We start from the raw sequence: 72,089 nt of genomic DNA on the forward strand, positions 1-72,089 counted from the left end.
TGGGCGCATGTAAATGTTAATGCGGGCGAGCATGTGTCGTACCTCTTTGTGTGTGCGTTTGTGTCAGTGTGTGCGAACGTGCGTGCGCACGTGCGTGCATTTTTGTGCGTGTGTCCAAGCGTGGGCGCATGTAAATGTGAATGCGGGCGAACATGTGTCATACCTCTGTGTGTGTGCGTTTGTATGAGTGTGTGTGTGTGTGTGTGCGTGCGTGCGTGCGTACATTTTTGTGCGCGTGTCCATGTGTGGGAGCGTGTAAATGTGAATGCGGGCGAGCATGTGTCGTACCTCTGTGTGTGTGCGTTTGTGTCTGTGTGTGCGAACGTGCGTACGTGCGTACATTTTTGTTCGCGTACCGATGCGTGGGCGCGTGTAAATGCTAATGCGGGCGAGCATGTGTCGTACCTCTGTGTGTGTGCGTTTGTGTCAGTGTGTGCGAACGTGCGTACGTGCGTGCATTTTTGTGCGTGTGTCCAAGCGTGGGCGCATGTAAATGTTAATGCGGGCGAGCATGTGTCGTACCTCTGTGTGTGTGCGTTTGTGTCAGTGTGTGCGAACGTGCGTGCGCACGTGCGTGCATTTTTGTGCGCGTGTCCAAGCGTGGGCGCGTATAAATGTGAATGCGGGCGATCATGTGTCGTACCTCTGTGTGTGTGCGTTTGTGTCAGTGTGTGCGCACGTGCGTGCGTGCTTACATTTTTGTGCGTGTGCTGATGCGTGGGCGCGTGTAAATGTGAATGCGGGCGAGCGTGTGTCGTACCTCTGTGTGTGTGCGTTTGTGTGAGCGTGTGCGAACGTGCGTGCGTGCGTGCGTACATTTTTGTGCGCGTGTCCATGTGTAGGCGCGTGTAAATGTGAATGCGGGCGACCATGTGTCGTACCTCTGTGTGTGTGCATTTGTGTCAGTGTGTGCGAACGTGCGTACGTGCGTACATTTTTGTGCGTGTGTCCAAGCGTGGGCGCATGTAAATGTGAATGCGGGCGAGCATGTGTCGTACCTCTGTGTGTGTGCGTTTGTGTGAGTGTGTGTGTGTCCGTGCGTGCTTACATTATTGTGCATGTGCCGATGCGTGGGCGCGTGTAAATCTGAATGCGGGCGAGCATGTGTCGTACCTCTGTGTGTGTGCGTTTGTGTCAGTGTGTGCGAACGTGCGTGCGTGTGTGCGTACATTTTTGTGCGCGTGTCCATGTGTAGGCGCGTGTAAATGTGAATGCGGGCGACCATGTGTCGTACCTCTGTGTGTGTGCGTTTGTGTCAGTGTGTGCGAACGTGCGTACGTGCGTACATTTTTGTGCGTGTGTCCAAGCGTGGGCGCATGTAAATGTGAATGCGGGCGAGCACGTGTCGTACCTCTGTGTGTGTGAGTTTGTGTGAGAGTGTTTGTGTGTGTGCGTGCGTGCTTACATTTTTGTGCGTGTGCCGATGCGTGGGCGCGTGTAAATGTGAATGCGGGCGAGTATGTGTCGTACCTCTGTGTGTGTGAGTTTGTGTGAGAGTGTTTGTGTGCGTGCGTGCTTACATTTTTGTGCGTGTGTCCATGCAAGGGTGCGTGTAAATGTGAATGCGGGCGAGTATGTGTCGTACCTCTGTGTGTGTGAGTTTGTGTGAGAGTGTTTGTGTGCGTGCGTGCGTGCTTACATTTTTGTGCGTGTTCCGATGCGTGGGCGCGTGTAAATGTGAATGCGGGCGAGCATGTCTCGTACTTCTGTGTGTGTGCGAACGTGCGTGCGTGCGTACATTTTTGTGCGTGTGCCGATGCGTGTGCGCGTGTATATGTGAATGCGGGCGAGCATGTGTCGTACCTCTCTGTGTGCGTTTGTGTGAGTGTGTGTGTGTGTGTGTGCGTGCGTGCGTGCGTACATTTTTGTGAGTGTGTCCATGTGTGGGCGCGTGTAAATGTGATTGCGGCCGAGCATGTGTCGTACCTCTCTGTGTGTGCGTTTGTGTCAGTGTGTGTGAACGTGCGTGCGTGCGTGCATTTTTGTGCGTGTGTCCATGCGTGGTCGCGTGTAAATGTGAATGCGGGCGAGGATGTGTCGTACCTCTGTGTGTGTGCGTTTGTGTGTGTGTGCGTGCGTGCGTGAGTACATTTTTGTGCGTGTGTCCATGTGTGGGCACGTGTAAATGTGAATGCGGGCGAGCATGTGTCGTACCTCTGTGTGTGTGCATTTGTGTGAGTGTGTGTGCGTGCGTGCGTGCTTACATTTTTGTGCGTGTGCCGATGCGTGGGCGCGTGTAAATGTGAATGCGGGTGAGCATGTGTCGTACTTCTGTGTGTGTGCGTTTGTGTCAGTGTGTGCGAACGTGCGTGCGTGCGTACATTTTTGTGCGTGTGTCCATGTGTGGGCGCGTGTAAATGTGAATGCGGGCGAGCATGTGTCGTACCTCTGTGTGTGTGCGTTTGTGTGAGTGTGTGTGTGTGCGTGCGTGCGTGCGTACATTTTTGTGCGTGTGTCCATGTGTGGGCGCGTGTAAATGTGAATGCGGGCGAGCATGTATCGTACCTCTGTGTGTGTGCGTTTGTGTTAGTGTGTGTGTGTGCGTGCTTAAATTTTTGTGCGTGTGCCGATGCGTGGGCGCGTGTAAATGTGAATGCGGGCGAGCATGCGTCGTACTTTTGTGTGTGTGCGTTTGTTTGAGTGTGTGTGTGCGTGCGTGCGTGCTTACATTTTTGTGCGTGTGCCGATGCGTGGGCGCGTTCAAATGTGAATGCGGGCGAGGATGTGTCGTACTTCTGTGTGTGTGCGTTTGTGTCAGTGTGTGCGAACGTGCGTGCGTGCGTACATTTTTGTGCGTGTGTCCATGTGTGGGCGCGTGTAAATGTGAATGCGGGCGAGCATGTGTCGTAGCTCTGTGTGTGTGCGTTTGTGTGGGTGTGTGCGAACGTGCGTGCGTGCGTACATTTTTGTGCGTGTGTCTATGTGTGTGCGCATGTAAATGTGAATGCGGGCGAGCGTGTGTCGTACCTCTGTGTGTGTGCGTTTGTGTTAGTGTGTGCGAACGTGCGTGCGTGCGTGCTTACATTTTTGTGCGTGTGCCGACGCGTGGGCGCGTGTACATGTGAATGCGGGTGAGCATGTGTCGTACCTCTCTGTGTGTGCGTTTGTGTGAGTGTGTGCGAACGTGCGTGCGTGCTTACTCTTTTGTGCGTGTGTCCATGCGTGGGCGCGTGTAAATGTGAATGCGGGCGACCATGTGTCGTACCTCTGTCTGTGTGTGCGTTTGTGTGGGTGTGTGTGAACGTGCGTGCTAGCGTACATTTTTGTGCGTGTGTCCATGTGTGTGCGCGTGTAAATGTGAATGCGGGCGAGCATGTGTCGTACCTCTGTGTGTGTGCGTTTGTGTGAGTGTGTGCGAACGTGCGTGCGTGCTTACATTGTTGTGCGTGTGCCGATGCGTGGGCGCGTGTAAATGTGAATGCGGGTGAGCATGTGTCGTACCTCTCTGTGTGTGCGCTTGTGTGAGTGTGTGCGAACGTGCGTGCGTGCTTACTCTTTTGTGCGTGTGTCCATGCGTGGGCGCGTGTAAATGTGAATGCGGGCGAGCATGTGTCGTACCTCTGTCTGTGTGTGCGTTTGTTTGGGTGTGTGCGAACGTGCGTGCGTGCGTACATTTTTGTGCGTGTGCCGATGCGTGTGCGCGTGTAAATGTGAATGCGGGCGAGCATGTGTCGTACGCGTGTGTGTGTGCGTTTGTGTGAGTGTGTGCGAACGTGCGTGCGTGCGTACATTCTTGTGCGTGTGTCTATGCGTGGGCGCGTGTAAATGTGAATGCGGGCGAGCATGTGTAATACCTGTGTGTGTGTGCGTTTGTGTGAGTGTGTGCGAACGTGCGTGCGTGCGTACATTTTTGTGCGTGTGTCTATGCGTGGGCGCGTGTAAATGTGAATGTGGGCGAGCATGTGTTGTACCTCTCTGTGTGTGCGTTTGTGTGAGTGTGTGCGAACGTGCGTGCGTGCGTACATTCTTGTGCGTGTGTCTATGCGTGGGCGCGTGTAAATGTGAATGCGGGCGAGCATGTGTAATACCTGTGTGTGTGTGCGTTTGTGTGAGTGTGTGCGAACGTGCGTGCGTGTGTACATGTTTGTGCGTGTGTCTATGCGTGGGCGCGTGTAAATGTGAATGTGGGCGAGCATGTGTCGCACCTCTCTATGTGTGCGTTTGTGTGAGTGTGTGCGAACGTGCGTGCGTGCGTACATTTTTGTGCGTGTGTCTATGCGTGGGCGCGTGTAAATGTGAATGCGGGCGAGCATGTGTCGTACGTGTGTGTGTGTGCGTTTGTGTGAGCGTGTGCGAACGTGCGCGCGTGCGTACATTTTTGTGCGTGTGTCTATGTGTGGGCGCGTGCAAATGTGAATGCGGGCGAGCATGTGTCGTACCTCTGTGTGTGTGCGTTTGTGTGAGTGTGTGCGAACGTGCGTGCGTGCGTACATTTTTGTGCGTGTGTCTATGTGTGGGCGCGTGTAAATGTCAATGTGGGCGAGCATGTGTCGCACCTCTCTATGTGTGCGTTTGTGTGAGTGTGTGCGAACGTGCGAGCGTGCGTACATTTTTGTGCGTGTGTCCATGCGTGGGCGCGTGTAAATGTGAATGCGGGCGACCATGTGTCGTACGTCTATGTGAGTGTGCGGGAACGTGCATGAGGGCGTACATTTGTGGGCGTGTGTGCATGCGTGGGCGCGTTTAAATGTGAATGCAGGCGAGCACTCAGATTTACACATTCGCATTCACATAACCTTTATACTGCAGTGTGCTATTCCGGTCGTACAGGTCGTACAGGTCTACGCCCCTACATCTAGTCATGATGACCAGGAAGTCGAAAGCTTCTATGAAGACGTGGAATCGCCGTTGGGTAAAGTCAAGAGAAAATATACCATACTGATGGGCGTCTTCAATGCCAAAGTAGGCAAGAAGCAGGCTGAAGACAAGTCAGTGGGGGAATATAGCATTGGCACTAGGAATAGCAGGGGAGAGTTATTAGTAGACTTTGCAGAAGAGAATAATAGGCGGATAATGAATGCCTTCTTCCGCAAGCGGGATAGCCGAAAGTGGACGTGGAGGAGCCCGAATGACTAGACTAGAAATGAAATACACTTTATACTATACGCTAACCCTGGCATCATACAAGATGTGGACGTGCTCGGCAAGGTGCGCTGCATTGACCATAGGATGGTAAGAACTCGAATTAGCCTAGACCTGAGGAGGGAACGGAAGATATTGGTACGTAAGAAGCCGATCAATGAGTTAGCGGTAAGAGGGAAAATAGAGGAATTCTGAATCAAGCTACAGAACCCGTATTCGGCTTTAACTCAGGAAGAGGACCTCAGTGTTGAAACAATGAACGACAATCTTATGGGCATCATGATGGATTGTGCAATAGACGTCGGTGGTAACTCAGTTAGACAGGATAGCAGTAAGCTATCGCAGGAGACGAAAGCTCTGATCAAGAAACGACAATGTATGAAAGCCTCTAACCCTACAGCTAGAATAGAACTGGCAGAACTATCTAAGTCAATCAACAAGTGTAAGAGAGCTGACATAAGGAAGTATAATATGGATAGAATTGAACATGCTGTCAGGAACGGAGGAAGCCTAAAAGCAGTGAAGAAGAAACTAGGAATTGGCAAGAATCAGATGTATGCGTTAAGAGACAAAGCCGGCAATATCATTACTAATATGGATGAGATAGTTCAAGTGGCTGAGAAGTTCTATAGAGATTTATACAGTACCAGTGGCACATACAACGATTATGGAAGAGAGAATAGTCTAGAGGAACTTTATATCGAACAAGTAACGCCGGAAGAAGTAAAGAAAGCCTTGGGAGCTATGCAAAGGGGGAAGGCATCTAGGGAGGATCAGGTAACAGCAGATTTGTTGAATAATGGTGGCCAGATTGTTGTAGAAAAGCTGGCCACCCTGTATACGCAATGCATCATGACCTCGAGCGTACCGGAATCATGGAAGAACGCTAACATAATCCTAATCCATGAGAAAAGCGACGCCAAAGACATGAAAAATTATAGACCGATCAGCTTACTGTCCGTTGCCTACAAAGTATTTACTAAAGTAATCGCAAATAGAATCAGGAACACCTTAGACTTAGCAAAGGCTACTCAACAATAGACCATATTCACACTATCAATCAGGTGATAGAGAAACGTGCGGAATATAACCAACCCTTATATATAGCTTTCGTTGATTACGAGAAAGCGTTTTATTCAGTCGAAGCCTCAGCAGTCATGGAGGCATTACGGAATCAGGGTGTAGATGAGCCGTATGTAAAAATACTGAAAGATATGTACAGCGGCTTCACAGCCACCGTAGTCCTCCATAAAAAACCAACAAAACCCAAATAAAGAAGGACGTCAGGCAGGGAGATGCGATCTCTCCAATGCTATTCACAGCGTGTTTACAGGAGGTATTCAGAAACCTGGATTGGGAAAAATTGGGGATCAGAGGAAATGGAGAATACCTTAGTAACTTGCGATTCGCTGATGATGTTGCCTTGCTTAGTAACTAGGGAGACCAATTGCAATGCATGCTCACTGACCTGGAAAGGCAAAGCGGAAGGGTGGGTCTAAAAATTAATCTGCAGAAAACTGAAGTAATGATTAACAGTCCCGGAAGAGAACAGCAGTTTACAATAGGTAGCGAGGCACTGGAAATGGTAAGAGAATACCTCTACTTAGTGCAGGTAGTGACAGCTGATCCGGATCATGAGACTGAAATAATCAGAAGAGTAAGAATGGGCTGGTCTGCGCTTGGCAGGAATTCTCAGATTATGAACAGCAGGTTGCCATTATCCCTCAAGAGAAAAGTGTGCAACAGCTGTGTCTTACCAGTACTCACGTACGGGGCAGAAACCCGCAGGCTTACGAAAAGGGTTCTACTTAAAGGGAAGCTGAAACGGTTTTCAATTTCCATGAATTGCAGGGGTTGGGAAAAACAGAGCTATTAATTTACGGTTCTGAAATTTTTTCTTTGTATTGTCAATATAAGGGGCAGGAATCGCTTTCTAAATCCCCCACGCGGACACGCCCCCGTCGCTTCCCGGAGCGCTGGGTGAGGAGGCAGCCGGAGGAGAGATCCGGCGAGAGTGACGTCATTCCCGGGGACCGTACTGCCGGACCGGCGTGCTGGCATGTGCTGGCATGTTTCTTTCGGTCCTGCGCTTTACTAAACGACGCTACGAGAGATCGGCCGCCGCTCACGTTTCTTTTCTTTTGCGATTTTCGTGAACTGTGCTTCGTTTCTGTGCTGTGTGAGTGCCTACAGCTGAGGGCGACCAACATGCTCTCGTTCTGTGCAGCATTCGGCTGCGCGAACACAGGCGGGCGAGACGATGTGGTGTTTCACATGTTCCCGAAGGACAAGAAACTTGCAGCACAATGGGTCCGTGCGCTGAGGAGAGATAATTCCTTGCCGACGAAATCAACTGTGCTGTGTTCGGACCATTTCCGCGGCAGTGATTATCATCTGAGCTTGACAACGATGCAGGCAATCGGTATTCCAATTAAATCGGCGCGACTGAAGGGCGGCGTTGCTCCGTCTATATTCTCCCACAAGAGAAACACCTCGCCACTTCCAAGAGCGGCCTTCGCCAAGAGAGAAAGGGTGAGGTAAAGGTTTTAATGTGCACACGGGCAAGTTTTTAAACTGATGATCGCCGGAGTGTCGAACAAACGGCCTTACAGCGGCCTATCACGAAGCGAGGTGGAGGCACAGCCGGGAATATGCACATGCGTGCAAAGTGCTTGCCGTTTTCATCCTGTTTTTTCACTCCGCTTTGTCACGGAACACTGTACTACGGCTGTTTGTTCGGCGCAGTTTTAGTACGGTGAAATAACTGGCCAGGGGTACGCTTGCGCATTCAGTGATATTTGCTATTCGTCACGCGGTGCCCGCAGGTTTAGCTGTTCAGCATTCGTGTTCAAATCGCACGACATGAGGCGTTACGGTAATATTTTCATGCTCGCGTTAGAGTAGTTCAACTCGTCTTGTAAAAACTTCGTTCCGTAGATTTCGCACTCACTGCTTGCTATAGCAGCGAAATACCGCGAAAACGAGCGTCGGCACAGCCGCGACCGTGGCAAGACGAACGGGCTCAAATAATGAAGTAACGTTGTGAGGTATTGAACTTGTCAGCGTTCGACGTGGTCTAGCCCAATACAGGCATCGCTGCTGGACAAAAAATGTTTTCGTGCCGTTAACTCGTTCGAGATCCCCGCGTGGGATCTCCAACGGATTGAAGCTCCTCAGGACTTCAATAAAGTTCTTGACTGACTGACTGACTGACTGACTGACTGCCTTTAACTAGCTATGCATGACTCGTGGCAAAATTATATTTTGAAAGTAAATATAATACATTGCTCATTACTTTCTTATTACGCTCATTGATTTGAATTACATTACCAATTACCGCTTTCAAAAAAGTAATGGTATTACTTTACGATTGCTTCCAAAAAGTTTTCATGCACACAAGAAGCAAAAAGCAAAGTATAAAGGGACGCCAACCTTTCTTCAAGGTAACATACACTTGCCAACATTTCATGCCCCCCCCCCCCATGTGCCTCCACGACACCTCACGACACTACCAACGTTCTGGCGCCGTACACAGCTTACTTGTGCATACTAAACGCAATTAATAAATTACTTTAGCCATGAAATTACAGACAACAAATAATTCACATTACTAAATCACTAGACAACTAATCCATCACCGAAATTACTGAAACAGTATTTCAATTACTGTAAGTAATCCAACTGTTGTCATGTTTGCTGATATGCATGATATGCTGAAATTCATGACATCCATGCCTTGCACTCTTTCAGATTCTAGCAGAGCACCTTGAAAACCGAGCCCCGATGAACCTGTTCCACTACCATCACTAATCGAAGAGTTTGAAGCAGCCAGTGTGACACAGAGATAATGCTGAAGAGGTTGGAGTAGCCAAACGCGGCACTTACGTTCGCGATCGTGTATTGACACGCAAAAAACCACGGAACTTTAGGCAAGCAGCGGCAAGGTGCATGACATCGCGGAATTGCACCAGTGTTTACAATCTAATGAGATGTTAGTGCTTCGGCATTGTTCCAGCAGCAAGTTCCCAGTGACACTTTAGCGCGTTTTTTCTGCCGTCATTGGAACGTGCAGCTACATGAAAAGACATATGTACCAGCTAAGATTTTCAACGCGCGAGAAGGTGCACACATCGCTCTCGCTGTTGGCACACTCAACACCGCCGTTGCCCCCCTTGCCGCCATGCCACAACTCAGCTGTGCCCCCCACAGCGCCATGTCCCCCTTGCCACAACTCAGCTGTGAAGCCAGAAGAGAACAGCGTGCTACGCTCTGAAACGGCGGCGCTGACCGGCGATACCCGTGAATGACGTCAAAGCGGTCCCGACCAATCACGGGCAACATCGGCGTTCGCGCGATACCCTGAGGCGCTGGTGCGCGTTTTCATGCAAAAAAAAAAAAAAAAAACCCAGCCGCTTGCGTTTGTTTGCGCCCTTTTTAAACGAGATATTCGTGTTCAGTGGACTCAAAACTGTAGAATGCCGCAGGGAACTCATTTTTTTCAAAAAGTGTTTCAGCTTCCCTTTAAATTGAGGACGACGCAACGAGCTATGGAAAGAAGAATGATGGGTGTAACGTTAAGGGATAAGAAAAGAGCAGATTGGGTGACGGAACAAACGCGAGTTAATGACATCTTAGTTGAAATCAAGAAGAAGGAATGGGCAGGACATGTATTGAGGGTGAATATAACCGATGGTCATTCAGGTTTACGGACTGGATTCCAAAGGAAGGGAAGCGTAGCAGGGGGCGGCAGAAAGTTAGGTGGGCCCATGAGATTAAGAAGTTTGCAGGGACAACATGGCCACAATTAGAACATGACCGGGGTAGTTGGAGAAGTATGGGAGAGGGCTTTGCCCTGCAGTGGGCATAACCAGGCTGATGATGATGCAGGGTTTGACGACGGACACTGCTTGGCGTGATCTTATTTTCCACCTTTCTAACCCATATCGCGAGTATATAGTTCCGAGGATCTGCCAGCGTCACGGCGAACCCTCACTCGAAGAAGCAATGAGGCAAAAATGAAAAGTTAGACGCATCCGGCGTTTTCTCCCGCCGCAACTCGTTCCAAGAGCACACAGACCAGCTTACTACGAACTGAATCACTTTTCTCTTCCCTCGATGAGTCTAAACAAAGAACGCTGAACTAACGAAAGAACAGCGAGGCGCGTGACCCTTGCAATAGATGGTGACAACTGAATGCATTTCAAGTTAATAGCCTGGGCACCGACCGATGATAAAACTGGCCTTCACCGCCCAGGAGATGATGATGATGATGTGCTATTCCATCTGTCAGCCCCTTTCTTGATTTTGGATTTACCTGAGAAGAAGGGAGCTATCGCGAAATTCTGTCTTTGCCGACTGGCGTATCCGCACTAGATGGACACGATTTCCGTTATGTCAATCTTGCAATGGCCCGTTATTAGAGGAGATAAGAATTTCAGTCGCGAACAACGATTTTTTTTGTGCCAGAGAAGAAAGATTAGCCCTGTTTAAAAGCTCTGTAATGGAAGTTCTCGTAAATGTGTTTTAAATAAAACGCATGACTCTTCTTTGTACCTGCTCTAGTTCGGAGATGTTAGTTTTTGTAAATGGGTCCCATATCAATGCAGCATAATCTAAAATGGGCAGCACAACGTATTTGTAAGCCATGTGGTGAACAGAAAGGGATTAAAGCTTAAGTGCTCGCCTGAGGAAAAAGAGTTCGGGTTCACATTTGCAGTGACAGATTTATTATGAGTATTCCAGTTGGGATCCTTCGAAATCCAAAGCCCTAAATATTTACAGTTACTAACTTCAGAGAGGAAAGTGTTATTAATACTGTAATCAAAGTGTAACTGTTTCTTTTTATGTGTTATGCTTGTGAAAACGGTTTTTTCAACGTTTACCACCATCTGCGATTTTCGACACCAAGAAGGAATTTTCTGAAGTGCACAGCTCAGAAATAATTGATCCGATTTGGTAATAATTTCGGAGTACAAAACATAATCGTCGGCAAAAAGTTTATGATGAACTGCAATATCTCGTACAATACCCTTGATATATGGGAGGAACAAAAGTGGCCCTAACACCGAGGCGTGGGGTGCTCCATAATGCACCGCTACTGATGCAATAAGCTGTTAGGAATGCAAACAAACTGTTTTCTGTAGGTTAACCACGCAGCGGTCCATTCAGCTAGCTGATTATTTTTGAAAACGTTATGCAATTTAGAGAGTAGTTTTTTGTGAGTGATTTTGTCAGATGCTTTTGAAAACTCCATGAACATAGCGTCAATTTGTGTGGCATTGTTAATTGACATTTCATGATGGTGGATTGTTTCAGTGAGCTGAGTACACGTCGAGAATCCTTTTGTTAAACCTTGTTGATATTTGGTTAATATTTATGATTATCAAGAAAATATAGTATTTCATTAAGTATAATGTGTTCGAGTAATTTGCAAGTTGTGGACGTTAATGAAATCGGGTGATAGTTGGTTCAGTTCAGTTCAGTTCAGTTTTATTTCCTTAAAGACCCCTGTGCTAGGGGTATTACATAAGGGGTGGGTACAGTTGATAATGCAAATATAAACACAGGTATACAGAAAAAATTGTACATGGAAGCTACATTTTCGCAAGTGCATAAAAACAAATAATAACACGTGAAAAAAGCAGGTTATTGATTAGCCAACAAGGACACATTTTCGAGAAATGATGTCGGGCAAGTGATAGCAGCTACGTGGTGGGGAAGGGCGTTCCAATCTGATGCTGTGCGGGAAAAAAAAGACGAGGAAAAAGTAGTTGTGTGGGAGCGTGGGCGTAAGACTTGTAATGGGTGCCTAGTTCGTAGCGATATGCGTGCGGGTGGTGTGATATAAGGCTCGTGAAATAAGGAACTGTAAAAAAACTTATGAAAGAGGCAAAGGCTAGCAGTAGCGCGGCGACGTGCAAGGGGCTGTAGATCAGATTTTGCTCTTAAGGATGATACGCTTACGTCGTATGAGTAGGATGAATGGATGTATCTGACGACGCGGTTTTGAAAGGACTCGAGCTCATTAACTAGATAGACTTGATATGGATTCCAGATGGGTGATGCGTATTCAACTTTCGGTCTGATAAGGGATTTGAAAGCTAGGAGTTTTACGTTCTGCGGGGCGTCACGCAGGTGTCGTCTCATGAAGCCAAAAGTTCGGTTAGCTGATGAAAGTATGTTAGAAATATGCGTACTCCAACTGAGATCACGAGAAAGTGTGACGCCCAAGTACTTAAACGATTCTACTGATTCTAAGGGAACGTTTACTATAGTATAAGAGGACAGGAAAGGGTTACGGCGACGGGTAAAAGATATATGTTTACATTTGTTGGGATTAAGAGTCATCAGCCAATTTTCACTCCAAGACTGCACGTTGTTAAGATTTTGTTGTAAGGTGTTTTCGTCAGTAGCATTAGAAACTGGATGGTAAATCACGCAGTCATCGGCGAAAATTCGTATCTTACAAGATACGTGTTGGGGTAAATCATTAATGTAAATTAAAAAAAGAAGAGGACCGAGAACTGATCCCTGAGGGACTCCAGAAGTTACAGGGAGAAGAGTGGATGATTTGTCATTTACAGAAACGAATTGGTAGCGATCAGTAAGGAATGCTTCGAGCCATTGGAGTACGTCACTGTGTAAGTTCAAAGAAGAAAGCTTTAGTAGTAAGTGGCGGTGAGAAACTTTGTCAAAAGCCTTTTCATAGTCCAGAAAAATAGCGTCAGTTTGTTGGTTAGAGTCAAGGTTTACATGTAAGTCGTGTAGAAACAGAGCTAGTTCCGTTTCGGTAGAGAAACCTTTGCGGAACCCGTGCTGTGCCGAATGAAAAAATTGATTTGCGTCCAAATGATTTATGATCAGGGAGTAGATGACGTGTTCCATGATTTTGCAAGGAAGACTAGTTAGAGAAAGGGGTCGATAATTTAGCGGTGTGTTCTTATTACCAGACTTGTAGATGGGAATGACCTTCCCCACCTTCCAGTCGTGAGGCATGGAACCTGTAGAAAGTGACTGCGAGAATATAAGACACAAAAATGATGAAGAAATATATTTTGTATTTTTTAGCAGTTTAGAGTTTATACCATCTATACCTGCTGAGGATGAAAGTTTAAGGTTTTCAATTATGCGCAAAACACCATCAGGATAAAACACCACGCTCGGCATGCTAGAAACTATGTTGCAGGGGACATTAGTCAATGGAACGTTATTATCATTAGAAAATACTGACGAAAATGCGTTGTTAAATATGAGTGCGCACTCAGTTTCAGGCACGATTTCACCCATATCATCAACAAGAGTTACAGTGCGTGTGTTACTTGGGTTGATAACTTTCCAAAATTTCTTGGGGTTGTCTGTTAACATTTTAGGTAAGTCATTATTGAAAAAAGACCATTTGGCATTGCGGACAGCACGTAAGTATTCACTCTCAGCGGCGTAATATTTATCCCATGAAGTTGGGCTTGGTTTCAACTTGGCACTACGAAAAAGTCTTTTTTTCTTATTTTCCAACCTCTTTAAATTGTTATTGAACCAGGGATTCTGATGATTCGCACGGAATGTTAGTTTCGGAATATACTGGTTTGCTAGTTCATTCATTTTATTTCTAAACAGTTCCCAGTTGTCTTCAACAGACCGTTCATTGAATGAGGTTTCAAAGACTGCAAAAAAAGTGCATAATTCTTCATTTATAGCTTCAAAATTTGCTTTTTCATACAGGTTGATAGTTTTGCTGGAAAGAACACGGGGTGCTGGGGCAAAGTCAAATGTGGCATGAATTACACTGTGGTCGCTGATAGGGCGAAGGTAGGTAACCGATGATAATGTCTCTGGATGGTCAGTAAGTATAAGGTCCAAAATGTTTGCGCAGTCGCGCGTTACACGTGTCGGCTCTGAGATAAGCTGTGTTAAGTTGAAATTCAAACAGATGTCGATGAAATCCTTCGCCTCAGTGTTATTTATTGTGGAAGTTAGGTTATTCCAATCAATAATGGGAAAATTGAAATCACCGAACAGAAGGATATGGGCGTTAGGATGGCTTACTGTAATCTGGCATAAAGTACTGTTAAGTTCTGGTGAGAAGTTTGGATTACTGGTAGGTGGCCTGTAGCACACACCTAGAAGGACATATCGAGGGGAAGAGCGAATAAGAAGCCATAGTATTTCTAAGTTCGAAGAAATAATAATGGGTGTACAGGATAATTCACGACTACAAGCAATAAGAACGCCCCCCCCGCGTGCCTCTTGACGGTCGCAGCGATAAACATCGAAGTTTGGCAAGTCTTGGACTACTTCATCGTCCATAATTTCACTTGTGAGCCACGTTTCTGTTATAACTAGCAAGTTGCTGTTAGATGACGTCACGAGATTTGATATTGCGTCACGTTTGGGACTGAAACTGCGGGCATTAGTGTAAACGATAGATAGGGAAAGGTTTTTCTTAGCGGCGGAAGGGCGGTTATTAACTGCATGAATTTTGTGCAATGACTGCTACTGAATATTTTTAACTGATTTCGTCGAATCGTCATATTCATAGCGCTGGGAACCTATAACGAGCGTTTTGAAACGCATGGAAAAAGGCAGAGATTGACTTTTGGCGTAGGCGATAAGATGTTTTCGGGCGTTCCGAACTGCGGGTGAAAAATCTTCGCTCACGCTATAATTTGTGCCTTTCAGTTTGCGGCCGTTAGACAGGACAGATTCTTTCGTTTTATATGACGCGAATTTGATAATGATGGGACGGTGCCGGTTAGGTGAATAGCGTCCAAGGCGATGAGCACGTTCAATATCTTTGGACTCAAGGTTTACATTCATGATATCCGTGATTTCATCAATGATCAGCTTTTCTGATTCTGCAAAGGTTTCTTTGGGGTTAGTATCAGGAAGGCCATAGAAAATTAGATTATTCCTTCGGGACCGGTTGTCTGCATCGTCTAGGCGATTTACGAGGCCGGATATCACGCTAGCTAGCTATGATATCACGGTGCTAGCTATGGTGCGTATGCACTAGTCAAGAAGTTTAAGCATTCCTTAATTTGCTCATGTGCATTTGTCTTCCACTCGGAGAGCCTTGAAACTTTTTATATTCAACTGGTGTGCATTGTCATTTCTAGTCCTCTTTCTTGTTTTTGAGATGCCGCCAACATTTCTTTTTGTAATGTTCATTGAAGTTGTATATGAAGCAGCTGTCTGTCCTTAACGTTTCTAAGGAAAGGTGCAACTGTTCGTGGAAAGTGCAGCGACAAACACTCGTTTTAATGCACTGCACATTCCTGACGATTGTCAGCTATGTTGGCATGTAAAGTTTTTTGTTTCCATCATAGTGCAATGCGATTTCCGCTTGAAGTCTTGACTACAGGTGCATGCCTTGGTGCATAATTGGCATCTTTTATTATGTGAGCACTATTTGCATATTTGATTTGTTGCACATAATCTCCTGCACGAGCACGCTTGTATATACATGTGTATGTTTCTGCAGTTGTACTGTGTCGCAGAATGGCCTAGATTACAGCAATTATGTTTGAAGGGTGTCTGAAACTTAGCTAACAGGCTTTTTATTGTTTGTTGAAGCTCCAGTTTGTGTCAACTACAGCAAAGTCAATCATGCAACTCTCATTTTGCAATGTTGTTAAGTGTTAGAAGTGTATTTTTACTCATACCATTTCTTCTTGGCTCAGAAATTTGTGTAAGCAACGGCGCTCTATCAGGTTTTGTAGTGTATGCTAACCCTTTCGCACAACCTGGAAATTGTGAGACTTAGAGCACGTATCTTTCTGCATACCGAAGTTCCTTACCAGTGCCAGTGAGGAAAATTTCTTCTAGTAAAGTTTTACTCCCTTATGTTATCAATGAGACTAATTTCAAGTGCAAGTGCAATGTGTGCAGTGCTCATGGAATGAAATGGGACACGGAACATTTAGCAGAACCCTACATATGTGCAAAGGACGCGAGAGCACCATGTCATGTCGCTAAGAATTTGGTCAACAAAGGTGACGAGGACTCCGATGTAAGTGTACACGCCAGAATTACGTCAATGTGACACGAACTGCAGCCGGTTGAAAGGAAAGTATGCGCATTAGTTAGCCCTAAATTGACACGTTTCATTCCATGAGCACTGTACATGCAGTCGTGTTGTCAAAGTGGTGACTGTTGAAATGTACCTCCAAGCAAAGCATGGCCTGTTCAGTGCGTACCACATTTTATAACTAACTTGTGAAAATACGGTAGTCATAAATTTGGGCGCATGACTGAATTCAATGAGTGTAAATTTAACGAATTTTGTAAGTTTGCCTGCAAATGCAATAAAATTGTGCTTCCACAAACTGCGTGCATTGTGTAAGGCCTCTTGAAAGTGATGCCAGCAGAGCACCCTGCCTGCATTCAAGAAGGTAAATTATTGAACAAGGAATCATTATACAGTATTAAAATTATTGTGGAAGTGTGCACATGGAAAAGTTATGTTAGTGCTGATACAGGAAGCTCATATCTACCAACTTTTACAATTTGATCGTAAAATTCCACATTTATAGGGCTCATTTAGATTGGTGTATTCACAAAATTATTCTACGTTTTGTATTCTCCTAAATCCTGGGAAGAAACAACTAAAATATACAAATATTCTGACCATTTCTTATGGCCAAATATTTTGGAGCCGTTGATTATATGGATCTATACCTGCACATCGGCCACTTCAACTGATAAAACCAATCTATAACGGCAGCCGAATGTTCCAACAGCTGTTACATGAATATTTCATTAAAACATCTTCATAAAGTTTTCGAATATGGGTCCTGTAGGGAAAGACAGATATGATGGGAAAGTTATCCCAGTAGACAGATTCTGGCTTTCACATACATGGTAAATAGCAACTAGAAGCCGTGTGATGAGTGAAAGCAAAAATGTTTATTGAAAAGCATAAACACAAAGCAACCCATACTTGTTGCAGAATTAGATATTTTGTACAATAAAATATTTTAATGAACATACAGGGGCACATCGTCAAACGCCTTTATAACAAAGTGCTCTGAACCTCCAAAATCTTTTTTTGATAGAGGTCACTTCGTTGTAGTAATTGTACCACTCCCGTTCACAAAAACACTTCATCATTTGTCTTCGAGTGTTCCATTTGAAGCCTTCGCTAGGGTAAAGGACGCGAGAGCGTACGTTTCGAGCACGTTTATACAGACAAATTCCTTAAGCAGGCAAAACCAGCAACTGCGGACCTGCTGCAGAAAGTCTCCATGATCTAAAAACTATGTTCTCCTTGTCGCCCTCCACTGTTGCAAGTTTGCTGCCCCTTGTGTTCTATGTCTAAAAGTAAATGCGTCAGTAAAGTGCACATGTACCCCTTGAAGAGTGTGTTTTCAGAGCAAGCTTTGTATAAAAAAAATAAACTGCAACAATCCTCTTTCCCCCTTCTCAGTGTCGCAAACATGAGATTTTATAATTCTGAAAGTTCAAAGATTGGCCGGTATGCTTACGTTTTAAAATACGGATTAGTTTGCAGACCCTCCCAGGCTTTTCTGACCGTGGCTAAAAAGAAGTTTAATGGACTTAATAGGACCTGTGAAATCAACACAGGGCAATCTTGACCGTGGCTGCTGTTTTGCCAAACATATACGTGGATATAAAAACAAAAGTTATATAAAAGTACCAATGAAGTGGTTCACGCAAAGCTAGTATACTGACCACTTATGTCCAGCTCTATTCTGCGTAACGAAAAAAAATAGCTTCCTATATAAAAGCAGCACATATAGTGTTGCTTCAAAAATATCTCTACAGCACCCCAATCTGTTAGCGAAAGGTTAATTGTATTTCACTAATTCTTTGGTTTAGCCATTTGGTAAGTGCTATTGGGGGTGTTTGTTCACCAATACTTGACAAAGGCAGAAAAGGGCATGTCCTACTGTGACAAAAGGTACACAATCCCTAAATATGTTGCTTGATGCATGTCGTACTTTTCTTTCCATACACCTGTTCTCACCATATTGCATGCTTCTCCATTCGATGTAGAGAACTGATAAACGGCTTTGTTTAAGGTTCGCCTCACATAGATTCCAACATCTGCATTTGACCTGCATATTTTACTTTACTTTGCCCCATGTTGACTGACAAGAGTCGTCCCTCACTGCATTAATATTGGCGATGCCAGACTGTTTCATGGGCGTACTAGCCGCATGTCTGTGACACAGCACCATGTCATAGAAACGGGAGTTGAGAAAATGGTCACTAATGTCTGCCATCTTTGCTGTTGCGGCTCCGCTTTATACTACTTGTAAATGGAGTAGATAAACCTCGGATCCGAACAACTCTTCTTAACAATATGATAAAAATTTGGCGCTGTGAAGAAATAGGCTGAGTGCTTATAGGTTAAGGTTAATAAATGCTCAGCTGTTTCATTCTACCTAATAAGAAGCAGAGTTTAGCTTATTCTCGTGCTTCCATTATTGGTGGCTGGAAGTTGCACAAGAATGCACACACTCTAAACAAGCTGCTTGCTAGATCTAGCACATTATTTGAAATTGGTTTATCAAAAATATGAAATTCTTCAATGCGCCGTATGACTCTCCCAACATGGATGCGAGCACTGGCAACCTTTCTGGTTGCTTTAACCTGCTCTGGTGCGAACTGTGGAGTTATTCTAAAAGGTGGCACATAGCGTTTCACACCTGGGGGTACGATAGCTTCCAGACGGAACCCCTTGTCAGCCATTACACCATCGCCTAGCTGAACAAGTTGAAGCAGGCCACCAGTTTCCACAATCTCTGTGTCACTCACATGCCCTCCCCAAAGGTCTGGCAGAAATGATATATTGCCGTCTGGTGTCACCCCAACCAGTGCTCTAAAAGTGTTAAAATGTTTGTACGAGGAAAATGTCTGTCGTTGAGCAGGCAGCATAGATGGCTTCTGTATTCTAACCTCGGTGCAGTCAAGGACTATTCTGGTATCAGGAAATGTCCTGAATGATTCAGGCATAGGTACTTTTATTTCCTCTAGTGTTGGAAATCTGTTGATGGAAGTAAGTTGCCTATCCAGAAAGTTCACCCACGCGAAAAAGATGCAGCTAACAGTGGCTTCCGTTACTCCGAAGTTTCTGGCCACCTCTTTTGAGCATGTCCCTGTCCTTAAACGATACAAAACTATTAACATTTAATCTTTTAATGTCAGCTGCCTTCCGCTGACGCTGCTACTTTGCCTATCTGAACAATCCCAGTATTTCATTTAACTGCCGCTTGGCTCCAGAAGACTGTACAAAGCAGCAAAGTCTGCCTTGTTTGAAAGTCCTGTGTAAAATTTAAAAGAAGCAGGATCAATGTTCTCTAATGAGAGAGTGCGTTTCTCTAATCGCCTATACGCTGCTTTCAGTTTAGCATTTTCTTTTTATAGTTTGATATTTTCCCAGAGCAATTTGTTCATTACTTGTGTGCCAGCGATAGCATTTGCTTGGTCAGAGCACATTACATTTTCAGAGCGCATTTCCATTGTGCAGCCGGTCCCCAAAGTTGCCCCACCATCTTGAAGGAGCAGAAGTCCTAGCACAGCATCATCTACGTGTGCACCTGCGAATGACAAGTACAGAAAGTAATATGGTAGTATCTGTTGGGGACATACCGACGAGACACCACGTATATGTGTAACTCAAGTGGTATTCAACATATACAGTACTAATACAGTACAGTATACAGTACAGTATAGTACAGTAAAATATAATACAGTATACACTATTACAGTACTATCATATTGCTTCAAAAAAACAAATTGCGTGAGTTCTTTTCCTGTTCGGTAAGATCAACGAAATGAGGAACTCCTAAAACATCCAGCAAACATTGGTTGATGGTTCTGAAAGTTGTGCGAATGGTTGTGGCAATAAATTAAGCAAATATGGTAGAACTACTGAGTTTGTTAATGCTGGGGAGTACCAACCTGTACCACAGGAGAAGCTTGCACATGAAGTAGCCGGACTGGAACACTGTGTAGTGTGAATATCTGTGAACAAAGTAAAGGCCTGTACACATAGTGGTGACGAAGCGCCATTGCACCAAATGAAAAAGAAAAACCATGTTTGCCCCTTTCCTTTTGAGGATAATTAAGGTACCGTAACCTGCATGATGAGTACGGTGATAAGAAAAAGCTTTAATCTTGCACATGTTTTTATAGCTCCAAATTCTGATTTAAGCAAAAGAAACGACACATGACCTATACTAGAGTTTTTGTTGCACTAGAGAATGTCTGATTAGTGGATATTCGGCAAAACAATTTTAATTATTTAATGTAAGTTGAAGTTACATCTTAAATGACTTTTAATTGCCTTTTGTAGAAATGTACACTCCAGGGCCTGAAATTAAAGTAAGTTGAAGAGTGATGTGAACTATGTTAGGGCATAACAGTTTAAAACAGAAATGCTCCTCAGTCGATTCACCCTACTCACCGTCGCAACTCTGTGTGATTGCAGAAAGCACACCTAGTGAAGCAGCCCCTAAGAGATAAATTGACACCATATTGAACAATTTCTTCACAAAAGTTTATGTACGCTACGAAACAAGCAGGTTATACCAATACACTGGTCAAGCAGCTTGACTGGCGAATGCATAGATTACATTTCCTACGCACTCTGTAATACTGGTCAATTTTTATCCCCTTAACAGTAAGCGAAGCGTTCGACCTTTTCACCATTTTTGAGAGCCGTACACGTGCTCGCTGTTGTGTCACACTTGAGAGATTTCCCTCTTGATTATTGCCCTTACCGACACCACACAAACCTTCCCTGTGCTCAGCAGTGGACACGTACGGACACGCTCGTCGAAGCGTTACGTATGACGATACGAGATTTCATCGTTGTTGACATTATACCAACGCGCTGCCGACGGGTAGACGCGAACAAAGGCTTCTCCGATAAAACTAGGGTACACTGGCGTATACGACGTGCTGACGCCATGTTCGCAACACCTCTGCACCGATCGAGCACGCTATAGACTTCGTTGAGAGCTGCTGTACACGAAAAAAAGGGCACGCACCTCGCCGAGGACACTTTGCTGACCTCTCTTCATCGCACGTTGAAACCGACGTAACCCGCGGGTCTGTTTATCCTGCTTGTTAGCAAATGTGAACAATGTTGGCACGAAGTCCGGGTGCCGTGGCGACATCGAAGGTGATCTCGTTAAAAGAAGTTTTGGTCATACGGTGAAGGCTAAAAAGTGTTAATAACGTGTCCGTACCTGTCACAAAGTGTTTAAACGACTGGGCCACGGCTTCCATCATTTCCGCAAGCGATACGCTGGGGTTTCTATAGATACCACGTGAACTTGCATGACTGTGTCAAAAATCACTTTTGAGAACAGTGTTACGCCATGTGTAGAGACTCGATATAGGCATCAATTGAAAGCTGAGTCTCCTGACTACATACGCTGCACCGAATTTTACGATAGATGCCGTAGTTTTATCACGGTTACGGTTTTTGTCTCGAAAATCGAGTACAAATTTTCGTCGTTTCCATATGCTTCCATTTCTGAATCTTTAGCCACTCTGGGAACAAAATTCTTGCTTCCCAGAGAGTGATCAGTGCGTTTTGCTCGTGTGGATTGTTTTCCAGAACATGTCTGTCACCTGCCTTTTTCAATAATCGGCCTGCCGCTTTTGTTATTCGCGAAAAACTCGCTCGTTGCATTGAAAAGAAGCTAGCGTCTTGCCGGGGCCGCTTGGCGTTCCTTCATATCCAAAAAAGCTGGATACGGAGGAACTCTACGGTGCTCTGCGTGTCTGTCTTTGTCGCCGTCCATCTAGAATAGACTTCTTAGTTCGTTTATCTCTTTGTTTCCCGCAGGAATCATCTGTGCCGGAAATGAAAATCATGAAAAAAAATCAGGGGTGTACAACAGGAGGTAGAGCACTCTCTTAGCGTCCGAGAAGTATAGGGAGGGAAACCAAGCGCCTCCACTGGAGCATTTTTTTTCTTTTTTTGTAGCTTGAAAAAAAGAGATAAATGGGGAGTTTAATGCCCCCAAACTCGATAGTGGGTTCCGAGAGACAGTGGACAGTTCCGGAATAATGTTTACCTCCTGAGGTTCTTGCACTCGAGTTGCACTCGACTCCCACCGAGTGGCGTGGGTTAGAGTGCCTTTATTAACTATACCTTAATCAATTGTGCCTTAATTACCTTCGCCTTAATGAACACCGAAGGTCGTTGGTGGTAGTGCTTTAATTACCTCGACCTTATTCACTGCGCTTTAATTAACGCCAAATGTCGCAGGTTCGAGTTCCACCAAAAGGTCAAAGGTTCGTAGTCTTTTTGGAGCATGGCGTAGTCACGCCAACGCCGGATCATCGGCCTCGTGAGCCACGTGATGATCTCGTATTAAAAAATGCGGCAGAACCCATCCTTCCATGACGGTCGCAGGATGTCGCTAAAGTAATTCGATATAAACGCAATGCCATCCTCGGAACGAGTTATGCACGAGGCGCGTTGTGCAGTGGGCCTACTACTCTATCGCGTTTCCCTACAACAGTTGTTGGCGTCTAGCACAAAGGCTGCCGCCGCGAAACCGGCGCGTGGCCTCCGAACTGCACAAAGCAAACAAAGTAACAGGCGTATACGCATGCATTGTATACCACCTAACGCGGCATCAAAACAAACGGGTGCAGTTCTTCATTTGCTGAACCACCACAACAGGCTGCGTTTGATACGTTAGCGTACAAACTTGGCCTGTGTGTCGCTGGCGGGGCTTGGGAGAACCAGCGAGCCAAATCATTTTGTTGTTGCGTGTTTTTTTTTTCTCAACAGTTGCGTGTTTTTTTTTCTCATCCAGCAAACCAATGTTTGCTGGATGTTTTAGGAGTTCCTCATTTCGTTGATCTTACCGAACAGGAAAAGAACTCACGCAATTTGTTTTTTTGAAGCAATATGATAGTACTGTAATAGTGTATACTGTAATATATTTTACTGTACTATACTGTACTGTATACTGTACTGTATTAGTACTGTATATGTTGAATACCACTTGAGTTACACATATACGTGGTGTCTCGTCGGTATGTCCCCAACAGATACTACCATATTACTTTCTGTACTTGTCATTCGCAGGTGCACACGTAGATGATGCTGTGCTAGGACTTCTGCTCCTTCAAGATGGTGGGGCAACTTTGGGGACCGGCTGCCCAATGGAAATGCGCTCTGAAAATGTAATGTGCTCTGACCAAGCAAATGCTATCGCTGGCACACAAGTAATGAACAAATTGCTCTGGGAAAATATCAAACTATAAAAAGAAAATGCTAAACTGAAAGCAGCGTATAGGCGATTAGAGAAACGCACTCTCTCATTAGAGAACATTGATCCTGCTTCTTTTAAATTTTACACAGGACTTTCAAACAAGGCAGACTTTGCTGCTTTGTACAGTCTTCTGGAGCCAAGCGGCAGTTAAATGAAATACTGGGATTGTTCAGATAGGCAAAGTAGCAGCGTCAGCGGAAGGCAGCTGACATTAAAAGATTAAATGTTCATAGTTTTGTATCGTTTAAGGACAGGGACATGCTCAAAAGAGGTGGCCAGAAACTTCGGAGTAACGGAAGCCACTGTTAGCTGCATCTTTTTCGCGTGGGTGAACTTTCTGGATAGGCAACTTACTTCCATCAACAGATTTCCAACACTAGAGGAAATAAAAGTACCTATGCCTGAATCATTCAGGACATTTCCTGATACCAGAATAGTCCTTGACTGCACCGAGGTTAGAATACAGAGGCCATCTATGCTGCCTGCTCAACGACAGACATTTTCCTCGTACAAACATTTTAACACTTTTAGAGCACTGGTTGGGGTGACACCAGACGGCAATATATCATTTCTGCCAGACCTTTGGGGAGGGCATGTGAGTGACACAGAGATTGTGGAAACTGGTGGCCTGCTTCAACTTGTTCAGCTAGGCGATGGTGTAATGGCTGACAAGGGGTTCCGTCTGGAAGCTATCGTACCCCCAGGTGTGAAACGCTATGTGCCACCTTTTAGAATATCTCCACAGTTCGCACCAGAGCAGGTTAAAGCAACCAGAAAGGAGTGCTCGCATCCATGTTGGGAGAGTTATACGGCGCATTGAAGAATTTCATATTTTTGATAAACCAATTTCAAATAATGTGCTAGATCTAGCAAGCAGCTTGTTTAGAGTGTGTGCATTCTTGTGCAACTTCCAGCCACCAATAATGGAAGCACGAGAATAAGCTAAACTCTGCTTCTTATTAGGTAGAATGAAACAGCTGAGCATTTATTAACCTTAACCTATAAGCACTCAGCCTATTTCTTCACAGCGCCAAATTTTTATCATATTGTTAAGAAGAGTTGTTCGGATCCGAGGTTTATCTACTCCATTTACAAGTAGTATAAAGCGGAGCCGCAACAGCAAAGATGGCAGACATTAGTGACCATTTTCTCAACTCCCGTTTCTATGACATGGTGCTGTGTCACAGACATGCGGCTAGTACGCCCATGAAACAGTTTGGCATCGCCAATATTAATGCAGTGAGGGACGACTCTTGTCAGTCAACATGGGGCAAAGTAAAGTAAAATATGCAGGTCAAATGCAGATGTTGGAATCTATGTGAGGCGAACCTTAAACAAAGCCGTTTATCAGTTCTCTACATCGAATGGAGAAGCATGCAATATGGTGAGAACAGGTGTATGGAAAGAAAAGTAGGACATGCATCAAGCAACATATTTAGGGATTGTGTACCTTTTGTCACAGTAGGACATGCCCTTTTCTGCCTTTGTCAAGTATTGGTGAACAAACACCCCCAATAGCACTTACCAAATGGCTAAACCAAAGAATTAGTGAAATACAATTAACCTTTCGCTAACAGATTGGGGTGCTGTAGAGATATTTTTGAAGCAACACTATATGTGCTGCTTTTATATAGGAAGCTATTTTTTTTCGTTACGCAGAATAGAGCTGGACATAAGTGGTCAGTATACTAGCTTTACGTGAACCACTTCATTGGTACTTTTATATAACTTTTGTTTTTATATCCACGTATATGTTTGGCAAAACAGCAGCCACGGTCAAGATTGCCCTGTGTTGATTTCACAGGTCCTATTAAGTCCATTAAACTTCTTTTTAGCCACGGTCAGAAAAGCCTGGGAGGGTCTGCAAACTAATCCGTATTTTAAAACGTAAGCATACCGGCCAATCTTTGAACTTTCAGAATTATAAAATCTCATGTTTGCGACACTGAGAAGGGGGAAAGAGGATTGTTGCAGTTTATTTTTTTTATACAAAGCTTGCTCTGAAAACACACTCTTCAAGGGGTACATGTGCACTTTACTGACGCATTTACTTTTAGACATAGAACACAAGGGGCAGCAAACTTGCAACAGTGGAGGGCGACAAGGAGAACATAGTTTTTAGATCATGGAGACTTTCTGCAGCAGGTCCGCAGTTGCTGGTTTTGCCTGCTTAAGGAATTTGTCTGTATAAACGTGCTCGAAACGTACGCTCTCGCGTCCTTTACCCTAGCGAAGGCTTCAAATGGAACACTCGAAGACAAATGATGAAGTGTTTTTGTGAACGGGAGTGGTACAATTACTACAACGAAGTGACCTCTATCAAAAAAAGATTTTGGAGGTTCAGAGCACTTTGTTATAAAGGCGTTTGACGATGTGCCCCTGTATGTTCATTAAAATATTTTATTGTACAAAATATCTAATTCTGCAACAAGTATGGGTTGCTTTGTGTTTATGCTTTTCAATAAACATTTTTGCTTTCACTCATCACACGGCTTCTAGTTGCTATTTACCATGTATGTGAAAGCCAGAATCTGTCTACTGGGATAACTTTCCCATCATATCTGTCTTTCCCTACAGGACCCATATTCGAAAACTTTATGAAGATGTTTTAATGAAATATTCATGTAACAGCTGTTGGAACATTCGGCTGCCGTTATAGATTGGTTTTATCAGTTGAAGTGGCCGATGTGCAGGTATAGATCCATATAATCAACGGCTCCAAAATATTTGGCCATAAGAAATGGTCAGAATATTTGTATATTTTAGTTGTTTCTTCCCAGGATTTAGGAGAATACAAAACGTAGAATAATTTTGTGAATACACCAATCTAAATGAGCCCTATAAATGTGGAATTTTACGATCAAATTGTAAAAGTTGGTAGATATGAGCTTCCTGTATCAGCACTAACATAACTTTTCCATGTGCACACTTCCACAATAATTTTAATACTGTATAATGATTCCTTGTTCAATAATTTACCTTCTTGAATGCAGGCAGGGTGCTCTGCTGGCATCACTTTCAAGAGGCCTTACACAATGCACGCAGTTTGTGGAAGCACAATTTTATTGCATTTGCAGGCAAACTTACAAAATTCGTTAAATTTACACTCATTGAATTCAGTCATGCGCCCAAATTTATGACTACCGTATTTTCACAAGTTAGTTATAAAATGTGGTACGCACTGAACAAGCCATGCTTTGCTTGGAGGTACATTTCAACAGTCACCACTTTGACAACACGACTGCATGTACAGTGCTCATGGAATGAAACGTGTCAATTTAGGGCTAACTAATGCGCATACTTTCCTTTCAACCGGCTGCAGTTCGTGTCACATTGACGTAATTCTGGCGTGTACACTTACATCGGAGTCCTCGTCACCTTTGTTGACCAAATTCCTAGCGACATGACATGGTGCTCTCGCGTCCTTTGCACATATGTAGGGTTCTGCTAAATGTTCCGTGTCCCATTTCATTCCATGAGCACTGCACACATTGCACTTGCACTTGAAATTAGTCTCATTGATAACATAAGGGAGTAAAACTTTACTAGAAGAAATTTTCCTCACTGGCACTGGTAAGGAACTTCGGTATGCAGAAAGATACGTGCTCTAAGTCTCACAATTTCCAGGTTGTGCGAAAGGGTTAGCATACACTACAAAACCTGATAGAGTGCCGTTGCTTACACAAATTTCTGAGCCAAGAAGAAATGGTATGAGTAAAAATACACTTCTAACACTTAACAACATTGCAAAATGAGAGTTGCATGATTGACTTTGCTGTAGTTGACACAAACTGGAGCTTCAACAAACAATAAAAAGCCTGTTAGCTAAGTTTCAGACACCCTTCAAACATAATTGCTGTAATCTAGGCCATTCTGCGACACAGCACAACTGCAGAAACATACACATGTATATACAAGCGCGCTCGTGCAGGAGATTATGTGCAACAAATCAAATATGCAAATAGTGCTCACATAATAAAAGATGCCAATTATGCACCAACGCATGCAGCTGTAGTCAAGACTTCAAGCGGAAATCGCATTGCACTATGATAGAAACAAAAAACTTTACATGCCAACATAGCTGACAATCGTCAGGAATGTGCAGTGCATTAAAACGAGTGTTTCTCGCTGCACTTTCCACGAACAGTTGCACCTTTCCTTAGAAACGTTAAGGACAGACAGCTGCTTCATATACAACTTCAATGAACATTACAAAAAGAAATGTTGGCGGCATCTCAAAAACAAGAAAGAGGACTAGAAATGACAATGCACACCAGTTGAATATAAAAAGTTTCAATGCTCTCCGAGTGGAAGACAAATGCACATGAGCAAATTAAGGAATGCTTAAACTTCTTGACTAGTGCATACGCACCATAGCTAGCACCAATACTATGTGTAGTGTACGACCAGCGAGATTGCACAATGCGTAGAGATGGAAGTTTTCTTTGGGAATGTTAAGGATAGAATCTGCTCAATACGCAACTTCAATGAACATTGCAGGAAAAAAATGTTGGCAGGACTTTGGAACACTGGGACTAGAAATGACAATGCAGCATACACACCAGTTGGTATTTGTACCCAAAGCTTCCAGCTTAACTAGCACATTCAGTGACACTCACTCTGCAAATCTGGGTAGAAGTACCCACAAAACAGAGTTTCTACAGCTCGCAAGAGCTCGTCAAACTGGTTTTCGTCAAACCTTACAGTAACAATTTCGGCTTCATTTTCGTTAATGTAAACAACGAAGTCGCACTCAGACAGGTGCAAAACGCCCTTGACCACATTAATTTGCGTTTCAAAGACAAGTTTCGGCTTCTTGTCCTGAAAGTTTCTGAAAGAGTTTTGAAGTCGTAATGGACACTTCACTTCAAGAGCTCTGGCTTTTGCTCTGCAGCATTCACATGTGAATGTTACCACACGATCTGGTGATGCGCCTACAATTGGCATATCCTTAAAGACCTTCAGTCCTACATCTGCAACAGAGGCAGCATGACCCCCCCTTTTTAAGATTACATAAAAAGAACTGCTTGGCCTCTGCTTCTTTCCGTGAGCCATCTTTCATTGCAGCACTTTGATATGTGGTAGAACGCATAACTAGATTGACCACTCCTCGCAGGTTATGTGGTCGTGGTCAAGCTTTGTGCACGAGTCATGCATGCACGGGCTATACTAGCCGTAACCATGCCTTTTCTATACTGCATCCACAGATGCGACTGTGCCTGCAGTCTAGTTAAGGATTCAATATCTATAATGTCCTGGTCCGTGTATGCTTGCTTAGCCCAGGCCAAGAATTCTGGTGCTGAAAGTTCGAGCTTGGTCTTCACGAGGTCCATAAGCGCCAGAATCTTTGGACAACTGCAAGAAAGTTTAGGATGTGGACAAAACTTTTGTTGAAATATCTGCAGGACATACCAAAAACTCATAGCTTTGCATTAGTCTTTGCTGCTGAGACAATGCACTTTTCGTTATCATTTCTTATTGGTTCAGGTGAGACGCAGGTCTCGCTTTGCTGCTAATAATTGGTGAGGTGGAGTTCCGTCAAACTTCACCACTACGCGCACAAAGTTTCTCATAGAAAAAATACTCATAACAGGTAGTTATCTGCACCATTCTTGGTGATTGCGTTTAGCAAATGTTTAACCTAGTCCAAAGGCTGCAGCACTCACAGGAATAAAGTACCTTCAGGTTGCAAGATTGTGGCACACACCAGCTGTTGAGCAGGTGGAGACTCGACTGGCGCCCCAAGTAAATAAGACAACCCTTACTTCAACTAAGCTAACACAAAAGCACAAAACAAATGAGATTCAACTGGGCCAGTCGGTGACGGCCAACTACACGCTGCGAATTTCATCCCTGAGCCTAATTTAGTGCCTTTACAATGTGTTTCACACACTCCACTGAGTGCACCGAAACTGAAAGGCCGCATCAGTCAACTACACAACAAAACAACCATCTGTGTGCTTTGCTGAACCATTCCCAATTGTTTGATTCAGCTGGTTTGGTGTAGCGGGATTAGCTGCAAACAATGCACTTCTGCCTGTCATTTCTTATTGGTTTAGGTGAGATGCAGTTCTTGCTTTGCTGCTAATGATTGGTGCGGTGGAGTTACGTAAAAGTTGACCACTACGTGTACAAAGTATTTCAATTTGACAAAATACTCAAAACAGGTGGCTGTCCACAGCATTCCTGTCGACTGCGTGTTACATTTCGTAAATATTTATTTAAATCTAAAGGCTGCAACACTCGAAAGAATAAAGTACCTTCAGGGGACAAGCTTCCCGCGTCTACTCGAGCAGGCACGTGGTGACTGGACTGGCGCTGCAAATAAATAAGACAACTCTTATTTCAACTGGTCCAGCACAAACACAAAACAAGAAAACAGTCTGAAATAACAATGATGGAGTGTGGTTGTCAGCAACTTGTCGTAATCTCCGACAGCAAGCAAAGCTAAAATAAAATAAAAGACAATTTAAGGGTACAACACATGTGCTATCCGTCTGCCAGGCTCTGTTCATCCAAGTTTAGCACCTCACTTGGAGTATGTCGTACTAACAAAGCCAAATTTTTACTCAAGCTACTCCCTAACTTTAATTTACTGCCTTTACAATCTATTTCACACACTACACTCAGTGCAGCAAAAGCTAAAGGCCATGTCAATCGACCAAAAATGTGAACCATCTCCGTGCTTCAGAATATGCGTGCTCTTATTTATCCCTAATGGTTCAACTGAGCTGGTTTTGCACAGAACGAAATTAACAGTAGATAGCACGCTTGTCGTTCTCATTTCTCATCGGCTGAGGTGTACTTTTTGGACTGCGAATAGTTGAAGTGGATTTTTGTATTGAGCAGTGCAGCCCTAACAAAACATACATACACACAAACAAAAAGAAGATACAAGGTGTTGCTGCAGGTCTTCTTTTCTATCTGTGTTTGCCTTGCACTACTCAATACAGTACACATGTACTAACAAGCTCAAATATTTACCAAATTGGTGTGTCGAAGTTGCATCAATCTTTACCTACTAGTGCAATACAACAGTAGTGATATTTTAAGGCTTGTTTGTTGGCTTGCTGTTTCCATGAAACAGTGTTTCTGTGAGCGTTAGTTACTACATGCATAAAAAAATCAACTCGTCTAAAAATTCACCTGGTGGTACAGCAGGCTTAGACATAGCAATTCTACAAGTTCATGCTAACAAGTGTTGCTACCTTCGTGGTAACTGCTGGATCTGCACAGGTTTCTAGAGTTGTGGCGTGTCTCACTGCATGTTGGCGCACATGCACTTTTCTTTGCGAGTTAGTGCATCTAGTTCTGTAGTCTCACTGGGAGTAACAGAGTGAACATTGGCTTGACAAACAAAATATTAATTTACCGTAGCTGTGGGCTCACTTCTGATTTCCACCAATGCCAACGTAGATCTGCTATTGGGCCCACCTATCAATGTTTCTAACTAGTTTCTAGTGTCCAACTTCATGAACACAATCACAACTGCTCATGAAAAAAATGTGATAAACAGTGTTCATAATGTTTGTCGTGTTGCAACTGCACGCTTGCACCCTCCGATCAGTAAGCTTTCCAGAACACAAAAATCTTGAATTTGCTTTAGCTTTAGTAGCACAGGTTAGCTGACAAACTGTCACTATGTTTTATTGCTATGTTGCTCAAGTGTTCAGGAGCAAAAGACCTCCCTCTCCCCTCTCTTCTCAGCGTGGGTAGCAAACCGGATCTTTCCCTCTGGTTAACCTCCCTGCCTTTCCCTTTGCTCTGTCTCTCTCTTTCTTGCTAAAGTGTTCATGAAACACGAAAAGGCACTTCTCTACTGATACGTTGTTATAGCGAAGCCACAATGCTCGGAGTGATGCATCCTGTAGATTTCTCCGGAATGTGTCTAAATCACAAGGGAGTGCCTCCGGACAAGGGTCATAGCACCTCTTTCACTTGCTTGCATTTTCCGTGTTGGGACTTGCCACTCCGAAAGTGATGTCCTTCAAGGGCTCTGAAGGCTCGAGCTTCTTGGCTAGAAATTGAAATTACTGTTACGACTTTGGTTACAATCTGGAATATATAAAGCGCATGAAGAAAATGATTACCTCCCGGAGGGACAATCCAAGCGCACGGAAGATCCGTGCACGTAGGTTCGAGGGAAGCTACACTGGCTGCAGCCAGTAACAGACCAACAACGTGCTGGCATGTTCCACTTAATCTGTAAATACAGAAAAGGACCATTTGAAGTGTGAAAAATTGTCTGTTTGTTAAACAGTGCCTCATATCCTGGATGTAATGCTTTGTTTCCGTGTAAACGCACTTCCCTTTCAAACACTCGACGATTTATGTTACGGACATAATATTCTAAGAGTTTATGTTAAACAAGAAAGCAATTTCTTGAAACGTGGGCTTACAGTGCAAATGCTCAAAATTAAAGCTAAATGCAGGACAACAGCAGGTAGGAAGAAAACTGTTAACGTGGCAGTGCATGAAATACAAAAATCAACTTTTGAAATGTGCATATCGAATGCCAGCTCAAAGCAGCGCAAATGGAACGCAACTATCGAACGCCTACTACACGGTGAACAAGTGAAAGGACGCAATGAGAATGAAGAGAAGGTTTGCGCTGGTAGTTTCTTCAGCACGTCGAAAGACTGGGCTACTGCTGCTGATCACGCTGCAGGGCCGGTATTTTGTAGCGATGCCTTTTCCGATTCTATGCTTTTTGAAGCTTTTCGCGCTTGGCCAGTGGTGATCAACGGGATCAGGTGGCCGTGTGTGGTGGATGACAAGAATAGCATGGAATAAGGCATAAGGCATCGCTACAAAATAGCGGCCCAGTAGCCAACGGCTGCATGCACACGTACAGGCCAGACGGGTATGCGTTGAGCAAACATGCGCAGCATAGCAAATGCAATATGAGCGAAAAGCAGAGCTACAGTTCGTGTTCTCGTGTCCCGCACAGTTATTACGTTATTGCGCTGCTTATTTGATAAAAGTTACACACCCGAGTGGACGAACAGCTTGCGATTCTTGTGCAGCTATCTTTAAGATCGAGACAATAGGTCCAGACGCGTCCTTTTGCAGTTTTTACTATGTTTACGTAACTGAGGAAGCTGCCACCGCTTCTAAGTATGAGTGCTAGATATATAGCGACGCGCTCATATTACGTTACACTCAAGCGGCGTTCAAGAGATTGTGTGAGTGTGCGCGAACGTGCGTGCGTACTTTTTTGGGCGTGTGTGCATGCGTGGGCGCGTGTAAATGTGAATGTAGGCGAGCATTCACATTTACATATTCGCATTCACATAACCTATATACTGCAGTGTGCTATTCGCTCTGTCAGCCCCTTTCTTGATTTTGGATTTACCTGAGAAGAAGGGAGCTATCGCGAAATTTTGTCTTTGCCGACTAGCGTATCCGAACTACATGGATACCATTTCCGTTATGTCAATCTTGCAATGGCCCGTTGTTAGTGGAGATACGAATTTCAGTCGCGAACAATTTTTTTGTGCCAGAGAAGAAAGATTAGCCCTGTTTAAAAGCTCTGTAACTGAAGTTCTCGTAGATGTGTTTTAAATAAAACGCATGACTCTTCTTTGTACCTGCTCTAGTTTGGCGATGTTAGTTTTTGTAAATGGGTCCCATATCAATGCAGCATAATCTAAAATGGGCAGCACAACGTATTTGTAAGCCAAGTGGTGAACAGAAAGGGATTAAAGCTTAAGTGCTCGCCTGAGGAAAAAGAGTTCAGGTTCACATTTGCAGTGACAGATTTATTATGAGTATTCCAGTTGGGGTCCTTCGAATTCCAAAGCGCTAAATATTTACAGCTACAAATTTCAGAGAGGAAAGCGTTATTAATACCGTAATCAAATTGTAAATGTTTCTTTTTATCTGTTAAGCTTGTTAAAATCGTTTTTTCAAAGTTTACCACCATCTGCCATTTTCGACACCAAGAAGCAATTTTCTGAAGTGCACTGCTCAGCAATAATTTATCCAATCTGGTATTAATTTCAGAGTACAAAACATAATCGTCGGCAAAAAGTTTATGATGAACTGCAATATCTCGTACAATATCCTTGATATATTGGAGGAACAAAAGTTGCCCTAACACCGAGCCGTGGGGTGCTCCATAATGCACCGTTACTGATGCATATAAGCTCATACGAATGGAAACAAACTGTTTTCTCTGGGTTAGGCACGCAGCGGTCCATTCAGTTGGCTGATTATTTTTGAAAACATTATGCAATTTAGAGAGTAGTTTTTTGTGAGTGATTTTGTCAGATGCTTTTGAAAACTCCATGAACATAGCGTCAATTTGTGTGGCATTGTTAATTGACATTTCATGATGGTGGATTGTTTCAGTGAGCTGAGTACACGTCGAGAATCCTTTTGTTAAACCTTGTTGATATTTGGTTAAAATTTGTGATTATCAAGAAAATATAGTATTTGATTAAGTATAATGTGTTCGAGTAATTTGCAAGTTGTGGAGGTTAATGAAATCGGGTGATAGTTGGTAATGTTTCTGCTTCCATTTGTATGTAACGGTTTGATTCTGGCTGTCAGCCAGTCATTCGGTAGTTCACCGTTGCGTAATGATTTATTAAATAAAACGTGGAAATACATAGGCACCCACTCGGCATATTCTTGAAGAAACGAATTTGGGTTGTTGCCTGGCGCCGGTAACTTCTTTATGTTCAGTTTTAAGAGCATATTGAAGATACCTTGTTCTGAGATTATGAGGTCTGGCATACGTTTGAAGGAGACATAAAAAAAGGAGGGCACTATCATCTTTAGCAAAAATAGATTTGAAGTGGTCGGTAAATTAGTTGGATATTAATTCAATATCGCCTACCTATTGCCCGTTCATTTTGAAAGTGATGCTGCAATAAAAGTAGATTGTGATTCCCCGTATTTCGTCTATGGCCCCTTCATTCCTAATTTCAGAGGACAAATCTGAAATGATATTTTCACAATACGAGGCGTTGGTGCAAGATTGTTATCTTCTTAAGCTTGGTTAGCCACCTCTATAATTTCAGTTTCTCAATGGGAAACACGGATTCTTACTTTTGGTTTCTTAACAATGTTTCGCACAAAACACATGCAGCTGTTCAACGCTTAAATGAGTTCGAACGGCTAGAAACAGAAGCTGCACTCAGGCGCACGTACTCTCCCTGAACGATATTAAAATCGCGGAAACGGACGAGTGCTCGGAGTGCTTCGCGGCCAGCAAACACGAGCGCTGAATTCGAAGTGCATTGAGTTGCTCGACTTTATGACGCCGCGGGGGAGCACGAAAATTTCTGCTGTAAACAAAGAGGATAAAACATAAAATAAACTAAGGCTCTGCGGGTGGGTAATGTGCGATAGAACTCAGTGCCTAAATTAACAACGTGGTACACACACAGTTGCACGTACCCGTCGACCGAAAGTCACATCCAAGAGGCTGATGGAAGTGTGGCAGATGCCTTGTCTCACGCGCTCAGTAATCCAAGTTGGTATGAACGAGGTTCATTGAACGGCGGCACGTAAGTTATAGCACATGATCAGTAACGTAAGTATGGAACATAGTAACACACGCTCAGTAACATAAGTATCAGATATGCAATGTCAGATTCCCGTGATCCAAGTCGGCCCGACGATCTCCTTCGAATCCGTTTCCCTGATACCACACCAGCGGGATGCTGTGAACCACTAGACCACGCACTATCGAGAGATCCAAGTTGACAGGAATACGGTAGAGACACGTACAGACAGAAAAACAGGGCGTCATATATACAAACAGCATGCGGAAGTTGATTGAAATGCTCTAATGATGCTAATCACTATAATATGATAATCGCCTTGAACCAGGAGCACGTTGTGTCCGGCCCTCCCGCGTGTACAATCACTGTACAGGCGCAAGTGTACAGGTTGTCCTGAAAAGCTCACAGATAATTGCTACCACTGCATTCGTGTTGTCGCTGTCAATGATGCCACCGACACGCACATATACCTACACGGACCATGATGTGATAACCAGCTTCGTGACAAGATGCGATGAACGCTTCTTCCTTCGAATATGGGAGGTGGCGGGTTCAAACACCTTGCGGTGTACATTGTGAACCCACTACCGGTGAAACCGTGATTACGTGCAGCTGTAGTTGGCGTCTCTGCGTTGAGCGCGTAATTAGGCGCACGGCTAACTAGCCCTGGAAGTAGTTGAAATAGTGGAGGCTGTTGGACACGGTGCCACTTTGATTCCGGCTGCGGAGTCGAATCTCGGCAGAACAATGTGCGTGGTATCAATATGGGTAGGAGCGACTTGGGGTGGGAAAAGGTGTTAAGGGTTTGGTGCCGCGCAAACGACAAACGTCTCTGTCGAGAAAAAAACAAACACGCAACAACAAAATAATTTGGCTCGCTGGTTCTCCCAAGCCCCGCCAGCGACACACAGGCCAAGTTTGTACGTTAGCGTATCAAACGCAGCCTGTTGTGGTGGTTCAGCAAATGAAGAACTGCACCCGTTTGTTTTGATGCCCCGTTAGCATTGTTAGGGTGCTTCATGTACTTTACAGGTGGTATACAATGCATGCGTATACGCCTGCTACTTTGTTTGCTTTGTTTGCTTTGCCTTCGTGCTAGATGCCAACAACTGTTGTAGGGAAACGCGATAGAGTAGTCCCGCTGCACTACGCACCTCATAAATAACTCGTTCCGACGATGGTAATGCGTTTATGTCGAATTGCATTAGCGACATCCGGTGAATGTCATCGTAGGATCGGTTCTGCCGCATTTTTTAATACGAGATCGTTACGTGGCTCATGAGGCGGATGATCCGGCGTTGGCGTGACTACGCCATGCTCCCAAAAGTCTACGAACCTACGACGTTTGGTGGTAATCGAACCTATGACTTTTGACGTTAATTAAAGCACAGTCAATTAAAATCGAGTTCATTAAAGAACTATCACCCACGACCTTCGGTGTTCAATAAGGCGAAGGTAATTAAGGCACAATTAATTAAGGTATAGTTAATCAAGGCACTAACCCACGCCACACGGTGGGAGTCGAAGTCAAGTGGAAGAACCTCAGCAGGTCAACATTATTACGGAACTGTCCACTGTCCCTCAGAACCCACTATCGAGTTTGGGGGCATTAAACTCCACATTTATCTCTTTTCCCCATGCTGCAAAGAAGAAAAAGAAGTGCCCCAGTGGAGATGCTTGGTATCAAACCCTATGCTTCTCACATGCTAAGCGAGTGCTCTACTTACTGATACGCACCCCTGATTATTTTTCATGATTTTTATATCAGACACTCATGAGTCCTGCGGGAAACAAGGAGATAAACGAGCTAAGAAGTCTATTCTAGATGGACGGCAACAAATGAAAATACGCAGAGCACTGTCCAGAGGGCCCACGATGCGGCGGTCGGGTATGACCTGACAGTCCCAACGTAGGAGCGGCCCGCAGTGTGCTGAGTCGCGTACCTCAGGACATTCATTAAAGTTTTGCATTCATCCATCCAGAGCACCGTAGAGTTCCTCCGCATCCGGCTTTCTTGGATATGAAGGAACCCCAAGCAGCCCCGGAAGGAAGCTAGCTTGTTTTATATGGAACGAGCGAGTTTGTCGCGAATAACAAAAGCGGCAGGCCGATTATTGAAAAAGGCAGGTGACAGACATGTTCTGGTAGACAATCTATACGAGCCAAATGCAGTGATCAATCCCTGACAAGCAAGGATTTTGTCCCCAGAGTGGTTAAAGATTTAGCAACGGAAGCCTATGGAAACGACGAAAATTTCTACTCAATTTTCGAGATAAAAGCGGTAACTGTGATAAAACTACGGCGTCTATCGTAAAAGTCTCTGCAGGGTATGTAGTCAGGAGACTCAGCTTTCGATTGATGCCTATATCGAGTCTCTACATATGGCGTAACACTGTTCGCAAAAGCGATTTTTGGCACACAGTCATGCAAGTTCACGTGGTATCTATAGAAAGCCGAGCGTATCACTCGCGGAAATGCCGGAAGCCGTGGCCGAGCCGTTTAATCGTTCGCTCACATCATTCCGCGTCAAGCCGGCAGCGGTTCGTCGCCCTGCCGCGTGATTCATTTTGATCGCCAGGTAGGGCTGAGTTCGACAATCTGCCACCAGAAGGCCGAAACAGAAAACTCATGATTTGGTTTCAGTTTTGGTTTCTTTAGGAGGGCTCTTCAAATAATATTTTCTCTATTTTTAGTTCCTAAAACATAGGATTATGTCACACGACCGGAACAAATGGTGGCGCGCCCTCTCGGCAGAGGGCACATCAACTTGAACATGCGCGAAATTTAAACCGTAAAGCAATTTATCACAGCTGGAGTTTTGAACGGTAATTGCAGAGTGAGTGTCATTCAGTGTATTTGCACGCGGATGTTTTTGGGAGGCAATAGGGAAGGAGAGGGACCGTATATCGGTGTGCACACCTTGAGCGTGAGTGTGTGTGTACCTGTACTCGCGGGCGCGCGCGTTTGTTTCTCGGTAATCGAATATGTGTGCTCAGAAGTGCGTGTATGAGTGTGCGAGCATACACGTCTTTGTGTGCCTGCAGTTCCGTATGCGTGCGTGCGTACATTTTTGCGCGTCTGTGCATGCGTGGGCGCGTATAAATGTTAATGAATAAAGGGAAAATCAGACATCCACCCGTTCGTAGTAATTGCTACAAAGGAAACCCAACGGGTTCCTCGAAAGAAAAACCTCAAAGTTGAAGAAAAATTCGTCCTGGTCCGGGACTCGAACCCGGGACCACCGCCTTTCCGGGGCAGCCGCTCTACCATCTGAGCTAACCAGGCGGCTAGCAGATGGCAGGGCGAAGTCGAATTTGTCGACAACACACGAGGCAAAGGCAAGGTTTGACGTAGTAGTTCTGCGGAAACCCGCAAGGTGGAGGGAAGTAATGAATAAAGGGAAAATCAGACATCCACCCGTTCGTAGCAATTGCTACAAAGGAAACCCAACGGGTTCCTCGAAAGAAAAACCTCAAAGTTGAAGAAAAATTCGTCCTGGTCCGGGACTCGAACCCGGGACCACCGCCTTTCCGGGGCAGCCGCTCTACCATCTGAGCTAACCAGGCGGCTAGCAGATGGCAGGGCGAAGTCGAATTTGTCGACAACACACGAGGCAAAGGCAAGGTTTGAACGAATTTTTCTTCAACTTTGAGGTTTTTCTTTCGAGGAACCCGTTGGGTTTCCTTTGTAGCAATTGCTACGAACGGGTGGATGTCTGATTTTCCCTTTATTCATTACTTCCCTCCACCTTGCGGGTTTCCGCAGAACTACTACGTCAAACCTTGCCTTTGCCTCGTGTGTTGTCGACAAATTCGACTTCGCCCTGCCATCTGCTAGCCGCCTGGTTAGCTCAGATGGTAGAGCGGCTGCCCCGGAAAGGCGGTGGTCCCGGGTTCGAGTCCCGGACCAGGACGAATTTTTCTTCAACTTTGAGGTTTTTCTTTCGAGGAACCCGTTGGGTTTCCTTTGTAGCAATTGCTACGAACGGGTGGATGTCTGATTTTCCCTTTATTCATTACTTCCCTCCACCTTGCGGGTTTCCGCAGAACTACTACGTCAAACCTTGCCTTTGCCTCGTGTGTTGTCGACAAATTCGACTTCGCCCTGCCATCTACTAGCCGCCTGGTTAGCTCAGATGGTAGAGCGGCTGCCCCGGAAAGGCGGTGGTCCCGGGTTCGAGTCCCGGACCAGGACGAATTTTTCTTCAACTTTGAGGTTTTTCTTTCGAGGAACCCGTTGGGTTTCCTTTGTAGCAATTGCTACGAACGGGTGGATGTCTGATTTTCCCTTTATTCATTACTTCCCTCCACCTTGCGGGTTTCCGCAGAACTACTACGTCAAACCTTGACTTTGCCTCGTGTGTTGTCGACAAATTCGACTTCGCCCTGCCATCTGCTAGCCGCCTGGTTAGCTCAGATGGTAGAGCGGCTGCCCCGGAAAGGCGGTGGTCCCGGGTTCGAGTCCCGGACCAGGACGAATTTTTCTTCAACTTTGAGGTTTTTCTTTCGAGGAACCCGTTGGGTTTCCTTTGTAGCAATTGCTACGAACGGGTGGATGTCTGATTTTCCCTTTATTCATTACTTCCCTCCACCTTGCGGGTTTCCGCAGAACTACTACGTCAAACCTTGCCTTTGCCTCGTGTGTTGTCGACAAATTCGACTTCGCCCTGCCATCTGCTAGCCGCCTGGTTAGCTCAGATGGTAGAGCGGCTGCCCCGGAAAGGCGGTGGTCCCGGGTTCGAGTCCCGGACCAGGACGAATTTTTCTTCAACTTTGAGGTTTTTCTTTCGAGGAACCCGTTGGGTTTCCTTTGTAGCAATTGCTACGAACGGGTGGATGTCTGATTTTCCCTTTATTCATTACTTCCCTCCACCTTGCGGGTTTCCGCAGAACTACTACGTCATAAATGTTAATGCGGGCGATCATGTATCGTACCTCTGTGTGTGCGCGTTTGTGTGAGTGTGTGCGAACGTGCGTGCGTGCGTACATTTTCGGGCGTGTGTCCATGCGTGGGCGCGTGTAAATGTGAATGCGGGCGAGTATGTGTCGTACCTCTGTGTGTGTGCGTTTGTGTGAGTGTGTCTGTGTGCGTGCGTGCGTGCTTACATTTTTGTGCGTGTGCCAATGCGTGGGCGCGTGTAAATGTGAATGCGGGCGAGCACGTGTCGTACTTCTGTGTGTGTGCGAACGTGCGTGCGTGCGTACATTTTTGTGCGTGTGTCCATGTGTGGGCGCGTGTAAATGTGAATGCGGGCGAGCATGCGTCGTACCTCTCTGTGTGCGTTTGTGTGAGTGCGTGCGTACATTTTTGTGCGTGTGCCGATGCGTGTGCGCGTGTAAATGTGAATGCGGGCGAGCATGTGTCGTACATACCTCTCTGTGTGTGCGTTTGTTTGAGTGTGTGTGTGTGTGCGTGTGTGCGTACATTTTTGTGCGTGTGTCCATGTGTGGGCGCGTGTAAATGTGAATGCGGGCGAGCATGTGTCGTACCTCTCTGTGTGTGCGTTTGTGTCAGTGTGTGCGAACGTGCGTGTGTACATTTTTGTGCGTGTGTCCATGCGTGGTCGCGTGTAAATGTGAATGCGGGCGAGGATGTGTCGTACCTCTGTGTGTGTGCGTTTGTGTGAGTGTGTGTGTGTGCGTGCAAGCGAGCGTACATTTTTGTGCGTGTGTCCATGTGTGGGCGCGTGTAAATGTGAATGCGGGCGAGCATGTGTCGTACCTCTGTGTGTGTGCGTTTGTGTGAGTGTGTGTGTGTGTGTGTGCGTGTGTGCGTACATTTTTGTGCGTGTGCCGATGCGTGTGCGCGTGTAAATGTGAATGCGGGCGAGTATGTGTCGTAGCTCTCTGTGTGTGCGTTTGTGTGAGTGTGTGCGTTTGTGTGAGTGTGTGCGAACGTGCGTGCGTGCGTACATTTTTATGCGTGCGTCCATGTGCGGGCGCGTGTAAATGTGAATGCGGGCGAGCATGTGTCGTACCTCTGTGTGTGTGCGTTTGTGTCAGTGTGTGCGAACGTGCGTGCGTGCGTACATTTTTGTGCGTGTGTCCATGCAAGGGCGCGTGTAAATATGAATGCGGGCGAGTATGTGTCGTACCTCTGTGTGTGTGCGTTTGTGTGAGTGTGTGTGTGTGCGTGCGTGCGTGCTTACATTTTTGTGCGTGTGCCGATGCGTGGGCGCATGTAAATGTGAATGCGGGCGAGCATGTGTCGTACTTCTGTGTGTGTGGGAACGTGCGTGCGTGCGTACATTTTTGTGCGTGTGTCCATGTGTGGGCGCGTGCAAATGTGAATGCGGGCGAGCATGTGTCGTACCTCTGTGTGTCTGCGTGTGTGCGAGTGTGTGCGAACGTGCGTGCGTACATTTTTGTGCGTGTGTCCATGCAAGGGCGCGTGTAAATGTGAATGCGGGTGAGCCTGTGTCGTACCTCTCTGTGTGTGCGTTTGCGTCAGTGTGTGCGAATGCGCGTGGGTGCGCACATTTTTGTGCGTGTGTCCATGCAAGGGCGCGTGTAAATGTGAATGCGGGCGAGCATGTGTCGTACCTCTCTGTGTGTGCGTTTGTGTGAGTGTGTGCGAACGTGCGTGCGTGCGTACATTTTTGTGCGTGTGCCGATGCGTGTGCGCGTGTAAATGTGAATGCGGGCGAGCATGTGTCGTACCTCTCTGTGTGTGCGTTTGTGTGAGTGTGTGCGAACGTGCGTGCGTGCTTACATTTTTGTGCGTGTGCCGATGCGTGTGCGGGTGTAAATGTGAATGCGGGTGAGCCTGTGTCGTACCTCTCTGTGTGTGCGTTTGTGTGAGTGTGTGCGAACGTGCGTGCGTGCTTACTCTTTTGTGCGTGTGTCCATGCGTGGGCGCGTGTAAATGTGAATGCGGGCGAGCATGTGTCGTACCTCTGTGTGTGTGTGCGTTTGTGTGGGTGTGTGCGAACGTGCGTGCGTGCGTACATTTTTGTGCGTGTGCTAATGCGTGTGCGCGTGTAAATGTGAATGTGGGCGAGCATGTGTCGCACCTCTCTGTGTGTGCGTTTGTGTGAGTGTGTCCGAACGTGCGTGCGTGCGTACATTTTTGTGCGTGTGCGTATGCGTGGGCGCGTGTAAATGTGAATGCGGGCGAGCATGTGTCGCACCTCTCTGTGTGTGCGTTTGTTTGAGTGTGTGCGAACGTGCGTGCGTGTGTACATGTTTGTGCGTGTGTCTATGCGTGGGCGCGTGTAAATGTGAATGTGGGTGAGGACGTGTCGCACCTCTCTATGTGTGCGTTTGTGTGAGCGTGTGCGGACGTGCGTGCGTGCGTACATTCTTGTGCGTGTGTCTATGCGTGGGCGCGTGTAAATGTGAATGTGGGCGAGCATGTGTCGCACCTCTCTGCGTGTTTGTTTGTGTGAGTGTGTGCGAAAGTGCGTGCGTGTGTACATGTTTGTGCGTGTGTCTATGCGTGGGCGCGTGTAAATGTGAATGTGGGTGAGGACGTGTCGCACCTCTCTATGTGTGCGTTTGTGTGAGCGTGTGCGGACGTGCGTGCGTGCGTACATTCTTGTGCGTGTGTCTATGCGTGGGCGCGTGTAAACGTGAATGCGGGCGAGCATGTGTCGTACCTGTGTGTGTGTGCGTTTGTGTGGGTATGTGCGAACGTGCGAGCGTGCGTATATTTTTGTGCGTGTGTCCATGCGTGGGCGCGTGTAAATGTGAATGCGGGCGAGCATGTGTCGTACCTGTGTGTGTGTGCATTTGTGTGAGTGTGTGCGAGCGTGCGTACATTTTTGTGCGTGTGTCCATGCGTGGGCGCGTGTAAATGTGAATGCGGGCGAGCACGTGTCGTACCTCTCTGTGTGTGCGTTTGTGTGAGTGTGTGTGAACGTGCGTGCGTGCGTACATTTTTGTACGCGTGTCCATGCGTGGGCGCGTGTAAATGCGAATGCGGGCGAGCATGTGTCGTACCTCTGTGTGTGTGCGTTTGTGTGAGTGTGTGTGTGCGCGTGCGTGCGTGCTTACATTTTTGTGCGTGTGCCCATACGTGGGCGCGTGTAAATCTGAATGCGGGCGAGTATGTGTCGTACCTCTGTGTGTGTGCGTTTGTGTCAGTGTGTGCGTGCGTGCGTGCGTACATTTTTGTGCGCGTGTCCATGTGTGGGCGCGTGTAAATGTGAATGCGGGCGACCATGTGTCGTGACTCTGTGTGTGTGCGTTTGTGTGGGTGTGTGTGTGTGCGTGCGTGCTTACATTTTTGTGCGTGTGCCGATGCGTGGGCGCGTGTAAATGTGAATACGGGCGAGCATGTGTCGTACGTCTATGTGAGTGTGCGGGAACGTGCATGAGGGCGTACATTTTTGGGCGTGTGTGCATGCGTGGGCGCGTTTAAATGTGAATGCAGGCGAGCACTCAGATTTACACATTCGCATTCACATAACCTTTATACTGCAGTGTGCTATTCCGGTCGTACAGGCCGTACAGGTCTACGCCCCTAGATCCAGTTATGATGACCAGGAAGTCGAAAGCTCCTATGAAGACGTGGAATCGGCGTTGGGTAAAGTCAAGAGAAAATATACCATACTGATGGGCGTCTTCAATGCCAAGGTAGGCAAGAAGCAGGCTGAAGACAAGTCAGTGGGGGAATATGGCATTGGCACTAGGAATAGCAGGGGAGAGTTATTAGTAGACTTTGCAGAACAGAATAATATGGGGATAATGAATACCTTCTTCCGCAAGCGGGATAGCCGAAAGTGGACGTGGAGGAGCCCGAATGACTAGACTAGAAATGAAATAGACTTTATTCTATACGCTAACCCTGGCATCATACAAGGTGTGGACGTGCTCGGCAAGGTGCGCTGCTGAGACCATAGGATGGTAAGAACTCGAATTAGCCTATACCTGAGGAGGGAACGGAAGATACTGGTACGTAAGAAGCCGATCAATGAGTTAGCGGTAAGAGGGAAAATAGAGGAATTCTGAATCAAGCTACAGAACCCGTATTCGGCTTTAACTCAGGAAGAGGACCTCAGTGTTGAAACAATGAAAGACAATCTTATGGGCATCATGATGGATTGTGCAATAGACGTCGGTGGTAACTCAGTTAGACAGGATAGCAGTAAGCTATCGCAGGAGACGAAAGCTCTGATCAAGAAACGACAATGTATGAAAGCCTCTAACCCTACAGCTAGAATAGAACTGGCAGAACTATCTAAGTCAATCAACAAGCGCAAGAGAGCTGACATAAGGAAGTATAATATGGATAGAATTGAACATGCTCTCAGGAACGGAGGAAGCCTAAAAGCAGTGAAGAAGAAACTAGGAATTGGCAAGAATCAGATGTATTCGTTAAGAGACAAAGCCGGCAATATCATTACTAATATGGATGAGATAGTTCAAGTGGCTGAGAAGTTCTATAGAGATTTATACAGTACCAGTGGCACATACGACGATTATAGAAGAGAGAATAGTCTAGAGGAACTTTAAATCGAACAAGTAACGCCGGAAGAAGTAAAGAAAGCCTTGGGAGCTATGCAAAGGGGGAAGGCAGCTGGGTAGGATCAGGTAACAGCAGATTTGTTGAAGAATGGTGGCCAGATTGTTCTAGAAAAGCTGGCCACCCTGTATACGCAATGCATCATGACCTCTAGCGTACCGGAATCATGGAAGAACGCTAACATAATCCTAATCTATGAGAAAAGGGACGCGAAAGACTTGAAAAATTATAGACCGATCAGCTTACTGTCCGTTGCCTACAAAGCATTTACTGAAGTAATCGCAAATAGAATCAGGAACACCTTAGACTTAGCAAAGGCTACTCAACAATAGACCATATTCACACTATCAATCAGGTGATAGAGAAATGTGCGGAATATAACCAACCCTTATATATAGCTTTCATTGATTACGAGAAAGCGTTTGATTCAGTCGTAACCTCCGCGGTCATGGAGGCATTACGGAGTCAGGGTGTAGATGAGCCGTATGTAAAAATACTGAAAGATATGTACTGCGGCTTCACAGCCACCGTCGTCCTCCATATAAAACCAACAAAACCCAAATAAAGAAGGACGTCAGGCAGGGAGATGCGGTCTCTCCAATGCTATTCACAGCGTGTTTACAGGAGGTATTGAGAGACTTGGATTGGGAAAAATTGGGGATAAGAGGAAATGGAGAATACCTTAGTAACTTGCGATTCGCTGATGATGTTGCCTTGCTTAGTAACTAAGGAGACCAATTGCAATGCATGCTCACTGACCTGGGAAAGGCAAAGCGGAAGGGTGGGTCTAAACTTTAATCTGCAGAAAACTGAAGTAATGTTTAAGAGTCCCGGAAGAGAAGAGCAGTTTACGATAGGTAGCGAGGCACTGGAAATGGTAAGAGAATACCTCTACTTAGTGCAGGTAGTGACAACTGATCCGGATCATGAGACTGAAATAATCAGAAGAATAAGAATGGGCTGGTCTGCGCTTGGCAGGAATTCTCAGATTATGAACAGCAGGTTGCCATTATCCCTCAAGAGAAAAGTGTGCAACAGCTGTGTCTTACCAGTACTCACGTAGGGGGCAGAAACCCGGAGGCTTACGAAAAGGGTTCAACTTAAAGGGAAGCTGAAACGGTTTTCAATTTCCATGAATTGCAGGTGTTGGGAAAAACAGACCTATTAATTTATGGTTCTGAAATTTTTTCTTTGTATTGTCAATATAAGGGGCAGAAATCGCTTTCTAAATCCCCCCCGCGGACACGCCCCCGTCGCTTCCCGGAGCGCTGGGTGAGGAGGCAGCCGGAGGAGAGATCCGGCGAGAGTGACGTCATTCCCGGTGACCGTACTGCCGGACCGGCGTGCTGGCATGTGCTGGCATGTTTCTTTCGGTCCTGCGCTTTACTAAACGACGCTACGAGAGATCTGCCGCCGCTCACGTTTGTTTTCTTTTGCGATTTTCGTGAACTGTGCTTCGTTTCTGTGCTGTGTGAGTGCCTACAGCTGAGGGTGACCAACATGCTCTCGTTCTGTGCAGCATTCGGCTGTGCGAACACAGGCGGGCGAGACCATGTGGTCTTTGACATGTTCCCGAAGGACAAGAAACTTGCAGAATGGGTCCGTGCGCTGAGGAGAGATAATTCCTTGCCGACGAAATCAACTGTGCTGTGTTCGGACCATTTCCGCGGCAGTGATTATCATCTGAGCTTGACAACGATGCAGGCAATCGGTATTCCAATTAAATCGGCGCGACTGAAGGCCGGCGTTGCTCCGTCTATATTCTCCCACAAGAGAAACACCTCGCTACTTCCAAAAGCGGCCTTCGCCAAGAGGAGAAAGGGTGAGGTAAAGGTTTTAATGTGCACACGGGCAAGTTTTTAAACTGATGATCACCTGAATGTCGAACAAACGGCCTTACAGCGGCCTATCACGAAGCGAGGTGGAGGCACAGCCGGGAATATGCACATGCGTGCAAAGTGCTTGCCGTTTTCATCCTGTTTTTTCACTCCGCTTTGTCACGGAACACTGTACAACGGCTGTTTGTTCGGCGCAGTTTTAGTACGGTGAAATAACTGGCCAGGGGTACGCTTGCGCATTCAGTAATATTTGCTATTCGTCACGCGGTGCCCGCAGGTTTAGCTGTTCAGCATTGGTGTTCAAATCGCACGACATGAGGCGTTACGGTAATCTTTTCATGCTCGCGTTAGAGTAGTTCAACTCGTCTTGTTAAAACTTTGTTCCGTAGATTTCGCACTCACTGCTTGCTATAGCAGCGAAATACCGCAAAAACGAGCGTCGGCACAGCCGCGACCGTGGCAAGACGAACGGGCTCAAATAATGAAGTAACGTTGTGAGGTATTGAACTTGTCAGCGTTCGACGTGGTCTAGCCCGATACAGGCATCGCTGCTGGACAAAAAATGTTTTCGTGCCTTTAACTCGTTGGAGATCCCCGCGTGGGATCTCCACGTGGTATCTCCAACGGATTGAAACTCCTCAGGACTTCAATAAAGTTCTTGACTGACTGACTGACTGACTGACTGACTGACTGACTGACTGACTGACTGACTGACTGACTGACTGACTGACTGCCTTTAACTAGCTATGCATGACTCGTGGCAAAATTATAATTTGAAAGTAAATATAATACATTGCTCATTACTTTCTTATTACGCCCATTGATTTGAATTAGATTACAAATTAGCGCTTTCAAAAAAGTAATGGTATTACTTTACGATTGCTTCCAAAAAGTTTTCATGCACACAAGAAGCAAAAAGCAAAGTATAAAGGGACGCCAACCTTTCTTCAAGGTAACATGCACTTGCCAACATTTCATGCCCCCCCCCCATGTGCCTCCACGACACCTCTCGACACTACCAACGTTCTGGCGCCGTACACAGCTTACTGGTGCATATTTAACGCAATTAATAAATTACTTTAGCCATGAAATTACAGACACCAAATAATTCACATTACTAAATCACTAGACAACTAATCCATCACATAAATTCCTGAAAAAGTATTTCAATTAGTGTAAGTTATCCAACTGTTGTCATGTTTGCTGATATGCATGATATGCTGAAATTCATGACATCCATGCCTTGCACTCTTTCAGATTCTAGCAGAGCACCTTGAGAACCGAGCCCCGATGAACCTGTTCCACTACCATCACTAATCGAAGAGTTTGAAGCAGCCAGTGTGACACAGAGATAATGCTGAAGAGGTTGAAGTAGCCAAACGCGGCACTTACGTTCGCGATCGTGTATTAACACGCAAAAAACCACGGAACTTTAGACAACCAGCGGCAAGGTGCATGACATCGCGGAATTGCACCAGTGTTTACAATCTAATGAGATGTTAGTGCTTCGGCATTCTTCCAGCAGCAAGTTCCCAGTGACACTTTAGCGCGTTTTTTCTGCCGTCATTGGAACGTGCAGCTACATGAAAAGACATATGTTCCAGCTAAGACTTCCAACGCGCAAGAAGGTGCACACATCGCTCTCGCTGTTGGCGCACTCAACATCGCCGTTGCCCCCCTTGCCGCCATCGTTTTCTGTATCGGCTGCCGGTTCGAACATGTACGGCGAAAATACAAGCTCTCTCAGACAGCGAGAACGTTCCATAATGCTTACAACTCAGCTGTGAAGCCAGAAGAGAACAGCGTGCTACGCTCTGAAACGGCGGCGCTGACCGGCGATCCCCGTGAATGACGTCAAAGCGGTCCCGATCAATCACGGGCAACAGCGGCGTTCGCGGAGATACCCTGAGGCGCTGGTGCGCGTTTTCATGAAAAAAAAAAAAAAAAAAAAACAGCCGCTTGTTTGCGCGCTTTTTAAACGAGATATTCGTGTTCAGTGGACTCAAAACTGTAGAATGCCGCAGGGAACTCATTTTTTTCGAAAAGTGTTTCAGCTTCCCTTTAAATTGAGGACGACGCAACGAGCTATGGAAAGAAGAATGATGGGTGTAACGTTAAGGGATAAGAAAAGAGCAGATTGGGTGACGGAATAGATAGATAGATAGATAAACTTTATTAAAAGAATAATCAGAAATACCGCTAATGGTCGGGGCCCTTAGTCCAGGGCTCCGCTGGCTCTTGCCATCTTCTCAGCTCTCTTAATCAGCTTGAGCTCGTCGGTGAGGGCCGAGCTGGACAGCAGTGCCTCCCATTGCTCCCTCGTTGTGTTCGTGTCTGGGTGTTCTATGTTGTGTAGTGTGCACTCCCACGTAATGCGGTATAGGGTTTGTGTGGCCCCACACCATGGGCATTCGTCCCTGTAGGCTGTGGGGTGTATCCGATGTAATATGTGTAGGTTCGTGTAAGTGCCTGTCTGGAGCCTACGCCAGGCAGCGGCTTCTTCTGTCGTTAGGTTTCGATGGGGTGGTGGATATCGCAAGCGACGCCCTCTGTGGTAGTTCACGATGGCTGAATACTCGAGGTCGACAGGGTCCAGGTATTCTGCAGCCTCCGTGATGAGTGCTCGGTTATGTACGAATCCTCGAGCTGCTCTGTCGGCTTGCAGGTTGCCCGTGATGCCAGTGTGGCCCGGTATCCAGATGATGGTTTGGGTGGTGAAGTCCTCAGAGTCCTCCTTGAGTATTCCGGCTAGGACTTGTGCAGCAGGTCTTCCAATTCTACCCTGTAGGAAGTTGCGACAGGCCTGCTGGGAATCCGTGAGGATCGTCAATGGTTGGTTTGCGTGTAGGCCCCCGCGGATGGCTAACGCGATGGCCAGCTCTTCGGCTTCCGTAATCGTGCAGGGGCGGGTCGATGCCTCGGAGGTAACGTGGCCTCGGTGGTCGCATGCCACTGCAACTGCGCCCTTGTTGTTCGTCCCATACATGGCGGCGTCCGTAAAAGGGGCCGTTGTACTGAACCTGAACGCTTTCTCCATGTACTGGGCCCTTGCTCTCCTCCTGCCGGAGTGTAGGTTAGGGTCCATGTTGCGTGGTATCGGGGCAACGTGAAACCTGTCCTGGACGTGACGAGGTATCAATCAGGTTTCTTGGGTTCGTGTTGTTATTGCTGGGAACCCCAAGGTTTGTAGGACCTGCCGGCCCGTGCGAGTCCGCGCAAGTCTCTGTTGTTGCGAGACGTAATGGGCTTCTGTCAGTTCGCTGAGGGTGTTGTGCAACCCTAGCCCCAATAATTTTTCAATCGATGTGCTCATTGGCAGGTGGAGAGCGGTCTTCAAAGCCATCCTCAAAAGTGTGTCGGCCTGCTTTGTCTCGGACTGTGTGAGGTGGTAGTAAGGCAGGCTGTATGTGATTCTGCTCACCACCAGGCTACTGACCAGTCGGAGGGTGTCCCTTTCCTTCATGCCTCTGTTCTTGGATGTTACGCGGGAGATCATGCGTGATACCGCCTTGACACTGGTTTTAAGGAGTGTAAGGGTGTGTGTGGCCCGCTGGTTGGACTGCAGCCACATGCCCAGCACCCTCAGCAATGGCTTCTCTGGTATGAGGCCCCCGTTGAGGCGTACCTCGAGTCTTCTTGTTGGGTCTGTGGGGACTGTGTGGCTACCCCGGCCTCGCCAGACTCGTTGGAGCTCAGATTTCTCGGGGGAGCATTGTAGACCCCGTTGGCCGACGTAATCTTGGATGAGATTTGCTGCAGTTTGCAGCCGTTCTTCTTTTTCAACGAGGGACCCTGTTGTGGTCCAGAGCGTTATATCGTCTGCGTAGATTGCGTGCCGAAGACCTGCTACATCCTGCAGTTTGCTTGCGAGACCGATCATGGCGACGTTGAACAGCGTGGGAGAGATGACAGCACCTTGTGGTGTGCCCTTGTTGGGAGGGTGGTACACTGGAGTCTGGATCTCTCCCATCTTCAGCTCCGCCATGCGGTGGCTCAGGAAGCTCCGAACATACTTGTACGTTCGCTCACCGCAGCTGGTGTCGGCCAGCCCTTCTAGGATTCCTTGGTGGCTGACGTTGTCGAAAGCCCCTTTGATGTCAATTGCTAGGATGACGTGTTCGCCGCTGCGGGAAACGTTACTGAGGAATTCTTCCTTGATTTGAAGTAGCACATCTTGTGTGGACAGGCCTGCGCGGAAACCGAACATGGTGTCCGGCAGGTGTTTGTTATCTTCCAAGTGTCTCTGTAGTCTCGTGTTTATAATTTTTTCGTACACCTTGCCGAGGCAGGACGTGAGCGATATGGGTCTGAGGTTTTCAATTGCCAATTTCTTGCCCGGTTTAGGGATCATGATTATTCGTGCGTGTTTCCACATCGCTGGTACAGTACCTTGTTCCCAGTGTTGGTTGAGAAAGGCCGTGAGCGTGGAGATAGACTTGTCGCTCAGGTTTCTGATCATCGAATTCGTGATTTGGTCCGTGCCCACCGCTGTGTTACGGGTGGTGGCTGCGATGACTGCTCTCAATTCGTTTTCGGTGATAGGTTCGTCCATTAGTGGGTTGGGTTGTCCTGTGTAGGGTGTTCTACATGGTTGTGTGGGAGTGGGATCTCCATAGCACTTTATCTTGATGGCATCGATGAGGTCTTGTTGGCTCCCTGGGTAGGTGTGTAGTAACCGTTCCAGAGCCCTGTGTCCTTCTCCTTTGGTTTTGGTGGGGTCCAGGATGGCTTTGAGGATGTGCCACGTTATCGCCGTGTCCAGCGTGCCACCGAAGGAGTCACAGAATCTATACCAGTTCACTGAGGCGAGTTGCATGGCATATTCTTCTGCTTCCGCTGTTATTTGTGCTATGCGCATCTTCAGTTTCCTGTTATATTTCTGTTTTTTTCCAGCGGCGGGTAAGGCCCCTTTTGGCATCCCACAGGTGTAGCAAGTGGGGATCGACCTCTGGGGTCTCTTCCGTTCTGGCGATTTCCTTTGTGTGGCGTTGTTTATGTCGACGGAGATTGTCGCACCAGTCTTCCAGGTTCGTGATTGTGTCGGCATACTGTTCTTGGGATTCCCTGATTTTTCGCCAGTCAGTGAGTTTAGCTGTGCCGATCTGCCTGCGTAGTGTTAAGAATGGCGAGCTGCAAGGAAAAATTGCCACCCAATTACGACTGGGGGACAAGGCGCGCATCCCCCACTCTCCGTCGCTGCAGCTAGATTGCGTTCGAAGAAGCGGGCTTTGTGCTGAAAACCACCTCCATCCACGAGCCCCATCTCCGTTGTGACGAAACGGGTTCGACGGACGAACTATTGTGCCCGAGGTCCCCAGCGCGAACCTGATTTTGCTACGCATGAGCAAGCCGCGGCGGGACAACGAGCTACCCAGAATGTCTCCGAGCTTCCCGGAACGACTCCCCTCTGTCGTCGGCTCCAGTCCTTCGCACCTGTGTGTTTGCATGTGTGTGTGCGTCACCTTGTCGCGGGAGGCGGCTAGTTTTGCGATGACGAAACGAACATTCGCTGCCTTGTATCGCCGAAGGACCGAGCGTTTAAAAACGGCTGTTGGGCGGAGGCTCGACACATTTCTCTTGAGCAGTCATGTTGGACTGACACTCTTTTTCTTAAGCAGTCATGTTAGACTGATTTAATTACTGTAAATAAACCCATTTTCCTCGTTCTCGATGAGAAGCAGTTCTTCCCTTCATCAACGTCCTCAGCGTGTTTAAGTTGGACGACGGCATGGGCCAGCTACCTTCGAATTCATGCCGGACTCCAATCTTGGCAACGGGTCTCGAGCGATGGGATTGAGCACCCAGTCCTGACAACTGGCTGACAGCGGTGAGATGGACTTTGCGACATGGTGCTGTATCTGCGGTGAGTGCTTGATTCTTGCTTTGACTCTCTAGGCTTCATTTTGTGGTTGTTCTGTTTAGAACTGTAGGGAAGCTAGATTGTTGTGTGTTAGCTAGGTTGTGTTTTCCTAGCTAGATTTAGAGAGCAGAATCAAGGCAGTAAAGCAGCAGTCATGGGGTTAAGGACACTGCTGAGAGACGAGTTGTTGATTGTTGGTGAGGAACTGGGCCTAGATGTACGCGAGGAAATGCTAAGATCAGAATTATTGCATATCATTTCCGAACAGGCCAGTGAGGAAGATATTGAAATGGGATTGGAACTTCTCAAAAAGAGAGAGAAACGGGAAAGAGAAAAAGCAGAACGGGAAAGAGAAAGAGAAGAACGCGAGTTAAGAAAAATGCAACTTGAACTTGAAAACAAACGTTTGGAGTTGTCTCAAGGAAGTGAAAGCGCTCTGGGACGATCAAGTGAGGGAGAATCGTACCGCATGGACAGGCTATTAAAGCCATTTGAGGTCGGGAGCGACATAGGCTTGTTCCTAAGCAATTTTGAAAGGACTTGCGAAAAGATGAACTTCGGCCCGAATACATGGCCACAGCGGTTGCTGTCTATGTTGCCGTGTGAGGCGGCGGAAGTAATCGCCAGACTGAGTGCACAGGATGCATATGATTATGCAAAAGTTAAGGCTAGTCTCCTGAAGAAATACCGCCGTTCAGCCGAAGCTTTTCGGCAAAGGTTTAGGAGCACAGGCACGAAAGATAGCGAGGGATATGCGGAGTTTGCATATAGCTTAAAGGCCAACCTAGTCGAGTGGCTTAAAAGCGCGGAAGCGTACGACAGCAGAGACATGATCATTGAATGCATGTGTCTAGAACAGTTTTACAAAACCATCCCCCAAGCTGTGAAACTGTAGGTGCAAGACAGAGGTAATGTGAACACTGTGGAAAGGGCGGCTGAATTAGCCGAAGAGTACGCAACCCGTAGAAATTTGAACGCCGAGGAGGGAAACTGGGACGGTCGAAAAGGACCGCGGAAACCATTTCCGTTCAAAAAGGGTGCGCAGACTAGACGATCGGAGCCTGTAGACATGGCGGAAAAGCCCGCAGAAAAGAGCGAGGAGAAACTTAACGGAGAAACCGCACAAAAAGAACAGAAAAGAAAATTCGAATCTTTTAGACCAATGCGCTGTTACAAATGCCACAAACTGGGACATATAGCTGTAAACTGCGAGAAGTCTAGCGTAGTTTTCTCCTACGTGGAGGAAAAGGATGAGAATATGGAACTTTTAAGTCCATATCTTCACGACCTGCAAGTTAATGGAAAACCATGCCGAGTGCTAAGAGACAGTGCCGCCACGATGGACATTGTCCATCCGTCTTACGTGACGGTAGATGACTTCACCGGAGAAGTAGCATGGATAAAACAGGTTGTAGAAGAACACAGCGTGTGTATGCCCATGGCCAAAGTCAAAATCAATGGACCATTCGGGGAGCTAGAGACTGAGGCTGCAGTTTCCAAATCTTTGTCACTGCAGTATCCTTACATCTTTTCGAATCGTTCGAATCAGTTACTGTGTGACAAAGGGCTCAAACTGGGAGAGGGCAGAGGGCATAGTACAAGCATTGACCCGAGGCCAAGCTCGTAAGATCGCGGCGCTTTCGGTGGAAAATGCACACGCTCCTCCAGCGGAAGCAGAGAAGGGGATAACTTCAATACCCGAATCCGAGCTAGGCCCGAGGGACAAAAGAACAGTTGAGGAGAGCCTGCCAGCTGACCAGCTCAATGAGAGCGTAGCACTTGAGTGTCAAAGTTCTAGCCTGCAGGAAGAGCAAGCTGACGCACTCACAAGCGAGACAGGGTCGTTATTATCACCGGCCTCAAAGAACTTTGATCAGCTCTTACGTGTGGATAAAGAGTCACTGGCAGCTGAGCAAAAGAATGATGAGAGCTTAGCTAAATTACATGACACAGCTAAAGGCATTGCTAGGCGCAATGTGACGATACATGAGAGAGGAGGTTTGTTGTATCGGCACTACAGAGATCGAAAGGGTAGGATTTTAGATCAGTTAGTCGTACCTACTAAGTATAGGGAGGACCTTTTGAGTCTCTGTCATGGAAATGGGTGGTCCGGCCACCTAGGCATAAACAAATCAAAGGAAAGATTGCTTATGGAATACTACTGGCCTGGCTGTTTCAAAGACGTAGAAAACTTTGTAAGATCATGCGACGCCTGCCAGCGTTCGGGTAAACCAGGAGAGACATGGAAAGCTCCACTGAAGGTAGTGCCCTTAATAACCGAGCCTTTCAGACGACTTGTAATAGACACGGTAGGGCCTCTTCCAAAAACAAAATCGGGCTACAGGTACTTGTTTACCATGCTGTGTCCGGCTACCAAGTTTCCAGAAGCAATCCCTTTGAAAGAGCTCAGTTCCACCGAAGTAGTAGACGCGCTTTTAACAGTGTTTGCACGAGTTGGGTTTCCAGCCGAAATTCAGGCAGATCAAGGGTCAATATTCACGAGCGCACTGACTTCCACATTCTTGCAAAAGTGCGGGGTAAAGTTAATACACAGTTCTGTCTATCACCCTCAGTCAAACAGTGTAGAGAGGTGGCATTCGGTGCTTAAGCGAGTTTTGCGTGCGCTCTGTTACGAGCATAAGGAGGACTGGGAGAACTGTCTGCCGGCAACTTTGTTTGCTTTGCGAACGGTTCCACATGAAGCGACAGGGTTCTCACCAGCAGAACTAGTGTATGGGAGGAAACTCCGTTCTCCACTGAGAATGTTAAGAGAGATGTGGGAGGAAAGAGGGGAGAGTCCAACAGTGGTTGAATACGTGCTAAATTTACTGGAACGGCTAAGCGCAACCCAAGAACTAGTCGGAAAGAACATGGGAGTAGCTCAAAAGAACGCCAAATTCTATTACGACAAGAATGCGAGGCTTCGTACGTTTAACGCCGGAGACCAGGTAATGATCCTCAAACCTTCAAGAAAGAACAAGCTTGAAGTTCACTGGGACGGGCCCGTTAAAGTGTTGCACAAACTTTCAGACACTAACTATGCTTTGAGAATGTCCGGTCGCAGGAAGGAAGTGAGGATATATCACTGTAATTTGATGAAGCCGTATGTAGAGCGGAGCGGAGTCGTTAACTATACCATCAAAGAGCCGGATGGCATTAGTACCAAGTTTAAGGAGTATAGGGCGACCTCCAACTCTGAAATCGGTCTAGAAGAAGTAGTCGAGCACTCGGTAAGCTCGCACGCTCTAAGACCCGAGCAGCTAGATGAGCTAAAAGACGTGTTAGGGGAATATCTCGACAGATTCAGCGATCGGCCGGGCAGAACCGAACTGATAACGCATGAAATTGAGCTGACATCAACCGAACCAGTAAGATCAAAGCCTTACAGGGTGTCTCCAAGACAGAGAGAGATTATGGAGGCAGAGATACAGCGCATGCTATAGTTGGGAGTTATTGAGCCCGCTGAGAGTGACTACACGTCACCGCTAATACTGGTAGAAACCCCTAACAAGGACCCTCGTCCGTGTGTTGACTACAGGAAGTTAAATGCCATCACTAGGGATCAGCTGTACCCGATACCCAACATTGAGGAACGAATTGAAAGAGTTAGCGCTGCTAAATACATTTCAACTATAGATCTCGTGCGGGGGTACTGGCAAGTTCCCCTTTCAGAAAGTGCCAGCCGCTATGCAGCATTCATCTCGCTTGTAGGCACTTTTCGCCCTCTCGCACTCAGCTTCGGGCTGAAGAACGCGCCGTTTAGCTTCTCTAAGTTAATGGATATTGACCTAAAAGACTTGCAGGAGTTCGCCTTGCCCTATCTTGATGATGTGGCAATTTTTTCGGACAGCTGGGAACAACACGTATCGCACCTCAAACAGGTGTTCTCACGGTTGAGGGAAGCCGGCTTGACGATGAAAGCGGAAAAGTGTAGGTTTGGTTGTTCGCAGGTTACTTATCTGGGCCATGTTGTCGGTCAGGGCATGAGACGGCCGGCAGAGCTGAAAATAGCTACGATTGGAGGATTTTCTCAGCCGCGCACGAAAACGGACCTTCATTCATTTTTGGGACTTGTGGGGTACTATCAACGGTACATTCCGAATTACTCGCAAATGGCAAGTCCATTAACAGACGCCCTCCGAAAGGGAGCACCGAGTAACGTACACTGGGAAAAGGACAAAGAGAACGCTTTCCAAAGTTTGAAAACGCTATTGGTTTCTCGCCCTGTGCTTCGCGCGCCAGACTACACAAAGGAATTCAAAGTTCAATGCGACGCAAGCGACAGAGGTATGGGCGTGGTACTTAGTCAGGTCGGCGACGATAACGAGGAGCATCCTATCCTCTATGCCAGCCGTAAACTAAATGTAAGAGAGGAAGCCTACAGCGCTTCAGAGAAGGAATGTGCTTGTTTAGTTTGGGCCGCACAGAAGTTGTCGTGTTACTTGTACGGAGCGAAGTTCATCTTCGAGACCGACCACTGTCCTCTGACGTGGCTCAATCAAATGTCACACAAGAATGGCCGCTTGCTCCGATGGAGCCTCATTCTTCAGGAGTACAACTTCTCCGTTAGATATAAGAACGGAAAGTTTCATAGCAATGCGGATGGTTTGAGCAGGCTAATTTGAATTCTGCGTTTGAGGGTCCCGCCTAAATTTTAGGGTTACTAGTGCTAATTTTATTAAACGAAGAAGATCCCCTCTCATTTAGCAGGATTCCATCCATGATTGCTGAATTCGTCAGCAGGAATTTGCTTCAGAAATTGGCATAGCGAAATGCAGCATTTTTTGTTTCTGCACTTGTGTTGTTGTTGTTTTTTTGAAGCCTAGCGAGTCTAAAGTGAGAGCCAATGTACGTCATCTCGGCGCAGAGCCGTGTTGTGGGGTTCATTTTGCAGTTGCCTGTCCTTGTTGGATGTTTTGGGGCGGTGACATCAATACACAAGTGGTCGCTGCGAGCCAAGACATCAATCCCCCCCTGACCACCTGCCGTTCTCTTCCTGCCTAGCGGTTGTCAGCGCTAGACAGTCGAGATTTTTCCGGCCATGGAGGCGCTGTTAAGAATGGCGAGCTGCAAGGAAAAATTGCCACCCAATTACGACTGGGGGACAAGGCGCGCATCCCCCACTCTCCGTCGCTGCAGCTAGACTGCGTTCGAAGAAGCGGGCTTTGTGCTGAAAACCACCTCCATCCACGAGCCCCATCTCCGTTGTGACGAAACGGGTTCGACGGACGAACTATTGTGCCCGAGGTCCCCAGCGCGAACCTGATTTTGCTACGCATGAGCAAGCCGCGGCGGGACAACGAGCTACCCAGAATGTCTCCGAGCTTCCCGAAACGACTCCCCTCTGTCGTCGGCTCCAGTCCTTCGCACCTGTGTGTTTGCGTGTGTGTGTGCGTCAACTTGTCGCGGGAGGCGGCTAGTTTTGCGATGACGAAACGAACATTCGCTGCCTTGTATCGCCGAAGGACCGAGCGTTTAAAAACGGCTGTTGGGTGGAGGCTCGACACATTTCTCTTGAGCAGTCATGTTGGACTGACACTCTTTTTCTTAAGCAGTCATGTTAGACTGATTTAATTTCTGTAAATAAACCCATTTTCCTCGTTCTCGATGAGAAGCAGTTCTTCCCTTCATCAACGTCCTCAGCGTGTTTAAGTTGGACGACGGCATGGGCCAGCTACCTTCGAATTCATGCCGGACTCCAATCTTGGCAACGGGTCTCGAGCGATGGGATTGAGCCCCCAATCCTGACAGTAGGCGTCCAGTCTGTAGTGTTATGTTTAGTGTGTAGTGATCGCTGCCTAGGTTTTCGAGTGTGTTGAGCCATTCGGCTCGCGTGGTTTGAGTGATGAAGGCGAGGTCGGGAGTGGTGTCGCGTGTTACGCTGTTCCCTTCCCTCGTCGGTATGTTCGGGTCTGTGATGAGTGTGAGGTGACATTGTTCAATTAGTGTTTGTAGCTGGAGACCCTTCCAATCCTGCCTCTGGTACCCCCATAGCGTGTTCTGAGCGTTGAAGTCGCCTATGATTACCAGGGGACTGTCTTTAGCGAGGCGGAGGGTGTCCCCAAAGAGTTTTCCGATGTTTGCCCGCCTTTGGCTGGGGGGGCAATAAATGTTGAGGATGAAGGCGCTCTGTTTCTGATTGCCTTTGTATATTATTTCGAGAAGTACATGTAGTATGTCCACGTCGTCTATGGGTTTGTGATGTATGGTTGTGATGTTTCTGTCTACTAGTGTGGCTACCTTCCACTTGTCGTCTTGACTTGTGTGGTATTCTTCGTAGCCATGTAGTATTCTTCGTAGCCCGGTCGGGTACCGGGCTCTTGTAGGGCTATGACCCCCGGTGGCTTTGAGGAATGGGCGATCAATTGTGTCAGCAGCCCTTTCTTGCTCCGGTACCCACGGCAGTTCCATTGCCAAATTTCTAAGTTTTCTTTGACTTGCCTGTATCGTCTAGGCATTGTTGGACGTTGTGGTCGGTGATGTTACGATTTGGTTCGGGGCTGCTACAGGTGTGGCCTTGTAAAGGTTCTGTCGTAGCGTCTTTCGTAGTTTTATGGAGTGAAGCTGGTTCCTAAAATTGCTATCTACAGTGGATTCCATGTGTTTTATTGCTGCATCTGTGCGTTGTATTGCAGTCTGTGTTATTTGTTCCAACTGGGCGCGTGTAGCGTCCATGAAGGCTTGCATCTGGGTGCGGATGGCATCGACATGGGTTTGTAGGTCAATGATGTCCTTGTGCGGAGCCATCTCTTGTGGTATTTGTGTGAGCTGTATCACTTGTTGTTTGAGTTGTCTGTTTTCTTGTGTGATTGTTTGTATCTGTGCGCGCATGGTGGCGAGTTCCTGTTCCAATTTAACAGATGGTGGCGTCTGTGGTTTCTTATACGAGGGGGAGGCTACTGCTGCCCAGCTTACCTCGTGTTCTTTGGTGGTAGTCCTCTTGAGTGAGGCTTCCTTGGTCTTTCGGTGGTGTTGCTGGGGCCCCTTGTCTTTGAGTGCCGCGGTGGCTGGTGCTGCCTGCTGTCCTTGTTTGGGCGTCGACCGAGATCGCCGTCTGGGCGACCGAAAGTGAGACCGGGGGCGAGAGCAGGAGCGGGACCTGGACCTTGGGTTGGAACCGGACCGGGATCCGTAGATGCTCGGAGACTCCGAGTAGTCGGAGTCTTCCCGCTCGGAGCTGAACCATCGCGGGCGAAGGTCAGCCGCCTTGGTCGACTGAGTGACCGGGCGAGGCTGTCGTTGGGTTTTGGGTGTAGTGGTGGAGGTAGACTTCCATCTGGGTGGAATGCGCTTGAGCTTGTTGTTGCACTCTGTTGCGGCCGTGACATGGGCCCCTCCGCACAGGGCGCACTTCGGAACACAAGTGTGTCCGGCGTCTGGGTTAATGTGGTTGCAAACGTTGCACGCACGAACCGTTGGGTTGGGGCAGACGTCTGGTCGGTGTCCGGTGATTCTACAGATGGAGCAGAACTGCCTTGTCGGCTGGTAGTCTCGGCAAGGCATCTCCCCTCCGTAGTAATACACAAATCTAGGCACCTGGGGTCCCTCGAAGTGGAGTAGGGCTGTCTGGGATTGTCCCAGCATACGGGCCCGCACGATGCGGACTCCATGTGTGCGGACCCGAAGATTCGCCATAAGCTCTTCTTCGCCGGTGCCTGCGTCGATGCCGTGTACGACACCTTTAAGCAGGCCCTCGGGTGTTGATAGATACACCTTCACAGGGTGTGATCGTCCGTGAAAGGTGAGGCTTATAATTTTCATGAGGGTGGCCGCCATGGCCTCGTGAGGGGTGGTCACGATGATGATGTTCGAGCCATGTCGCAGGCGGACGATGAAATCATCCCCCTTGCAGGTCGGCGCACCTCCGGTGGCTTGGACGATCGCCTTGGCCACCTGGTGGGTCTGTAGTTTTCGAACTATGAGGCCCGGGGTCGGGCGGATAATGATTTTCATGTCAGTGTGCGGGAGTGGAGGCGCGCGTCGGCGAGGCCTGCACCTTGCAGCCGCGTCTTCAGAAATAGGTGTTCCGGCTCCGCGCTCTTCGCAGGTAGCTTGCGACGTGGCTTTCGCGGCGGCGGCTGGCGCCTGGGTTAGAGCTAGCCCTAACGGTGTGGCTTTCGATGGCGGGGTTTGCCCGACTAAGTCTTGCTCACCAGTGGATTGTTGTTTTTGAAGACGGCGTTTCCGATGAAGGGAAACGACCGTTTGCCACTGAGATTCTTGATTGTGGAGCTGCTCCGAGAAGACGGGAGACGGCCCAGGCAAGGCCTCGTCAGGCAGGGGTCTCGGGTGACTCTCGGATACGACTTCCATGGTTTCGGTGTCGGTGGGTGGGTGGGCAATGGTGCCTGGGTTTCCCGCGATCGTAGCGTTCCGGGCTGGGTCGCCCCCACAGCTCACCGTAGAAACGGTGGCTGCTTGCGGGTCTCCGAGCTCCCGCGCGCCAGCGTTCGGTGTTAGGGCTAACCCTACCGTCGGCGTGGCCGAACGAATAGGGCTCTCGTTGCTCTTAAAACTGCGGCTCACCGATGTTCGGTTCCGTAGAATCCCCTTGATGTTTAGAAATATATTCCGCTGATCCCAGTGGTACCAGCAGACTTTGGACAGTTGGAAAATTTAAAATCACGGAGCCGATGCAAAGCACGTCTGCATGCTTCGAGCTTCCTCTTCTTCTGGGTGACGGAACAAACGCGAGTTAATGACATCTTAGTTCAAAAATCAAGAAAAGGGAATGGGCATGGGCAGGACATGTATTGAGGGTGAATATAACCGATGGTCATTCAGGTTTACGGACTGGATTCCAAAGGAAGGGAAGCGTAGCAGGGGGCGGCAGAAAGCTAGGTGGGCCGATGAGATTAAGCTTGCAGGGACAACATGGCCACAATTAGTACATGACCGGGATAGTTGCAGAAGTATGGGAGAGGCCTTTGCCCTGCAGTGGGCATAACCAGGCTGATGATGATGCAGGGTTTGACGACGGACACTGCTTGCCGTGATCTTATTTTCCACCTTTCTAACCCATATCGCGAGTATATAGTTCCGAGGATCTGCCAGCGTCACGGCGAACCCTCACTCGAAGAAGCAATGAGGCAAAAATGAAAAGTTAGACGCATCCGGCGTTTTCTCCCGCCGCAGCTCGTTCCAAGAGCACACAGACTAGCTTACTACGAACTGAATCACTTTTCTCTTCCCTCGATGAGTCTAAACAAAGAACGCTGAACTAACGAAAGAACAGCGAGGCGCGTGACCGTTGCAATAGATCGTGACAACTGAATGCATTTCGAGTTAATTGCGCGGGCACCGACCGATGAGAAAACTGGCCTTCACCGCCCAGGAGATGATGATGATGAAGTGCTATTCCATCTGTCAGCCCCTTTCTTGATTTTGGATTTACCTGAGAAGAAGGGAGCTATCGCGAAATTCTGTCTTTGCCGACTGGCGTTTCCGCACTAGATGGATACGATTTCTGTTATGTCAATGTTGCAATCGCCCGTTATTAGTGGAGATAAGAATTTCAGTCGCGAACAACGACTTTTTTTTGTGCCAGAGAAGAAAGATTAGAAATTCAGCTAGCTGATTATTTTTGAAAACGTTATGCAATTTAGAGAGTAGTTCTTTGTGAGTGATTTTGTCAGATGCTTTTGAAAACTTTTGAAAGCTCTGTAACTGAAGTTCTCGTAAATGTGTTTTAAATAAAACGCATGACTCTTCTTTGTACCTGCTCTAGTTTGGCGATGTTAGTTTTTGTAAATGGGTCCCATTTCAATGCAGCATAATCTAAAATGGGCAGCACAACGTACTTGTAAGCCAAGTGGTGAACAGAAAGGGATTAAAGCTTAAGTGCTCGCCTGAGGAAAAAGAGTTCAGGTTCACATTTGCAGTGACAGATTTATTTTGAGTATTCCAGTTGGGGTCCTTCGAAATCCAAAGCCCTAAATATTTACAGTTACTAACTTCAGAGAGGAAAGTGTTATTAATACTGTAATCCAAGTCTAAATGTTTCATTTTACGTGTTATGCTTGTGAAAACGGTTTTTTCAACGTTTACCACCATCTGCGATTTTCGACACCAAGAAGGAATTTTCTGAAGTGCACTGGTCAGCAATAATTGATCCGATTTGGTATTAATTTCGGAGTACAAAACATAATCGTCGGCAAAAAGTTTATGATGAACTGCAATATCTCGTACAATACCCTTGATATATGGGAGGAACAAAAGTGGCCCTAACAACGAGGCGTGGGGTGCTCCATAATGCACCGCTACTGATGCAATAAGCTGTTAGGAATGGAAACAAACTGTTTTCTGTAGGTTAACCACGCAGCGGTCCATTCAGCTAGCTGATTATTTTTGAAAACGTTATGCAATTAATGAGTAGTTCTTTGTGAGTGATTTTGTCAGATGCTTTTGAAAACTCCATGAACATAGCGTCAATTTGTGTGGCATTGTTAATCGAAATTTCAGGATGGTGGATTGTTTCAGTGAGCTGAGTACACGTCGAGAATCCTTTTGTGAATCCTCGTTGATATTTGGTTAATATTTATGATTATCAAGAAAATATAGTATTTGATTAAGTATAATGTGTTCGAGTAATTTGCAAGTTGTGGACGTTAATGAAATCGGGTGATAGTTGGTAATGTTGTTTCTGCTTCCACTTTTATGTAACGGTTTGATTCTGGCTGTCAGCCAGTCATTCGGTAGTTCACCGTTGCGTAATGATTTATTAAATAAAGCGTGGAAATACATAGGCACCCACTCGGCATATTCTTGAAGAAACGAATTTGGGTTGTTGTCTGGCCCCGGTAACTTCTTTATATTCAGTTTTAACAGCATGTTGAAGATACCTTGTTCTGAGATTATGAGGTCTGGCATACGTGGCAAGGAGACATAAAAAACAGGAGGGCACTATCATCTTTAGGGAAAACAGATTTGAAGTGTCGGTAAATGAGCTGGATATTAATTCAAAATCGGCTACCTATTCCCCGTTAATGTTGAAAGTGATGCTATAATAAAACGATTCGCCCTATGTTGTTAATGGCCCCTTAATTTCTAATTTCAGAGGACAAATCTGAAATGATATTTTCACAACACGAGGTGGTGGTGCAAGATTTTTATCTTCTTAAGTCTGTTTAGACACCTCTGTAATTTCTGTTTCACAATGGAAAACCACGGATTCTTACTTTTGGTTTCTTAACAATGTTTCGCACAAAACGCATACGGCTGTTCAACGCTTAAATGAGTTCGAACGGCTAGAAACAGAAGCTGCACTCAGGCGCACGTACTCTCCCTGAACGATATTAAAATCGCGGAAACGGACGAGTGCTCGGAGTGCTTCGCGGCCAGCAAACACGAGCGCTGAATTCGAAGTGCATTGAGTTGCTCGACTTTATGACGCCGCGGGGGAGCACGAAAATTTCTGCTGAAAACAAAGAGGATAAAACTTAAAACACACTAAGGCTCTGAGGGTGGGTAATGTGAGATAGGACTCAGTGTCCAAATTAACAGCGTGGTACACACACAGTTGCACATACCCGTCGACCGAAAGTCACATCCAACAGGCTCATGGAAGTGTGGCAGATGCCTAGTTTCACGCGCCCAGTAATCCAAGTTGGTATGAACGAGGTTCATTGAACGGCGGCACCTAAGTTGTAGCACACGCTCAGTAACATAAGTATGCAACATAATAACACACGCTCAGTAACATAAGGATGACATATGCAATGTCAGACTCCCGTGATCCAAGTCGGCCCGACGATCGCCTTCGAATCCGGTTCCCTGATATCACACAGCAGCGGGATGCTGTGAACCACTAGACCACGCACTATCGAGTGATCCAAGTTGATGGGAAAACGGTAGATACACGTACAGACAGAAAAACAGGCCGTCATATGTACAAACAGCATGCGGAAGTTGATTGAAATGCCCTAATGATGCTAATCACTATAATATGATAATCGTATTGAACCAGGAGCACGTTGTGTCCAGCCCTCCCGCGTCTACAATCACTGTACAGGCGCAAGTGTACAGGTTGTCCTGCAAAGCTCACAGATAATTGCTACCACTGCATTCGTGTTGTCGCTGTCAATGATGCCACCGACACGCACATATACCTACACGGACCATGATGTGATAACCAGCTTCGTGACAAGATGCGATGAACGCTTCTTCCTTCGAATATGGGAGGTGGCGGGTTCAAACACCTTGCGGTGTACATTGTGAACCCACTACCGGTGAAACCGTGATTACGTGCAGCTGTAGTTGGCGTCTCAGCGCAGAGCGCGTTATTAGCCGCACGGCTAACTAGCCTTGGAGGTAGTTGAAATAGTGGAGGCTGTTGGACACGGTGTCACTTTGATTCCGGCTGCGGAGTCGAGTCTCGGCAGAACAACGTGCGTGGCATCAATACGGGCAGGAGAGACTTGGGGTGGGAAAAGGTGTTAAGGGTTTGGTGCCGCGCAAACGACAAACGTCTCTGTTGAGAAAAAAAAACACGCAACAACAAAATAATTTGGCTCGCTGGTTCTCCCAAGCCCCGCCAGCGACACACAGGCCAAGTTTGTACGCTAACGTATCAAATGCAGCCTGTTGTGGTGGTTCAGCAAATAAAGAACTGCACCCGTTTGTTTTGATGCCCCGTTGGCATTGTTAGGGTGCTTCATGTACTTTACAGGTGGTATACAATGCATGCGTATACGCCTGCTACTTTGTTTGCTTTGTGCCCTTCGGAGGCCACGCGCCGATTTCGTGGCGTCAGCTGTTGTGTTAGACCCCAACAACTGTTGTAGGGAAACGCGATAGAGTAGTCCCGCTGCGCTACGCGCCTCGTGCATAACTCGTTCCGAGGATGGCATTGCGTTTATATCGAATTACTTTAGCGACATTCTGCGACCGTCATCGCAGGATGTGTTCTGCCGCATTTTTTAATGCGAGATCATCACGTGGCTCACAAGGCCGATAATCCGGCGTTGGCGTGACTACGCCATGCTCCAAAAAGACTACGAACGCTTGACCTTTTGGTAGAACTCAAACCTACGACGTTTGGCGTTAATTAAAGCGCAGTCGATTAAGGTCGAGTTAATTAAAGCACTACCACCCACGACCTTCGGTGTTCAATAAGGCGAAGTTAATTAAGGCACAATTGATTAAGTGTGATTAAGTGTGATTGATCACACCACTCGGTGGGAGTCGAAGTGGAGTGCAAGAACCTCAGGAGGTCAACATTATTCCGGAACGGTCCACTGTGTCTCGGAACCCACTATCGAGTTTGGGAGCAATAAACTCCCCATTTACCTCTTTTCCCCAAGCTGCAAAAAAAGAAAAAAAAAGACGTGCTCCTGTGGAGGCGCTTGGTTTCGCTCCCTATACTTCTCGGACGCTAAGCGAGCGCTCTACATCCTGATGTACACCCCTGTTTTTTTTTTCATGATTTCTATTTCAGGCACTCATGAGTCCTGCGGGAAACAAAGAGATAAACGAGTTAAGAAGTCTATACTAGATGGACGGCGAGAAAGACAAATACGCAGATCACCGTAGAGTTCCTCCGTATCCAGCTTTTCTGGATTTGGGGGAACCCCGTGGCTCCGGCAGGAAGCTAGCTTATTTTCATTGGAACGAGCGAGTTTTTCGCGAATAACAAAAGCGGCAGGCCGATTATTGAAAAAGGTAGGTGACAGCCATGTTCTGGAACACTAACCACACGAGCCAAATGCAGTGATCATTCTCTGGCAAACAAGAATTTTGTTCCCAGAGTGGCTGAAGATTCAGCAATGGAAGCCGCTGGAAACGACGAAAATTTGTACTCGATTTTCGAGACAAGAACGGTAGCTGTGATAAAACTACGGCGTCTATAGTAAAAGACGTTGCAGCGTACGTAGTCGGGAGACTCAGGTTTCGATTGATGCTTATCTCGACTCTCTACATATGGCGTAACACTGTTCCCAAAAGCTATTTTTGACACACAGTCGTGCGAGTTCACGTGGTACATATAAAAACCCGAGCGTATCCCCCTGCGTAAACGTCGGAAGCCGTGGCCGAGAGGGTTAACCGCTAGCACGTATCGTTCCGCGTCATGCTGGTAGCGGTTCGATGCCGTGTTACCATTTCTTTTTTTAACGCCGCGTAGGACTGAGTTCGGCAGTCTTCCACCAGATGGCCGAAACACAAAACTCACGATTTGGTTTCAGTTTTGGTTTCTTTAGGAGGACTCTTGAAATTATATCTTTTCTATTTTTACTTCCTAAAACATAGGAATGGGTTGCTTATTTGTTAAGTCGTTGCTTTTATTATCAGATTGTATTCCTTGGACAGCGTAACAACAGCATGTGCATATCCTTGTGTTGCGGTAAAAAATACTATCGTGCTTTGTAGCATGGACATACTCAGGAATTCTGCACATTGCACCTGCACCATCCTGTGGAACTTCACAGCAATGCACACGCGTAACTGAATGGGCAAAATTTTAAACAATTTTACTTCTATATATTAGCCCAGTATCGACAAGTTTCTACTGTCAGCGCCAAAGGGTAGCCTTATGTAACAACATATGTAATTATGGCACTTAGTCGGAACATTGGTGGTGCGTTAAAGGAATGTTTTGGTTGGGGACGGGCGATTATGTCACACGACAGGAGCAAATGGTCTTGCACTCTCTCAGCAGGGGACACATAAACTGGAGATGCGCGAAATTTAAACCATAAAGCGATTTATTACAGCTGCAGTTTTGAACGGTAATTGCAGAGAGAGTGTCATACAGTCTGTTTGCACGCGCATGTTTTTGTGAGGCAACAGGGAAGGAGAGGGAGTGTATAAGTCCGTGCACACCTTGAGCGTGGGTGCGTGTACTTGTATTTCCGTGTGCGTGCGTGTGTGTTTCTCGGTATTCGAATATGCGTGCGCACAAGTGCGTGTATGTGTGTGCGAGCATACACGTGTTTATGTGCCTGCAGTTCCGTGTGCGTGCGTGGGTACAATTTTGGGCGTGTGTGCATGCGTGCGCGTGTGTGAATGTGAATGCGGGCGAGCATGCGTCGTGTCTCTGTGTGTGTGTGTGTTTGCGTGAGTGTGTGCGTGCGTGCGTGCGCCTGACCGCGCGCGTGTGTGTAAGCCAGCTAGCGAGCATTTCCCCGCTTACGCCTGCTCTTGCGGATGAATGGGATGTAGGGTTTACTTAAACCCATATTTAAATCTACGAGATAAGAACGAATGACATTGCATTTATAGCATTATCTCTTTCTAAATGCGAAATGAATGCGAAAAGGAGAAAACGCAGTTGCCTTCTACTCTGTGAAGAACTAGGACCAGTGAAGCGGTGTGTGTGCCCCTTAATGGTGAATATGCACCTCCGCCTCGGGTGGGCCTGTCTCCAGGGTTTTGTTCTACACGCGGACACGACAGTGGGGAAAGTAGCCCTTAAGAGGAAGCTTTAGACTTGGGCTCACGTCCCTTTTCGGAAGAAAAAATTTTAGGCGCGTGGAGAAGAGTTGACCGTGCCCAACGTACCATAAGATTACTCTTGAACTTTCCACAAGACACTGGTTTAAATGATCGCCTCTAGAACCTATGAGAAGTGCAGGCAGTGCTAAGTGTGTTAACGCGGTAACGTTTCGTGTAGACAAGATTACTCTGGCGTGTATTGTGCTTACAGCGCGCATCCGCGTATTGGACAACGTGTATATAGTAACCCATTGTACTGTAACATAATCACCTGTTACCTACCTTTCCTTGTATCTCCCACTTCCCTCTACCCTTGTGAGGAGTAGTAGGCTAGAGACACGCTCTCCAGGCCGACCTCTCCGCCTTTCTGTTGATTAAAGTCTCCTCCTCCTCCTTCCTCCTCCCGGTTGAGCACATTCCGAATAAAGCTATGCGTATTGCAACCTCACCTTTAGCGGTTATATGCCTAATGCATCCTCTTAAATTTTATACGCATGGCGTGTTGTCTTTTAGCTTAACGGATATTTTCGCGGTATTTTGGCGTTTAGGTACCTGCATTAGAAATTTCCATTTCCCTTTCAACGTCCTCGTGATCTTCCTCGCGTTTTGTCGACACGCTTTGCTACAATGAACTACCTGTTACCTGAGTCCATATAACTAATTAAGGCAAGTTCACTGCAAATTTTTTCTTCTGTTTTGTTATAGAAATAATTGTGTGCAGGTATAACGGAAGGTTCCACCGAATATCTTAAAACGAATTTGCGCTTATACTTGTTGAATAGACAGGCCCCTTATTTAAAATGTTGTTCGTTTCTCATGCAGTATCTTTTCTTTCCTTGTTTGTTTCCATTGCAAACAGTTGCAGAGGAGGCCAAGATAAATGCTGCTACTGAGGCAGCTTGAAGCGCCCTTAGTCTCCGCATTACGTAGTACCGGTGAGTCGCCCAATTATCGCAGATTAGAAACCACTTTTTCATAAAGAAGAAAATTGAAGAAAAAATACTTTACAGTGCAAGGGAATTTTCAACGGAACAACAGATAAATCCAACAATGACAAGCGAAAATGGTGGAAACATTACACACCTATACATTGCAAACACTTAGCATTACATACATACAGGTGAGAAAAAAGAAGAAAAACCAAAAAAGCAGACAAACTATCCAAGTGCTTGGTTCATATCTAGATATTAGGAGGGAGATCGCATAAGGGAAAAGAGATGAGACCGTGTTATGTTAAAGGCATCAATGCCGAAGTCATGAAATGCGCGGAGCAGTCTGGGTCGTTATTTTTTTATTTACAAGCCATAACTGGTTCTTGAATGCGGTATAGAACCGAATGTTCCCGATGGCGGGTAGTATAGCTAAGTACGCTGTTCCTGCATATCGACGATTTCATTAAATACGCTGTTTTCAGAGTTTAGGTTCGAGTGCCATAACACGCCGCGGTGGCATAACGGCTTTGGTGTTGCGCTGTTAAACACGAGGCCGCGTGGTCCACATTTCGGTGGGGGCGAAATGCAAAGACGCCGGTTTCCCGTGCATTGCGCGGACGCTAAAGAACCTCAGGTGGTCAAAATTAATCCGGAGTGACCAACTATGGCGTGCCTCATCATTAAGTCATGGTTCCGGCACGTAATCCTTGAGGATTTCATTATTTGAGTGTTATATAGGAAGTAGGGAGAGGTTATATAGGGAGTACATTGACACGTGTACTTGTTTATCGGGTGACCACGTTTGACCACCTAACAAATGTTATCGCAGTGCGGAGGACGCGCCTGCATGTATAGGAAGTTTCTGTAATGTTATCGATAGTTCAATCCGCGGTATGTTCCTACCGAACCTTGCGTTAGCTGATTTCATCGCGTGATGCGAATGGTGCAGAACTTTGTCGAAGACACGCGGGTCCCAGCGACTAGTGCGGAACATTCGACGACTGATGAATAAAATCCCACGTGCTTGACCCGCTGATCAGTTTTTGATGATCGCCGACTGTGTTCGCCGCTGTCGCCGTCCTTTAAGCGTAGCCTGTTTTTGTGGGCGCAGGTTCGCCCAATAAAAGTTATTTTCGTCTTCCACGGTATTGCTATTGTCTTCTTTATACGTCACTACCACGTGTCATCTGGTGGAGGTGTTTTTCGTTCATGTACCGGACGCCTCCTACAAGCCGTGAGCCAAGCCCCGGCCGCAAAGAGAACACCAACGTAGTCCCGGACCATCGAGCAAGCCGCTGTCTACAAGTGCTACACCCGGAGCACGGACTTCTACTTGAGAAGACCAAGAAGATTGTGGCCAAGACAACCACAATGGCAGCCCCAGTGTCACCCATCGTACTTCAAAACCGAGAGAGCGCCCTACCTTCCGTGAAGCTACGTCGGAGGATCCGGAAACCTGGCTCGAAACCTTCGAAACGATCTCGACCTTCAACAACTCGACCTCTGAGGATAAGCTACGACATGTGTACTTCTCCTTGGAAGATGCCGCGAGGACTTGGTTCGAGAAACGGGAGCCCACCCTTACAATATGGGACCTGTTCCACGGTAACTTCCTGAGGACGTTCACGAGCGCTGTCCGAAAAGAAAGGCCCGAAGTTCTTCTGGAAACCCGAGGGCAACTACACTATGAGACCATCGCCATCTTCACGGAAGAGATGACCCGTCTTTTCCGGCACGCCGACCGGGAAATGTCCGAAGGGAAAAGAGTGCGTTTCTTGATGCGAGGCATAAAGCAAGAACTTTTCGCCGGACTGATCCGAAACCCACCGAAGACCATAGCTGAGTTCCTGACAGAGGCAACGACGATTGAGAAAACTTTAGAAATGCGCACTCGGCAAAAGAACCGGCAAATGCACACGCCGCAGTGCGCCATCCAAGCACTGGGCTCCGGTGATCTCCAAGAGACGATCAGGGTCATTGTGCGCGAAAAACTGCGCAAGATGTTTCCTTCTTCGCAACCTCAGGTGTCCTCAGTGATTGACATCGTGAAGGATGAACTTCGACGGTCACTGGGCGTTATCGAAGTGCAGCCCGAATCGTCGCTTCCCGTGCCGAAAACGATGACCTACGCCGCCGTCGCCCGTCGTCGACATCCCCCTCGACGACGCCGCATTTCCGTCGTCCACCGCCGCCGCCGCCATCACGCCCACCCGTCGCCCTGCGCAGCTGCGCGAGGAAGACGGACGTTTGACGCGCCCCCGATCATCGACCGCTGTGCTATCACTGCGGGGAAGCAAGACATATCTACCGCCGATGCCCACACCGCGAAATGGGACTACGAGGGTTCGCCGTCAATGCTCCGCGCCCGCAGCAGGATGAACGCCCTCGCGATATCGCCCACTACCTCACCGCTAGTCAGTGGAGCTCTCGACGACGGTCCCGCTCGCCATCACCACGCCGCTACCTGCCGCCACAGCGCCGTCCATACACTGACCCAGCCCGGAGCCACTCTGCGAGCCAATATCCGGAAAACTAAAAGCAGCAACCGATGGAGGTGCGGTTGCTGTTCGTCGAACTGACGAAGATCCTCCGCCGCCGACGAGGACGCCGAAGAGACTATCTCGACGACATAACAACGACACCCCGCCGTCCCGACGAAGTCTAGAAGCAAAGAATACGCCCACGAAAGACGACCTGACGACGCCACATACCAGCCACAGGTCAACGTGACGCAGCCTTAATCCGACGCCAAGACTTAATTGTAAGGCAAGACAAAAAACCACCCACCTTTACGTGCTTCTCGACGGCCACGCAGTCACCGCCTTAGTGGACACAGGGCCGATTACTCCGTCATAAGTGGACACATTGGCGCCCAGTTGAAGAAAAGTAAGACTGCATGGGAAGGCCCTCAAATTCGGACCGCTGGAGGACGCCTCATTACGCCGACTGGAGTCTGCACGGCAAGAATTACCGTTCATGACCGGACTTACCCTGCCACCTTCGTTATCCTCCAATAGTGTTCACGAGACGTCATTCTCGACATGGGCTTCCTGAACCACCACGGCGCAGTCATCGACCTGAAGCCGAAATCAATAATGCTATCGGAAGATATAGCGTTACCGCCGGAGAGCTCTCGTAGTCACGACGCCTTGAGTGTACTCGAAGATCAAGTGAGCATCCCTCCGCGATCCAGCATTATTATTTCCGTCGGCACCGAAACACCCGCTGACGTAGAAGGCGTCATCGAGGGTGACCAACGTCTACTACTCGACCGCGAAATTTGTGTCGCAAGAGGGATCGCTGGACGGCACGGAGGAAAAACGAACGTGTTGCTGACAAACTTCAGCCAGGAGTTCAAGCACGCCAACAAAGGCACGACAATCGCGTACATCGAGGAGATTATGGAAACCAGCAATGCATTTGTCCTCTCGGATTTTGCTGCATCTACCCTGACGACCATAGTTCCCGAACCAGACTTCGACATAAATCCAAGTCTCCCCATGAGTAAGCAGCAACAGCTCAGAAGTCTTCTCCGACGATACAAAGAGTGTTTTTCGACGTCATCGAGGATTGGACAAACACCAGTCGCAAAGCATCGCATAATAACTGAAGAGTGCGCTCGATCACTCCGCCAGAGCCCTTACCGACTTTCAACGCGAGAACTTGACGCTATTAGGCAACAAGTCGACGAAATGCCGCACGACGAC

General features: G+C 46.9%; 6 non-coding genes across 6 annotated transcripts; 4 read left to right on the plus strand and 2 right to left on the minus strand.

Annotated features, from left to right (window-relative positions):
- Window positions 1-38,068: 38,068 nt before the first annotated feature.
- TRNAS-GGA (transfer RNA serine (anticodon GGA)) lies at window positions 38,069-38,143 on the minus strand. The gene has a single exon. It is a non-coding gene; the product is annotated as a tRNA-Ser (tRNA).
- A 206-nt stretch (window positions 38,144-38,349) lies between these two features.
- Window positions 38,350-38,424, minus strand: TRNAS-GGA (transfer RNA serine (anticodon GGA)). Its single transcript has one exon. It is a non-coding gene; the product is annotated as a tRNA-Ser (tRNA).
- Window positions 38,425-38,697: 273 nt separating this feature from the next.
- TRNAS-GGA (transfer RNA serine (anticodon GGA)) lies at window positions 38,698-38,772 on the plus strand. Its single transcript has one exon. It is a non-coding gene; the product is annotated as a tRNA-Ser (tRNA).
- Window positions 38,773-38,978: 206 nt separating this feature from the next.
- Window positions 38,979-39,053, plus strand: TRNAS-GGA (transfer RNA serine (anticodon GGA)). The gene has a single exon. It is a non-coding gene; the product is annotated as a tRNA-Ser (tRNA).
- Window positions 39,054-39,259: 206 nt separating this feature from the next.
- TRNAS-GGA (transfer RNA serine (anticodon GGA)) lies at window positions 39,260-39,334 on the plus strand. The gene has a single exon. It is a non-coding gene; the product is annotated as a tRNA-Ser (tRNA).
- Window positions 39,335-39,540: 206 nt separating this feature from the next.
- On the plus strand, window positions 39,541-39,615 carry TRNAS-GGA (transfer RNA serine (anticodon GGA)). Its single transcript has one exon. It is a non-coding gene; the product is annotated as a tRNA-Ser (tRNA).
- Window positions 39,616-72,089: the final 32,474 nt, after the last annotated feature.

The sequence above is a fragment of the Dermacentor andersoni genome, chromosome 3, assembly GCF_023375885.2.
Source record: "Dermacentor andersoni chromosome 3, qqDerAnde1_hic_scaffold, whole genome shotgun sequence".
NCBI lineage: Eukaryota > Metazoa > Arthropoda > Arachnida > Ixodida > Ixodidae > Dermacentor > Dermacentor andersoni.